This window comes from Nicotiana tabacum, chromosome 21 (genome assembly GCF_000715075.1).
Source record: "Nicotiana tabacum cultivar K326 chromosome 21, ASM71507v2, whole genome shotgun sequence".
In the NCBI taxonomy this organism is placed as follows: Eukaryota; Viridiplantae; Streptophyta; class Magnoliopsida; order Solanales; family Solanaceae; genus Nicotiana; species Nicotiana tabacum.
The window spans coordinates 83,422,917-83,495,005 of NC_134100.1; the positions used below are offsets into that span (position 1 = coordinate 83,422,917).

The 72,089-nt window shown below is 39.0% G+C and overlaps 2 protein-coding genes and 1 long non-coding RNA gene across 7 annotated transcripts; 1 reads left to right on the forward strand and 2 right to left on the reverse strand.

Moving 5' to 3' along the window:
- The first annotated feature begins 24,828 nt into the window (after window positions 1–24,828).
- On the forward strand, window positions 24,829–51,700 carry LOC142175093 (uncharacterized). Of its 5 annotated transcripts, none has more exons than XR_012704286.1 (3): window positions 24,829–24,984; window positions 25,274–25,388; window positions 51,294–51,700. It is a non-coding gene; the product is annotated as an uncharacterized LOC142175093 (long non-coding RNA). The 5 variants fall into 5 exon arrangements; XR_012704283.1 differs by lacking the exon at window positions 51,294–51,700 and adding an exon at window positions 31,899–32,196; XR_012704284.1 differs by lacking the exon at window positions 51,294–51,700 and adding an exon at window positions 28,903–29,031.
- LOC107832539 (potassium transporter 5-like) lies at window positions 25,546–31,892 on the reverse strand. The gene is made up of 8 exons (XM_075241586.1): window positions 30,847–31,892; window positions 29,556–29,778; window positions 29,004–29,252; window positions 28,419–28,457; window positions 28,062–28,322; window positions 27,905–27,957; window positions 27,616–27,730; window positions 25,546–27,380 (listed from the first exon to the last, which is right to left on the reverse strand). Exons 1-8 carry the CDS (start codon window positions 31,012–31,014, stop codon window positions 26,065–26,067), a joined length of 2,424 nt encoding a protein of 807 aa, XP_075097687.1. The 5' UTR covers window positions 31,015–31,892; the 3' UTR covers window positions 25,546–26,064.
- LOC107832541 (potassium transporter 5-like) lies at window positions 32,274–38,772 on the reverse strand. Its single transcript, XM_016660405.2, has 8 exons — window positions 38,504–38,772; window positions 37,709–37,931; window positions 36,965–37,213; window positions 36,813–36,851; window positions 35,822–36,082; window positions 35,642–35,694; window positions 34,518–34,632; window positions 32,274–33,792 (listed from the first exon to the last, which is right to left on the reverse strand). Exons 1-8 carry the CDS (start codon window positions 38,666–38,668, stop codon window positions 32,480–32,482), a joined length of 2,418 nt encoding a protein of 805 aa, XP_016515891.1. The 5' UTR covers window positions 38,669–38,772; the 3' UTR covers window positions 32,274–32,479.
- Window positions 51,701–72,089: the final 20,389 nt, after the last annotated feature.

Consider the following 72,089-nt stretch of genomic DNA (forward strand, 5'->3'; position numbering starts at 1 on the left):
TCCGCCCAAAATGTATTTGAAAGTTTAGCCTCTGAAATCAAACATCTAACTCTCTCAACTAGAGTTCTATTTATCCTCTCTGCCAAACCATTCAATTGAGGGGTCTTGGATGGAGTTGTCTGATATCGAATTCCTTATTCTTTGCAATAGTTATAAAATGGATCATAATATTTACCACCATTGTCAGTGCGAATGCATTTTAATTTTTTCCCCGTCTATCTCTCAACTAAGGCTTGAAATTCCTTAAACACGCTAAGTGATTGATCTTTGGATTTCAAAGGATACACCCAGAGCTTGCGAGAATGATCATCAATGAAGGTCACAAAGTAAAGTGCACCACCTTTTGACTTTACTTTAAATGGACCACATAAATCAGAGTGTACTAGCTCCAATAATTCAGGCTTTCTTGAAGGAAGATGGCTATGAAATGAAACCCTATTCTATTTTCCAACTAAACAATGGATATACCTTTTCAGCTTTGCTTGTTTCACTCCAGAATCTTAGCCAAATACATAAGCCCCATCTCGCTCATATGACTCAGTCTTCTGAGTAACAATTCTGATAAAGTGTCACTTTTCACCAAATTTATGGAGTCATTAAGAATAGAACCATGTATCCTATATAAATGAGAAGACTTGACTCGTTGAGCCACTACTAATGAGCCTTTGGTGAGCTTCCATTGGCCATTAAAAGGGGCATTATGGTAACCTGCATCATCTAGTCTTCCTGCGGATCTTGACATTCTGAAGAACTAACGTTGAACCATTATTAGTTTTCAAATAAACTATGCCAATACCAAACACGTTAACGTCACTGGCGTTGCCCATCTTAAACACTCCAGAGTCAACATGAGTATAAGATGAGAAAAAACCTTTTCTTGGTATGACATGTGAGGTAGCTCCAGAATCAACTATCCAGCTCGTCTCATGGGATACCAAATTGATGACGTTTTCATCATATGTAAAAAGAAGGTCATCTCGAACAATAGCAACAACATTGTTCTCGTTATTTTCAACTTTCTTTCCTTCTCTCGTGTCTTGCTTCAACTTGTGGAAGAATCTTTTGATATTTCCTTTCTTGCCACAATAGTTGCACGTGATATTATGGTATTTGGACCTTGACTTACTTATGTTTTTACCTCTATTCCTCGAACCTCTTATTCTATCTCTCACCCGATCTTCTATAACCAAGATATCTGCTTGTGAGGACGAACTTTGAGATTCTCTCCTTACTTCCTCGTTAAACACACCACTCTTGATATATTCCATGGTCACCTTACCACCAAGGGATGAACTTGTTAAAGAAACACAAAGAGTTTTTCAAGAGTCTGGCAGAGTATTAAGAAGCCAAAGTCCTTGTATCTCATCATCAAAATTAACTCACATTCCAGACAGCTGATCAAGGATACATCATTTATATGATCAAGGATAGGATTGCTCTCCTTATATTTAAAGGTCATCAATTGCATTAGTAGGAATAACTTGTTCATAATATGGTTAAAGTTGTTCCTAGTTTTTGAATCATAAAGAGTTTCTAGCTTTTCCCACAATGATCTCGCATGTGTCTCATTCACAATATGGTTGCGAATATTATCTTCAACCCATTGTCGTATATATCCACATACTTGTTGGTGTTCGAAATCCCAATCTTCATCGGATATAGTCTCGGGTTTATGAGCTGCAAAAACTAGTAGATGCATCTTCTTCACGAACCACAAATCTTTCATCTTGCTTCTCCAAACATTATAATTACTCTCATTTAAACATACTATCTTGCTCATATCCGCCTCCATTCCGTAAAAAATCGGATAAATAACGACCCATAGATGGTAAATGTAGTGAACCAGTCTATAGACGGGCAAAGGCACTAAGTCGGGCCCTACGACATCACTTTGCCATCTCCATGCTCGCCTCGCCAAACCATTGGCTCTGGTATCAGTTGTTGGGCTAAAATCGTCCAAAGACTTAATATGGTGTGATATTGTCTGCTTTAGGCTAAGCCCGTACGGTTTTTCCCACAAAGTCTCACACCATTAAGAGTATCCAACTCCTTATAAATAACTTTTTTTTTTCTACTTTTCATGTGAGACTTTATTCACACACTCCCAACAGATATTCTATATATTTCGTGTGCCCAACGTATCAAGGACTTAGGGGTATTCATGGTACGATATAGTCTTGAAAGTTTCGGTTCAGTAATTCTTTTTAAATATTATATTTTTACTTAATTTGATATTTTAATTTTTTTCCGGTTTACGCGATATCGGTAATTACGATTTATTCAACTCCGACTTAAATACGGTGGAGAATTATGACTTCGACAATAGTGAGAACTCTTTCAAAGTCTTCATCCTATTAACCGAATTGAGAATGTAGCATACAAATTAATTAGCTTCGAAGTTCAATGGTTGTTTAAAAGGACAAAAACCTTAAAGGCAGAGACACACATAGGGAGTAATATATATTGTATATGATTATGTGTAATTAATTCAATTCAAAATTTTATATTAGTGCAGTAAAGACCAGAAACTAGTTTTAGTCTGTCATCTAAGTAAAAAAATTTAGGATTTTAAACCTTTTAGGGCTCGTTTGGTACGAGAGATAGGGAATAATTAATTCCGGGATTAAATTTAAGATGAGTTTATTTCATGTTTGATTGGGATAAATCGAGGTATTATAGTATTTTTTTATCCCTGTGAGAGAGTGAAATAATTAATTTCGGAATAATTAATCATGAGATAACTTATTTCCAACCAAACGACCCGTTAAGTATTTGTTTACGCACCTAATTACATTTCACTTGCAGCTTTTTACTTCTTCTCTTTTTGGCAGCTTTTTACTGCAACCTGATATTCACTACAACAAAACATGCAATTATCTTGAGACTTAGCTAGAAAAGTCAAATCCCTAACTATTTTTGTTGTTTGAAAGTTTAGCAACATTTATGGTCGGAACTAGTCAATTAGGAAATTAGCTAATGGTCCTGCTAAACTCCAGTTATGAAATTATGAATTCTACAGCTAATTTAAGAGAAAATACTAATTTAACACTGAAAAATTTCCGATAAGATTTGCAGCTAATGTTTTCAGTGGTAATACAATAAAGTTCACTTTTTCTATTCTTCCTTGGTAATTTTCGTGTGTGGTTATTAAACTTACTATTTGTAATACTAAAATCACAAAATTACGCTATTGTTTGACCAAAAAGTGTAACTTTCAGTTAAACTATTAAATTTATATAGTGATAAGTTAAATCTAGTTAAGGATAATAACTCTAGATGTAAATCTTATAAATATGCGAAAGGTGGAGACAGATCCCGCAAATGATTGATGACAACAAGTGCAAAGTATTCTTAAAGTATGAGTAATAAAGAAGACGTAACTGACAATAAATAGCAATAAATGGCATTCAAGTAAATAAGGTGAATGATTCACCCAATAATTGATGAATTGAGCGAATATATCTCCCGCCAATGATGAGTGACAGAAAGGTCCAAGATTTGTTTGGACAATCCTCGGATCTAGTGGGAAGATGTGGGATAATAAGAGCAAGAATCTTTGTCAAAAGACAATCTTTGTATTTTTATACGTGGGAGAGAATCCCCTGCTGAAAAGTATTCGTATCAAATGAATCTTACATACCCCTATCATTATCTCTTCTCTCTATATATATGATACATTTTTCTAAGAAAACCTAGTAGTACAAGTGCAGAGAATATCCACTAGAATATTTTTTTTTAATATCCTACCCTGACAAACTAGCCGTTACAGCTCTTATCGTCAATATTCAGCCTCGACCTGGACTCTTATCGACATCTCGATTATGGCTCTCGTCGGCTTTCGACTACGGCTTGTGGTTAACACCTCGGCCAATGGCTTTGTTGCATCCTGGTCCACCTCGACCGACTCTTTCCTTAATGCCATATTACACTAAATATCCTTAGGGCAGATTTTGGCCGATACAGTTAGTCCATCCGCTTATTAAGGCCAATCCCAGGAGGCCTTGATGAGCGGACTCTATTTATCGTGGTTCACAAAAATGGGCGAGCAAGTCGAGTAGTGGTGTTTCAGACGAGGTGACGATATGACCTTTCGTGAGCCACAACCTTTGGGGTCACATCTTTTCAGAATGACGTCATGACATCATGCGTAACTAATGGCACATTTTTTCGATGCTTTACATCGTTTCTCGTGCCTCTACCATTTCGATACTTGTGCTGGGTAATGATGGCCTGATTTCTCGGTCCTGGCACTTGAACTCTTATAAATAAGGATGTGAGACCGCTCGTTTGTGTTTTTCATACTCTTAATATCGAATCCCTGTGTCTTCTTCTCTATTCTTCACATTGTATCCCTGTCTTCTCTCTGCTTCATTGTTGTGTATCCACTCCCCTGATTCTGGTAATTCCAGTTGCTCCTAAACCTTCCGTACTTAAAACATCTTTTCTCGAAAGTATGGTTAACGTACCTTCTGGTTCCGGCACGACATCTGACCCTATCCCGTTGGCGGTGCGTATGCCTCCTCATGATGATGGCGTTTCTATTGCCATTGAAGATAGAAATTTCCCTGCGGTAGAGGAAATAATCCCTCATAGTGAAAAAATTAAGTCCGACTTTTCGAAGATGCCCGAGGACGACCCTGAGGTCCCGGAATCAACGATGAAAGAGATCGATCTTGCTGAGTTTAGGGCGAGGTTCAAGATTCCTGCCCATATCGATCTGATCCCAGCGGAGCGCGATGTGGTACAAGTACACTGCCCCAGTTATTGCGCGTTCTACACGTATCCTTTCTATGTTGGCTATTCCTTCCCTCTTTTCCCATTGGCGGAGGAATTTTGTCATTTCTATGGTGTTTGCCTGACCCAACTTTCTCCATACATCTACAAGCTCATCTGCATGTTAACAAAATTTGCGGAACTGGCCGTAGTCGAGGTCACACTTCGCCACCTGATGCATCTCTTTGTCCCTAGTTTCTATAGGGGGACGATATTGCATCTACCTTACCAAAGAAGTAAATGCCTGGTGGTAAAGATGGATGATAAGGCAAATCACCAGTTTTGGCTTAACTACTTTTTTGTCAAAACCGAGGACGTGGTGGCTAACGCGAGCGGATTCCCTGAGACTTGGAATTACGCCCGTAAGTATCTCTTTTTTAGTCGAGCGTTTGTTTTGCTTGTTTTAGTCGTGGTCTGACATTCCGTCCCTTCTTCATCCAGCCAAGACTACGCCCCCTTCTTTGGTCGGGGACATTCATTACTAGTTCAGCCGAATTCTGCCTTACACAGTGGGGGTTCGTGAATGGTTGGCCTCTCTCAAGAAGTTCGGGCCTACGCCTTCCGCGACCGGTGAGTTCACCTATACATCTTTTCATCTATATTGTTTTGACCTCACGGTCGCTTGCTCGTTATAGTTTTATGTAGTAAGTGACAATCTTTTACTCTTTCCTTTTTAAGCTTGATGACCTTCGAATAGACCGAAGGCCCCTCCTCCTGCATTTCGTAAGAGAAGGCAGCTTTTTCTTCGGGGTCTGTTTCCATTATGACCGCGACCAGACCCGCCCGATTTTCCGCTTCTGTTCCTTCCTCTGCCGTGGCTAGGTCTGCCCGGTCATCGACTACACCTGCAGCAGAACTTCCAACTTCCCCTTTGCATAATCTAATAGACGAGGACGATGAAGGGTAATCGTCATCGAGTGGAGGTAACTTGCTTCCCCGCAAGAGGAGATCAGTGACGGAGGATTTAGTCATCCGATAGACGGCGACCATAGAGCTTGATGGTGATGCCGAATTACCGCTCGTGATTCCTCCATCGTCTGAAGCCGAAGAGGGTACTTTTCTCCCTGAGACTGTGATAGGATTTGATGGTCCATCGGCGAGAGTCCCTGACAACTTGCGGCAGGACGAGCCATCGGCCGAGGATATTTCTTCGAGGACTGACTTAAAAGTAAAATACATAGCCGAGGAAGGTTACAAGATGGGATCCGACATGGATATTGAGGAGGTGAGGATGATGGGGGAAGGACTTACTCGACTCGAGGTGAGGTTGGAGGGGACCATGCGGACTATTGCGATCCCTATGGATCGGGATTTGCTGGTGGACACGGAGGACGTGGTCCCTTCTCTTGGTCCCCTTTGTTCTGATGTGGAGGGCAAAACCTTCGAAACGTTAAAGGATGCCACTCTGTCCAGGAGCATACCCGGCCTCACTTTTAGGGTAAGATTTTCAATCCCTCTTCGTTTTTGTATGGTGAGTTCAAAGTTTCGTTCTTACTCTTCGTTTTCTGTTTCTCTTTCTTTCAGACTCTAATTTTGGATATTGAGAGAGCCCGACAAGAGGAGAGGCGTAAGGCTATTTTTCAGAAGATGGAGCGAAAATATCGCGAAAACTGTAACAAGCATCGCGAGATCTGCAGGCGGTTCGGTGAGAGCGGCAACTTTCGGGCTCTCTGAGATGAACTGAAGGAGAAGAATGATGAGTTGGTAAGAGTCATCAGAAAATGTAGCGTTCTTGAGCGGGCGTTAAGGGAAAAAAAGGAGGAGCTTGAGGTGAACAGGGGGGTCGAGGCCCAATATGCCGACCTTTAAGCCCAAATGGTCTCATTGCGCGTCGAGCTCGAGGAGTGTCAACTCAAAGCGGACACTTTGAGTGGAGAGGTCGCTGAGAAGGCAGCGGGTTTAGAGAAGGCGGAGTTGGACTTGTTGTCGGCTGTGAGGAAAGCGGAGGCTTTGGAGGTCGTGATCCGCGTTCTCCAATTTGAGTGGGAGAGTGCTTTGGAGATGGTCTGTCTCAGAGAGGACCGACTTGATGAGTGGATAGGGGAGCTGGAAAAAGAGGATTCAGGCCTTTGTGATCGAGTTACCGCTCTCGAGGCCGAGAAGGCACAGTTATCGGCTCAGTCATCCTCTTCCCGTACTTTTATTTTTCCTGATATTTTGCGGGATTTGTACAATGAATGGATTCACGTCGAGGCCCAGCTGGATATATTTAGGGATCTAATGGGGTGTGGAAGCTATTTCAGAGGCCGACTTCGAGGATACTCGTGCTAAGGCATGTGCAACTCGATTTGCTTGTGGTTATAATCCCGCTACACCGGAGGCCGGTGACGACGAAGAGGATGCAGGCGTGGATCGGATAGACCAGAATGCCTGTTATGAGGATGAGTATCCCGATGGCGATGACGATGGCGATGGCGATGGCAAACAGGTAGATAGAGATGGCCTGAGCGATCAAGCTGGTGGTGCTGCTGGGCCAGGCGACGATTAGTTGCTTTTCCTTTTTTTTTTATTTGGTCACATACTTGTGTGTATTTTTTGTAGGCATGTATTTAAGCCTTTGTAAAACATATTCTAAGTATGAAATGTTAGTTCTATTATTCGTACCTGATTCTTTTTCTTTTTTTCTATTTGGGTTTGTATGCTTTTTTGATTTTGTTGCCTTGTAGCCTTGGTCATAACAACTTTGTTCGAGTAGGTTGAACGAGGTGGAAACAAAGCCTAGGTTTGATTGTGGATGAGGGCTAGTAGGTGTTGGTTCGAATGAGGTCAAAATCATCACATGTTTATTTAAGGTCATGGGCCGAGTAGGTATTAATTCGAGCGAGGTTGAATGTAACCTTCATTTAGTTAAGACCGTGGGCATATTAGGTGTTAATTTGACCGAGATCGAATGTAACCTTCATTTAGTTAAAGTCGTGAGCCGAGTAGGTGTTAATTCGAACGAGGTCGAATGTATCCTTCATTTAGTTAAGGTCGTGGGCCGAGTAGGTGTTAATTCGAACGAGGTCGAATGTAACCTTCATTTAGTTAAGGCCGTGGGCCGAGTAGGTGTTAATTCGAATGAGGTCGAATGTAACCTGTACTTGGGGAGAGCATCAATAAACTTCATGAATTTATGCTTTGTTCATATACTTGGAGAGATTTACATATTTTTCGGGCACTGGCTGGCAATTCAATCCCAGTCCCGGTCTATCTAGCCCCTTCATTATCGAAATGGAAAAATAGTGAGAGATCGAGCAATGAACTAACCCTCCAGTGCCTTCGTCTGTACGTACTTCAATCTTGTAGTATCCCCAATTGGGACAAAACTCGAGTGAGGGAAAAAGAGTGCGACTTTGGAGACCCCATCCTTTAAAAGTTGAAGTACTTGAGGTGTGTAATATTCCAGTTGTTTGGTAGTTGTTTTCCTTCCATTGTTTCTACTGTGAACGACCCTTTGTTTGTTGCTGCCGTGATTTTGTAGGGGTCGTCCCAGTTTGTTCCTAGTTTGCCTTCCCGCAGGTCTTTGCTTGCTTGTGTTTTGGCTTTAAGCACATAGTCCCCAACTTTGAGTGGTCTGATCTTTGCCTTTTTGTTATAATAGCATTCTGCTTGTTGCTTTTGGGCGGCCATTCTCATATAGGCCATATCTCTACGTCGAGTTCCTGCATTCAACTGTCATCGTTCTGGGGTCCTCTTTCAAGGGAGTATCTTAGGCTGGGCTCCCCGACCTCGACCGGTATTACTACATCAGTCCCATAGACTAACGAGTTTGGCGTTTCTCTTGTGCTCGTCTTTGGCATTGTTCGGTAGGCCTAGAGTACTTCTGGTAATATTTCCAGCCACAGTCCCTTGGCGTCTTCGAGTTTCTTCTTCATGATGTTCAGTATTGACTTGTTAGAGGATTTCGCTTGCCCGTTACCCATGGGGTGGTAAGGAGTTGAGAGTATCCTTTTGATGTGCCATTTTTCAAAAAAGTCGGCGACCTTCTTTCCTGCAAATTGGGGTCTGTTGTCGCAGCTAATTTCTTTGGAGAGACCGAAATGGCATATGATATTTTTTTATATGAAGGTGATCACTTCCTGTTCGCGTATTTGGTCGAATGCTTCTGCTTTCACTCATTTAGAGAAATAGTCAGTTAAAACCAAGAGAAATCGTACGTTACCTCGTCCTGTCGGGAGGGGACCCACGATGTCCATTCCCCATTTGATGAACAGCCAAAGGGAAGTTACTGAGTGTAGGTGTTCACCTTCTTGGTGGATCATTGAGGCGTACTTCTGGCATTGCTCGTATTTTTTCATGAAGTCTGTGGCTTCCTTTTTCATGGTGGGCCAGTAACACCCTGCTCGTATGAGGCATCTTACTAGAGCTCGATTGCCGGAGTGAGCTCTACAGTGGCCTTCGTGTACTTTTTCAAGGACGCACATCGTCTGATTTGGGCCTAAGCATTTCGCCAGAGGGCCGTCGTATGTCCTTTTGAACAGGTCGTTGTGGATAATGATGTATCTGGTTGCTTGCATTCGTAACTTTTTGGCCTCTTTTTTATCGTTAGGGAGTATGATGTCCTGCAAATATGTAATAATACGGTTGTGCCAGTCCCAAGTTAGGTTTATGGTTCTTACCTCGATTTGGTCTATCAACGAGTTGAGGAGATGGACCACATTTCTTTCTCTGGTTGTAATGTATTTTGTGGCTGCAGCTAACTTGGCGAGGCCGTCCGCCTCGGTGTTCTGTGCTCGGGAGATATGGTCGAGCTGACATTCGTCGAACTCGGGTAGTTGTTTGCAGATTTCGGTCTGGTATTTTTGTAACCTTTGCTCCTTAATTTGAAACGCCCCTGCGACTTGGTTGACAACGAGTTGAGAATCGCAGCGCAATCTTATGTACTGGAGAATCACTTCGCCTATTGGGACATCGAGTACGAGTCCCAGCCCAGATCCTGATGTGTTAGATGCACCATCGGTGTACAGGAACTAGAGGTCTCGTGTTGGGGAGAAGCGTGGACGACTTCTTTTTCGACTTCGGGCATTATTTTTGCACTGAAGTCGGCGACGTAGCTTGCGAGGACCTATGACTTTATCGTCGTTCATGGCCAATATGTAATGTAGCGCTCGCTTAGTTCGATGGACCATTTGGCCAACCTGCATGATAGCTCGGGTTTATGTAAAATGCTTCTTAAAGGAAAGGTCGTGACGACTGAGATGGGGTGGCGTTGGAAATACGATCTAAGATTTCGTGAAGCTACGACTAAGGCCAGAGCCAGTTTTTCAAGATGGGGGTATCTTGTCTCGGCATCGATTAGTATTTTGCTAATGTAATAGATGGGGGATTACGTACCTTTATTTTCTTGGACCAGGACTGCGCTCATAGCTACTTCGTACACGGCGAGGTAGACGAAGAGGGGTTGTCCCGGTTCTGGTTTTTAGAGCAACGATGGCGAGGACAGGTACACCTTTAACTCCTTCAGGGCTTGGACACACTCAGGGGTCTATTGGAGACCGTTCTCCTTTTTTAGCACGTCGAAGAACTTATGGCACCTATCGGAGGATCGTGAGATGAACCTCAAAAGGGCGGCGATACGGACAGTCAACCTCTAGACCTGCTTTTTGGTAGTCAAGTGCTTTGGTATCCCTTCACGCCGAATGCACATTTTTTGGGGTTCCGTTTCATGCCGTATTGCATGAGTATGCCGAAGGCTTCTCTCAGGTGGTCGATGTGATCTTCTTTCCTTTTGGATTTGACCAACATGTCATCGATGTAGACTTCCATCATTTTTCCGAGTTTTTCTTTGAACATCTTCGTCACCAACCTTTGGTAAGTTTCCCCCACATTTTTCAGTCCGAAAGGCATGACCCTGTAACAGTACGTCCCTTGGTGGGTGATGAAGGTGGTCTTTTTCTGGTGGTCCTCCTCCATAAAGATCTGATTATAGCCTGAATAGGCATCCAAGAAACTTAGTAGCTCATGTCCGGCCGTTGTGTCGATGAGTTGGTCGATATGAGGTAATGAAAATGAATCCTTGGGGCAAGCTTTGTTCAGGTTAGTGAAATCAACGCACATCCTCCACTTGTCATTATTCTTTTTAACCATGACTACGTTGGCGACCCATTGGGGGTACTTCGACTCTTTGACGGAGCCATTTTCCAACAATATTTCCACTTCTTTGCGCACTGCCTCATTATTTCGGAGTTGAACTTATGCCTAACCTTCCTCACTAAGGGGTAGAGTGGATTAACATTCAATTTGTGCGGGACGATCTCCTTTGGGATACCTGGCATATCTGCGTGACTAAAAGCAAACAAGTCCGCGTTAGCAGTTAAAAATTCACGAAACTTACCCAGTTCCTAAAGTTTGCAGTCGATGTAAGCTTTCTTGCCATGTTCGTTGATGTCTAATTGAACGGGGTCGAGGTCCTCTATGGTCGATCATGCGGCATCGACCATATCGAGGTCCCTGATGACGCCCTCGCTGTCATCGCATACCGACCTCAACCCCGTTGATTGCTATGCCTCTTTTTCTTTATCCTTTGGTTGTTGGGTGGCCGTGCAATCTAGGGCGATGCGGTAGCATTCCTGGGATGTGCGTTGCTCCCCTCGTATACTGAATATGCTCCGTGGAGTTGGGAATTTAATGACTTGGTACAAGTTGAAGGGGATAACTCTCATGGTGTGTATCCATGGTCACCCTATTATGGTGTTGTATGTCGTGTCCTGATCCATGATGTGGAATGTGGTCTCCAGAGTGATGCCTCCTGCCAGGACGGGGAGTGTGATCTCGCTAGATGTTTGCTCAACTGCATTGTTAAAGCTTGTTAGTGTGATGCAGCGTGACACTATCTTGTCCTCGAGTTTCATTTGTGCAAGTACTCAAGGATGGATAATACACCAGCCGCTCCCATCGTCTACCATAATTCGTCTTACGTCGGTATATAAAATTCGTAAAGTAATAACGAGAGCGTCATAGTGAGGGAAAACCAAACTGTTGGTATCTAACTTATCGAAGATGATACTTTCTTCGAGTTCATCATATCGTTCATGGGTGTTTGATCTCTTGAGCTTGTAGGTTGTGGTGAACTTCACATTGTTGATGGCGGCGGCATCCCTGCCTCCGATGATCATGTGGATGCTGCGGGCTGGCGAGGGCGGTTTTGGCCGCCCTTGATGTTGTTCACGTCCTCTAGCAAAGTTGGTCCTTCCCCGATCGCTCAACAATTCTTTGAGGTATCCCTGTCGCAACATGTTTACGACCTCCTTTCAGCGATGCCTTCGACTAGGAAGCAAGCGATTAGTAAACGGCTTGATATAGCTGGGGGAGAGGATATCATTCAGGTGCCTCCAGCCAGAGCAGGCCAAAGTGAGGCTGAGAGTAAGATGCCATCTCATACCTCTCCGTCTCCTCCAGAGGATATTAGGAGGCACCTAGTACCTCCAGTTCCTCCATCTGGCACTACAGACCACGATATGCATAGTGCGGTGTAGTTGTTGGCTAGCTTGGTAGCTGCTCAGGCTCAGAGGCAGAATACCAGTGCTGCTGATAAACCAGTTAATTCGAAAGTTTGTGATTTTATTAATCTAGACTGTACAGTGTTTACCGGATTAGACCCCAAGGAGGACCCGCAGACTTTTATTGATCAAGTTCATCATACATTGCGGGTTATGCATGCTAGTGATACGGAGGCAGTAGAGTTGGCTTCTTATCGGTTACAGGATTTAGCGATTTTCTAGTATGATAGTTGGGAGAGATATAGGGGTCTGAACGCTCCTCCAGCTGTGTGGAAGGAATTTTCTAAGGCCTTTATTTGTCACTACTTGCCAGTTGAGATACGGTGAGCAAGAGCTGATAAGTTCTTGAACCTTCGACAGGGTAATATGAGGGTACGAGAGTACAGTATGCAGTTTGATTCTTTATTAAGGTATGCTCCCCATATGGTGGCCGAGATGAGCGATAGGGTGCGCCTGTTCATGAACGGGTTGGGACCACATCTGATAAATGAGTGCAGGACAACCTCCTTGGTAGAGGGCATGGATATTTCCCGTATTCAGGCTTATGCCCAGACCCTAGAAAATCGTATACGCCATCAAAGGGCAGATAGGGAGCAGGATAGGGGCCAGCATAAGAGGGCGAGATTTGCAGGGTATTCTGATAATTTCAGAGGCAGTATCAGGGCCCAGTCTTTTAGGAGTTTCGCGCCACCTGTAGCTAATGCTCCTCCACAGTTTCAGAGGCCTCGGTATGATCAATTTACTATTCTGGTTCAAGTCAAAGTTTGAGGGCATCAGACTCACAATATCATAGGGATACTAGTCAGACGAGACCCCCAACACCTCGTTGTGATCAGTGCGGCAAGGCTCACTTTGGACTGTGCCGTCAAGGTTCCGTTGCGTGCTATTCTTGCGGACAGCCTGGCCATATGATGCGGGATTGTCCTAACAGAAAGGGTGGTGGTATGGCTCAGCCGACTGGATCTGTGTCTGGTTCTTCCTCATGAGTTCGACCTCCAGCACATGGTTTTTAACAGTCGACATGTCGTGGTAGAGGTAGAGTTGCAGTGCCGAGTTCGAGTGGTGCTCAAAATCGAACCTATGCTCTAGTAGGTCGACAAGATATCGAGTCATCTCCGGATGTTGTTATAGGTATATTGTTTGTGTTTTCTTATGATGTATATGCGCTGATTGATCCGGGATCTACATTATCATATGTTACACCCTTTGTGGCTAATAAGTTTGGCGTTGAACCTGAATTGATAAGTAAACCACTTGCGGTATCCACTCCGATAAGAGATTCTGTGATTGCTAGAAGGGTATATAGAGGTTGCACTGTGATGACTTGTAGTCGTCAGACCTAGAAAAATTTATTTGAGTTAGAAATGGTTGATTTCGATGTGATAATGGGAATGGACTGGTTGGCCTTATGCTATGCAAATGTTGACTGTCGTACAAAGATGGTTAGGTTTCAGTTTCCTGGTAAACCCATCATTGAATGGAAGGGGAACATTGCTACGCTGAAAGGTAGATTTATTTCCTATCTTAAGGCAAGGAAAATGATCTCAAAAGGTTACATTTATCATCTTGTTCACGTTAGGGATGCGGAGGCGAAGGTGCCTACTCTACAATCAATCCCCGTAGTCAATGAATTTCCAGATGTTTTCCCAGATGAACTCCAGGCCTTCCTCTTGAAAGGGAGATTGAGTTTAGCATTGATGCATTTCCTGACACTCAACCGATCTCTATCCCTCCATACATGATGGCCCCGGCAGAGTTGTGAGAGTTGAAGGGCAGTTGAAGGACTTGCTGGATAAGGGTTTCATTAGGCCTAGCACTTCACCTTGGGGTGCGCCAGTCTTGTTCGTGCGGAAGAAAGATGGGTCGTTAAGGATGTGTATCGATTATCGACAGTTGAATAAGTTTACTATAAAGAACAAGTATCCACTTCCAAGGATTGACAGCCTGTTTGACCAACTCCAGGGTGCCAAGTATTTCTCCAAGATTGACTTACGTTCAGGGTATCATCAGGTGAGGGTTAAGGAGAATGATATTCCAAAGATGGCCTTCCGGACAAGATATGGGCACTTTGAGTTCTTGGTGATGTCCTTCGGGCTAACAAATGCCCCAGTAGCTTTTATGGATATCATGAATAGTGTATTCAGGCCCTATTTTGATGTGTTCATGATCGTATTCATTGATGACATTTTGGTGTATTTACGTTCGGAGGGGGAACATGCGGGCCACTTGCGGATAGTATTACAGACCCTTCAGGATCATAAGTTATATGCTAAGCTCTCCAAATGTGAATTTTGGCTGAACTTAGTAGCATTCCTTGGCCATGTGATATCTGACGAGTGTATTAGTGTCGACACTCAGAAGATCGATGCAGTAAAGAATTGGACAAGACCTACAACACCGTCAGAAGTCCGCAGCTTCCTGGGGCTAGTAGGATATTATAGGCAGTTTGTAGAAGGGTTTTCCTCTATATCAACACCATTGACTAAGTTAACACAGAAAACTACCAAGTTCCAGTGGTCTGACGCTTGTGAACGTAGTTTTCAGGAGCTAAAGAATAGATTGACATCCGCGCCAGTGCTCACTCTCACAGGAGGAACAGAAGGTTATGTGGTATATTGTGATGCCTCAGGTATAGTTTGGGGTGCGTATTGATGCAACGTGGGAAGGTGATTGCTTATGCATCAAGACAATTGAAGAAATATGAAAAGAATTACCCGACTCATGATTTGGAATTGGCTGCAGTAATATATGCTTTGAAGATATGGCGGCACTACTTATACGACATCCATGTTGAAATCTACACATATCCAAGAGTTTACAATACATCTCCAAGCAGAAGGAGTTGAATTTGAGGCAGCGTAGGTGGCTTGAATTACTGAAAGACTGCGACGTCGAAATATTGTACCATCCCGGTAAAGCCAATGTTGTGGCAGACGCTCTCAGTCGTAAGTTAATAGGAAGCTTAATACACATTGAGGCAGGTAGACAAAGGTTGACCAAAGAGCTTCACCAGCTAGCCAATATGAGAATCAGATTGTTAGACTCTGATGACGGAGGTGTTACTGTACAGAATACAGCAGAATCATCTTTGGTAGCTGAGGTAAAAGTACGGCAATATGAAGATCCTACCTTAGTAAGATTAAGATAGGGGCATTCAGCAATGTAAGATTACAGGTTTTGAGATCGGAGGAGATGGGGCACTGAGATACCGGGGCCTATTATGTGTGCCTAGTGTGGCAAGGTTGCGAGAGAAGATTATGATTGAGATTCATCACTCCTGATATTCTATCCATCCCGACTCGACAAAGATGTATCATGACGTTAAGGAGCAGTATTGGTGGGATAACATGAAGAAGTCTATTACAGAATTTGTAGCCCAGTGTCCTAATTGTCAACAAGTAAAGATCGAGCATTAGAAACCCGGTGGATTGATTCAGAATATAGAGATTCTGACCTGGAAATGGGAGGTGATTAATATGGACTTCATTATTGGATTAACTCGCTCTTATCATAAGTTTGAATCCATCTGGGTGATAGTTGATCGACTTACAAAATCTGCCCATTTTCTGCAGATAAGACAACTTACACGGATGAAGATTATGCGAAGTTGTATATCAAGGAGATTGTTAGGCTTCATGGTGTGCCGGTATCTATTATATCAGATCGAGGAGCTCAATTTACGGCTAACTTTTGGAGGTCTTTTCAGAAGGGTTTAGGCATACAAGTGAATCTCAGCACTACATTCCATCTGCATACTAACGGACAGGATGGACGTACTATTCAGACGCTTGAAGATATGCTACGAGCATGTGTTCTAGACTTCAAGGGGAATTGGGATGACCATCTGGCACTCATAGAATTCGCCTACAATAATAGCTACCATTCCAGTATTAAAATGGCCCTGTACGAGGAACTGTACGGGAGGAGATGTAGATCACCAGTTTGATGGTTTGAAGTCGGTGAGACAGAATTATATGGGCCAAATTTAATTCACCAAGCCATTGAGAAGGTGAAAGTGATACAAGAGCGACTGAGGATGGCACAAAGCAGGAAAAAGTCTTATTCCGATGTCCGACGTCGTGATCTGGAATTTGAGGTTGGTGATTGGGTTTTCCTGAAGATCTCGCCGATGAAGGGTGTTATGCATTTTGGGAAGAAGGGTAAGCTGACTCAACGGTATATTGGGTCGTACAAAATTCTTCGACGAATTGGACATGTTGCTTATGAGTTAGAATTGCCATCCGAATTAGAATTTGTCCACCCGGTATTCCATGTATCTATGTTAAGGAAATGTATTGGAGACCCTTCTCGGGTCGTCCCTATCAAATATGTGCAAGTTACAGAGTATATATCATATGAAGAAGTGCTAGTGGCTATATTAGATCGACAAGTCCGCAAGCTGAGAACAAAGGATGTAGCTTCCGTCAAATTATTGTGGAGGAACAAGAATACAAAAGAAATGACATGGGAAGCAGAAGAGGAGATGAAGTCTAAACACCCTTACCTGTTCAAGATTGAAGATAACGAGGATGCCGGGGGAAAGCAGGACGCATTAGAAGGTGAAACGACTCTATGAGGTAAGCAATAGCTTGTGAATACTCTTTTTAATACAAAATGGTGATAAGTAGATAATGTACATATCCATAATGCTTTGTATAGTCTTGTAAGGCCATAGGTTGTGTCACGACCCAAAATCCGTTAAAGGTCGTGATGACAACGGACACCACTGTCAGGCAAGCCAACACTAAATAGTTAATAAATTCTCATTTTAATATTTTTGAAATCATAGTTGTTCCCCTCAATTAAATAGCAGAAGGTGGAGTATACAAAATACGTAATAATATCTTTAAAAATTTCCAATACAGTGCAACCCATAATCATCCCCAAAACCCGATGTCACAAGTGCATGAGCATTTACTAAGAATGTAAAATAAAATACAACATTTGTCCGGAATACAAATTGGACAGGAAAAATGTAAGTACTCTGAAGGAGACTTTGTTGACTGCGGAGCGTCATATAGAATGCAGCTCACCTAAGTCCCCGCCATAATCGCGCCTCTTCTCACACAAGGCCGCTAAACATATGTATACCTGCACAAAAATATGCAGCAAGTATAGCATGAGTACGTAAATCAACACGTAACCAGTAAGTATTCCGCCTAATCTCGAAGAAGTAGTGACGAGGGGTCGACTCGGACACTTACTATGGGCTATAAATAGGATATCAATGATATAATTAAGTATGGATTATATTTAAAGATATCGCCTCCTCGACCTGAGCTAAATTGTTAAATAATGGGAGATAAATTCGGAGTTTTTTTAATTATAAAAGAAGTACTTACTTACTTCAAAATATTGAGCTTGCAATCGTTCACATAATCCAAGTTGCTAGGTGAATGCTCCTCTCAAGAAGCTCCAAAGATCGTCCAAGAATAAAGAAATGAGCAAAAATGCTCAAATCCCCGCTTTAAACACTCACTGCCCAGCGATCATCGCTCCCGCGGCAAAATCCTTTGCACCCTCGGCAAACTCCTTCGCGCCTGCGATGGATTGTTTCGCACCCGCGGCAAAATTCTTCGCGCCTGCGATGGATTTTTCGCACCTGCAGCAAAATTTTTCGGGCCTGCGGCTTCGCGCCTGCTATGGATTTTTCTCACCTATGGCTTCGCACCCACGACCTTTTTTGCGCAGGTGCGATCACACCAGATATCAGCTGCCTCAACTCTTCTTCAAATTTTAAATTCGATCCGTTAACCACCCGGAATCCATCGGGGCCCTCGGGACCTTAACCAATTATACCAACATGTCCCAAAACACATTACAAACTTAGTCGAGCCTTCAAATCACATCAAATAACGTCGAATTCATGAATCGCACCCCATTCCAAGCCTAAAGAACTTTAGAATTTCAAACTTCTACATTCTATGCCGAAACCTATCAAATCGCGTCCGATTGACCTCAAATTTTGCACGCAGGTCATAATTGACATTACGGACCTACTCCAACTTTCGGAATCAGAATCCAACCCCGATATCAAAAATTCCACTTCTGGTCAAACTTCTTAAAATCTTCAAATTCCTAACTTTCGCCAAACGACTCCAAAATGATCTACGGACCTCCAAAATCACTTCTGGACCCGCTCCCAATACCGGAATCACCATACGGAGCTATTCTCAGACTTGGAATTCCAAACGGACATCGATAACATTGAAATGTACTTCAACCCAAATTTATGGAATTCTTCCAAAATGCTAACCTCCACAATAGGTGCCGAAATGCTCCCAGGATATCCAAAATCCGATCCGAACATACGCCTAAGTCCGAAATTATCATACGAACCTGCTGGAACCTTCAAATCCCGATTCTGAGGCCGTTTACTCTAAAATCCAATCTTAGTCAATTCTTCCAACTTAAAGCTTTCGAAATGAGAATTTTCTTTCCAATTCAACTCTGAACTTCCGAAATTTCAATTCCGACCACGCGTACAAGTCATAATACCTGAAGTGAAGCTGTTCATAGCCTCAAACCGCTGAACGACGCACTAGAGCTCAAAACGACCGGTCGAATCGTTACATTCTCTCCCACTTAAACATACGTTCGTCCTCGAACGTGCTAAGAACTGCACTGGAGTTGTCCGAAATCACTATTTAGCACCTCGTGCACCTACCCATGCCACAACTCAGTTGAGCACACTGGCTCGAGTAAATTTGAAGATTCCCCTTTTATTTAGTCAAATTTGCCTTAGAGCCAAATCCAACATCCGGAATCTTCTACCAGGCTTGTTTCCAACATACGATCACCGTATCAATCACCACCCGATGTACCAAAACATGACTGCATACCTTTGCTGAATTCACACCATGCACCGCATAATTCACATGATCATAATAAGATCATCTGATAACAATAGCCAAAATTCCACGAACCTGATATCCACAACACACCTCATGCCGTATACATGTCCTGCTCCAACTTTTGAAATGCTGCAGTAGCGAAAAAGATGCGTAGAAATTTACAACCAACTGCCGAGTCAACCATTCATTGAGTTTCTCCCCTTGACAAGAACCATTACCTCATTCTGAACTGAATACCGATATTTACTCTTTAACTATGCCTCATACCGATCTGATCACACTGACCCCAGGTCCAATAATTCTGTCTCTCTCAGCATAAGCTGCCCAGGCAATAAGCCACCTCAGTCTCTGCCAAAAATCTCATATGATGCCACAATGTGCTGACAAACTACAAACTTGAATGTTATACATAAGGAAAGTGAACTCTGGAAAGAACTACTCAACCTATATAACTAACTAGACAACCGAAAAGGTGTTACGAACCTTCCTCAGAAAATGGGAAACAAAACACATAAAAATAGACATAGTGGACTGCACTCAACATCACACTGTTGCGGCGATCCAAACAATATATCTGTGGCGGCGTACCACCCGATCCATACATAAAATCTATATAAGGAGATACGTACCGAGCTAGAATGCTCATTAGTACAAAATACTTGAATATCGGCCACAAGCACGCTAAGTGCATAATACCATCCTTGTGGAGACAGATAGTGCCATACGCTACAAAACCCAAGCATAACTAAGGTGCGATATATGATCAGCATCTCGAGAGCCATCCTACTAACATAACACCATCGTTGCGCGGAACCTCAACGCACATGAAAAAGCCAACGGCGAAATGACATCCAACGTCCGAATACTCCTCCATAAGGAGCACTATGCTGAAATGAACATATCCAGCCTGATACAGAGCCCATATTCATATTTAAATCCTTTCATGGACCTCAAGACGATTCTGATTGCACCGTACCAGGCTAATAACCTCTCAAGGGGTCCATAATAACCCTTTTTTTCCCATAACACATAAGAACATCCATCATAACCGGAACAAGCTTCCATAGTCTACCACCTATAACCAGTATTTTCGGGTAAAACTAGAGGTGCTTAATTGTCCTAAGAGGTCATGTTTTAACGTATTTTAATTATATAATATTTGTATCATAAGTCTTGAAGTCAAGCGAGTTATGAAACAAAAGTCGACAAAAGTTGTCGCAACTTGCGTTTATAATTTTACTTAAACTTTAGGTCAAATGTTATTACATTTTTCTCCCAATGTAATTGGAATTACAGGGTGATCTAACCACAAAATTTAAGATCTATGAGTATAGTTTCCAATGCATTAAACCGTTTGTCGATACGATCTCGGAATAGAGAGATATTTATATTTTCGCGAGATTGCGCCAAGTAGCTCTATGGGGCCCACATAGGCGGTTTAAGACATATGGATATATATAAGATGCCTCAACCCCGTTTTAAGTCATTCATTTTCAGTATATTCAGATCTTAGAACCCTAAAAATACTCTCTCAAGTTTCTCTCATGAACCAAGACCCAAACAAAGGGCAAGCAACACAAATCAAGTGTCGGAAATCCCGTGGCGCTAGTAAGTTTCTTGTTCTTCTTGTTGTTGCTGATTTTTGTGTCGTTCCAGCTCGTGTAGGAGGTTGTTTTAAGTGTTTTATGTTCTATAAATACTCTCTCAAGTTTTTAATATCAACCCTAGGTGATTTCAAGTCTTCTAAAGTAATTCTAGTGCCGAAAAACCCGAATTGATTGCTAGTTTCGCTTCCTTGTTCTTGTGGTAGCATTGGAGGGATATTTCGTGGACAATTAAGGTCAAATTGGAGCTGTTCTTTCATTTAAAGGTAAGGAACATCTTACTCTACATGTATTTAAGATTATTCAAGTTGCGGCTAAGTCATTGAAGCTAGAACTTGTGAAATATTTATCAAAAGGCTTGGTAGTAATGTTGTCGGTTGGTGGACTATTTTGGGAGGCTCAATATGATTATTGTTGATATTGTTTGGGTTGTTTGGTGATTTTCTTGACTTTTGGGAAGTCATATAAATAGGGGAGGTGTTGTCCGTTTTATCGTAATCGATACATAATAGTTACGACGCTTAAACGATAACGATAGTATCATTTCTCTTATTGTAGACTATGGAGTCGTGACATTTGCATAACTTGAGGTTGGGAAGTATATACAAGGTATGTGAGTCTATCCCCTTCATTCTTTGGTACGACTCCGATTGTACATAATGTAATGAACGAGCTTCCAAAGATACTCTACTCTTAGAAGTTAGCAGTACTTACATTGTTGCCCTTCTTATGGAATGATTGATGTTGATGTTACTTCTCTTATTCTTATGTTATCAATGTTGTTGGTACTTCCTGATTCTTATAAGATTCCTGATGAAGAATTAATCCTAATAATGTGTACGGAGGATACCGACCTTACGTCACTCCGAAAGGTTCAAAATGTGATTCCAATGAGTCCAACACTCATCATATATATGTGTACCTGTTTTACTCTACCGAGCCATGCTATAGTCGGCTGGGTATGACACCTATTGTGTAACCACTGATCAGTTGGGTTTTACCGAGCTCCACGTGGTCGGGTACGATTCTACCGAGCCTTATGATGGCCGGGTACGTTTTATCGAGCCTATTACGGTCGGGTACGATATGATGATGATGATCCCACAGAGGCGTATGTTTTAAAAGCTTATGTATATATATGTATGTATCATGCATTTCATGTCAGTAGCCTTTAGAGGTACCCAGATGTCACATGTTGTATATTTTCTATCCATGTTTACATTACTGTTCTTACTTATGCTTTCCTGCCTTACATACTCAGTACTTTATTCGTACTGACGTCCTTTTTATTTGTGGATACTGCATGTCGTGCTGCAGGTCCTGATAGATGGATAGACGCAGCTCCCCCACCACAGTAGACTGCCAGTTCATCGGTTATTGGCGAGATCCCTTCTCCGGACTTGCCGTGGTCTTGGTATGAAATTTTGTTATATACATTATGGGTATGTCAGGGCCCTGTTCCGGCAATGTTACAGTACTTATGTTCCTTTAGACGCTCATAGACAGGTGTCAACTCATGTATGGTTTGGAATGCCTTGTCGACTGATTTTTGTTGTATAGTCTTTCATGGCAGCGTGGTAGCTCGTACCTTATATATAGTTTCTTGACAGTCTTGTCGTCCCATGTTATGTATGTTCATGCCATTATCTTTCATTATTGGTTGTTCATGATCCATGTTTACCATTTATATTGATCTCGTCGGCCCTTAAAGATAATAAGGAAGGTTAGATAAAATGTACGTTGGTGCTCGGCAAGTATGGCCCGGGTACTAGTCATGACCCTCCAGTTGGGTCGTGATAGAGGTTAGTCGATGGGTTGGCCCATTGAGGTCATCCTCGTCTGCTCGCACTTCGGCACAATACACGTTGTGTATTTCGTCCCAATTCGTTAGTAGATATTTCATAAGCCGACTTAATAATTTTCTTGTCGCCCTTGAACCATTTCTGCTCAGCCAATTTTGAAAAGCAGCTACCGCCATTCCTTTCGGTACATTGGGCAAGGTCATTCTTACTCGGTTAAAACGGGCGAGGAAGTCCCTCAGCCCCTATCTCGGAGACTATTTGATAGAAAAGATGTCATTTACTCATGCCTCAGCCTTCTTGGCCCCGGCATGGGCCGTCACGAACTTATCGGCCATTTCCTCAGAGGTTTCGATGGAACGTGTAGGCAGTTGCGAATACTAGGTTAATGCACCTTCCGTGAGGGTTTCGCCGAATTTCTTTAGCAGAATAGAGGATATTTGTTCTTTAGCGAGGTCATTGCCTTTCACGGCGGTGACATAATGGGTCACATGATCCTCGGGGTCAGTTGTGCCATCGTATATTTTCAGATAAGACGGCATTTTAAAGGTCTTTGGTATGGCATGTGGGGCAGCGCTATCACGGTACGACTGCTCGACGAACCGATCGACATCTCTCTTTGACAATAACTTTGGAGCACCCAGTATTTTATCGACCCTTTCTTGGTGTTCTCTCATTTGGTCCTAAAGTGCCTTATTCTCGTTTTCCATTTCTTCCATCCTTTTCAGAATGGTCGTGAGAGCGTCGTCGCCTGTATTGTTAACAACATTGTGAGTGATACCTGTCGTCGTGGGAGGAGGATGAGGTTGATCATGTTGCTCGTCCACCGGTGGTGTAGCACAAGTTCTCGCGTTTACTGCGGCCGCGTCCAGAATGGGCTTATGGAGGACACTGGTCAGTGTATCAGTTAGCCAGGCCTCAAGGAGCTTCTTTATCGTTGGCGTTGCCTCCTCTCCCACAGATGTGGAGGCTGTCTTACCAAGAGATTTTGTGATGCTGCAGTAGGGAGGGGATGATCCACCTATCCTAGGAGAGGTAATGGGCGTGGTGTCCTCGTCCACTACTTCAGAGCTTTCGTGGATGATGTTTATGAGGTTGGTTAGGAGGTCACACATTATTCTCGTTCTTTCTTCTATGTTACCTGCCATATTACATCTATGCACGCAGAGAGAAAAAGGCTTTTGTGTTTGTTTTTGTTTACGTTAGTAACCAGTATCGATTGTAGATCTAGAAGAAACTAAAAGACTTAGCTAGAAGGTCCCCACAGACGGCGTCAAATTGTTTGACCAAAAAGTGTAACTTTCGGTTAAACTATTAAATTTATATAGTGATGGGTTAAATTTAGTTAAAGATAATAACTCTAGATGTAAATCTTATAAATGTGCGGAAGATGGGGACAGATCCCGCAAATGATTGATGACAACAAGTGCAAAGTATTCTTAAAGTATGAGCAATAATGGAGATGTAACTAACAATAAATAGCAATAAATGACATTCAAGTAAATAAGGAGAAAGATCCATAAATGGAGATCATAACATCCATTATGATTCACCCAATAATAGATGAATTGAGCGAATATTTCTCTTGACAATGATGAGTGGCAGAAAGGTTCAAGATTTGTTTGAACAATTCTCGGATCTGGTGGGAAGATGTGGGATAATATGAGCAAGAATCTTTGTCAAAAGACAATCTTTGTGTCTTTATACGTGGGAGAGAATCTCTTGCTGAAATATGTTTTTATCAAATGAATCTTACATGCCCCTATCATTATCTCTTCTTTCTATATATATGGAACATTTTCCTAAGAAACCCTAGTAGTACAAGTGTAGAGAATATCCACTAGAATATTTTCTTTTAATATCCTACCCTGAAAAACTAGTTGTTACAGCTCTTGTCATCGATATTCAGCCTCGACCTCGACTCTTATCGACATCTCGATTATGGCTCTCGTCGGCTCTCGACTACGGCTCGTAGTTGACACCTCGGCCAATGTCTTTGCTGCATCCTGGTCCACCTCGATCGACACTTTGCTTAATGCCATATTACGCTAAATATTCTATAACAACAAAACTATAGAACTATAACAACAAAATCACTAAACTATGTAATCATTACACAGAAAATACAAACTATGAAAAGAAAATACAAACTATGAAAATCCAAACTATCGGGAAAATAATATGTATGTCATCATTTTGCCACCGTATACACGCCACGTCATAAAATTTTAAAAAGAAAATCCACCTTATCATAACCCACATTTAAAACAATAACAATTAAAAAATATAGTATTTAAACTAACAAAATAAATGGAAAAGAAAAAAAAACGATTCCAACCCAAATTAAAAACCAATTAGCCTTTGTCATTTTTTCTCTCGATCGACGGCTACTTCGCCCATGCTGATCAGTGACTGGAAAGAGGCTAGACTTGCCTCTCCGCTTCTCCTTCCTTTCGCAACCGTCGTTCTACCGGTAAGTCTCTGTGACTTTGCTCGTTAGAGATTGTTTGCTTTCTTCTCTTTATTTTGTAGGTGAACTTTGTACTGATTCCTTTACACAATGCTACTTTTTTTAAATTTTTTTTTTATTTGTTGTAATCATGAAATGTAATAGGGAATTAAGGAACTATGTGTTGATTGTCCTGATAATAAGTGTAATAAATCAATTGGAGTATATTTTGGGATGTTTCATGAAGTGCTTCTTTCGGAGTTAATTTTGACTTGCTAATGCTCTCTTTCGTATGCTTTCTTTTTCTGTTCAGATCTGTGTAGTTCGTTTGGTAAATCATGGACTCATGGTCAATTTGCTTTTGTGTACTTTTCAGTGGCAAAACATATGCCCTAAATGGTTTTATATTTGACAGCTCAAAAATCCAGGTATTACCTTGTTACTGATGTTCTTCTAGTTTTCTATGGTTCAGAAAATATTTTTTGAAAATGAAATGCAATATTGTAGTATTGTGCTTCATGCTATTAGCATGAACTCTCCAAGATTTTAGTCCAATGTTTGCTCTGCTGAATGTAAATGGTTCAGGACAGATACAAATTTAGTGTTATATATGCTGATCAAATCTTATTGGTGGGGATAAGGCTCTATCGGGAAGAGAAGCTGATCAGACTAATTTTGTTCCTTTTCTTGTTTCTCATTCTACTTCAAGGTCGAAACACCTTGGTCAATATATGTTTTCAGCGTGAATTTCTACGTTTACTCATTAATCTGTTGAAATTATACTTATTACATACATATAGGAAGGTCATACCGAAGTACTAGACTAGACTTCTTCCAAATTAGAGCTATTTAAGGAGTGTTTTTTAATAGTAGAAAGTCATCAATATTAATAGGGGCAAACAAAGTTAGAACATGGGATAGAGAGGATAGAGGGAGTAAACATTTCCAAACAGGTTTTAATAGTACATTAACTCAAATTGAAAGCTTGCACACAGTATTAAAGGATAAAAATAAAGTTTTAGGAAAAATGCAGAGATCTTTTGCTCTGTTTGTTTGTTATGAGAGTATTTGGTAGTAAGTTTATTACTGTCTGATACGTCACAATTATAATTCATAAGTCATGCCGACCCTTAGCAGCCTAGTCCTGGGAATGGCCATAACTTTCTCCCCTTGCCTGAAGTTCTTGCGCAAGAAATTATAGGCATAGTTGACAACAAATTTCTTCAAGAATGAAGAATCTTGTTTAGTGACCACCTCTGCTTCTCCCAGGAGATAGAACACTCCTTGCTCCTTTGCTTTTTCCACAAACTGCATCACTTCTACTTCTTCCAAACTTGGTGGGACCATTTGTATTCTATTTGATGAATGATTCGACTGAGCTGCTGAAGTGTTCATTGATCGAATCGAACCAGCTGATGAAACTCTAGAATCTACTTGTTGCTCCAGCTCTTCCTCCGTGTAGACCCGGGATGAATTTCCAGCCACTAGTTGGCCAGATACTGCAGGTTCAATTTCTCTATCTGCAACTTGATCAGCATGTGCTGCAAGAATATAGTATTCATCTCGAATGAACTCTTTCAAATGTTCCACCAATTGGTTTTCAAATTCCTCTGGTTTCCCAAGTTGATCATTGTACCCTAACCTAACTACACATCGGAACACCTTGTATTCTCTAGGCTGAACATGTCTGAACAAGAACCGTTCCTCCAGCGCTACTTTGTTTATAGGAATGGATTTAATTGACACCAGAACTATAATAGAATGGACCGACGGAATATTGGAGACAAAGTGGGGAAATATTGGTGGAATCCCCTGTACTAATTCAGAGTAGAGTAGTCCTATTCCAGGTACTCTTTTGATGTCTGGATTTTTGGCTAAGTCCGTAATGTAGTCACTTGAAACCTTGTTCTTGAGCTCGAATTCATATCTATGTTTTTGAACATAGTGCCAAATCCCCATAATGATCACGAGCACAAATGAGAAAGCCAAAGGTAGAAAACCACCTTGCACGAACTTTGTCAGCTGAGCGGATAGATATGTAGATTCTATGGTAACGTACACCACGTAGAATAAGATAATCCGCCATATGCTAATTTTCCATATAAGAAGCATTACTAATGTCACCATATTTGTGGTTATGAGCTCAGCACTAACCACACAAATTCCATAAGCATTCCCCAAATTTCCTGTGGTTTTGAAGCTGAGAGTAACTACAACACATGCAACCATGAGGAAGTAATTCAACTCGGGAATGTAAACCTGACCCTCGTGCTTTGCAGATGTGTGAATTACCTTCACCCTTGGGAAACAACCTAGACTTTGGGCCTGAGCCACAATAGAAAAAGCTCCAGATATCATTGCTTGACTTGCAATAATGGCCGCAACAACAGCCACTACAAATGTTGGCCAGTAAAGTGGATCTGTAAGCAACACCAACAAAATCAATATTATGCATGGTATTTATAAAGTAAATAATTTTATGATTAGTTTATCTTTCACGACCCAGGCTCAACTGCCAAAATATTGTCCACTTTGGTCCGATCTTTGGTGCCTCACAGTGTTTTCCCATTGGGCTTTAACCCAAAAGGCCTCAATATCTATATAACGAATATGGAAAAAGTTAACAAATTTGCCACATATATATAGGAGACTTGCCTGGAACAGAGGCATAAAAAGCATTCCCCACATTTTCTGGGAATTTTGTAAGGTAAGCAGCTTGCCCAATATAAGCAGAGAGGATAGATGGAAATACTAAGCAACTGAAGCTTATCTGCAATATATATACATGGTGAGTTCACTTAGATTGACCAAAAACTAGAAACAAATATCAAATATAATAAAGGACAATTTAAAACGAAAAGTGTGCCACATAAAAAGGGAAGAGGAAGTACATCTTTTTGATTACTTAGGGCAAAGAAGAAAATAAAAAATGCAGAAGACTTACTTGAACAGACCGCACACTAAAGTGACCCAAATCAGCAAACATAGCTTCGGATCCTGTAATAGTTTCATAAAATAGTCTTTCACCAGATAAGAACACAGACGTGAAGTAGCATGGTATAACCGTTTAATTATACGGATACTGTAAATAAAATTCTAACCTGTAATGCAGAGGATAACTCCACCAAGAGAAAGCCATCCTTTTTTACCATTTCTTTTGAAGTAGTTAAAAATGTATTTGGGATTAAAGGCACGTAAGACACTCACATCATGCTTGAACAAGTTGTACATACCGGTACCACTTATTAAACAAAACCAAATGCATATGGCTGGAGCAAATGAGTATCCCACTTTGTCTGTACCAAAACGTTGAAAACAGAAGAGGGCTACCAGTATTGCAACGGAAACACCCACAATCGCTTCTGCAAGGATCATTATCCATTTTTTTCAGTTGTTTGATCATTGAAATTGAATAAGAGAAAAAGAAGAATTCATTAGCATCCTTTTAATTTCTATACCTTGGCCTAGAGGCTTGATCCCACTTACGGCAGAGAGAACTGCACATGAAACACACCAGATTAAATAATGATTTATCTTATATAATTATTATTTGTGTTATTTTTTCTGTTGTAGCAGGTTTTCCGTCTTTTTTATTTGTACTACTTATTATTGACAATTACTTATAGTTTTCTTTTGGGTGACTTGATAGTACAAAAATTCTTTTATTGTTAGTGTATAATGGGTAAGGTGTGCGTACACACTGCTCTGCCCAGACCCCAATTGTGGGATTTTACTAGGTCGTTGTTGTTGTTAGTAGTGTATATAGAACTGAGGGAGTATGACTATATCTTACATATCTAATTAAAAAAAATTTAGAAGTCTTTTGATAAGTGATATTATGGCTCAATTTGGGTTACATATTTATACCTCAAGACCAGCCCAACCTTTAGATGCGCTGACTTGGGATGTGCCCAAATTGACTCGTCATTTAAATATACTCAGCAGGTTGGACAGTTTATATCTTTATGAGCTAATTTCGGCAGTACTAGTTTGATATGATGATCAAGGGATGGGATAGAGAGTGTATATTGATATTTAGAGACCTGAGATGGAAGGAGTGATAATTCCATCGCCAATGACCATCGATGTTCCAAGGATCGCAAGGAAGACAAGAAACAATCTTGCAAATTTAGTGTTTTCCAACTTATGTTTGATATTCTGAGCCCTTCTAAATTGATTTGATGGTATGTCCAGACCGTAGCGGGAAAGCTCTCTATCCTCTGGCTCCTGGTTTGGGATGAGACTCACTTTTGCATGTCGACATATTAAGGAATACAACGCAAATGCTCCCCCTGTGTGCAAAAGAAGCAAATAATTAAACATGTTGGGGTTAACGATCATAGCACTTAATTTTTTGTGTGAGCTCGGGCATAAATTCTTCAATTTTTTTGAAATAAAATTTACATATATGAAACTACTTCAAAAGTGCTAGTCGTAAGACAACATAACTACTAATTCAAAATATTAAAGAAGAGTTTGACAATTTTAATCAAAGACAAACTGTTTGACTCTCCATATAATGATAGCGTTCATAAAATGGGACAGAAAAATTAAACTACTACTGAGATAGCAGTGAGGGACATCTTATAACTCACCATTGCCATTGTCGTTTGCCCATAAGACAGTGAAGACATACTTAGTCATAGGTACGAGGAATATGGTATATATGATGAGGGACAACACGCCCAGAATGTCATTCTTATCTCCAATTTTTTCAGTAAATGTACTTTGAATAGTATAGAGAGGGGAAGTCCCTAAGTCTCCGTAGATAACTCCTACAGACTGAAATGCTAAACTCAGTATCGTCTTCCAATCATCCTGCAGTTAATGCACAATATCACATGTATAATCATCAATGATCATCGATTATCTATATACCTAGCTAATAGCTATAGTACAAAACATTGATTTATACATTTGACACTATAGATTATCTTTATAATATCAGTACAAATTTACAAAGTTATTACTTACCATATTTTTCAGATTGCTACAAATTTACAAAGTTACTACATAGCTTATTTTTCAGACTACTAAACAACAACAACAACAACAAACCCAGCGTATTCCCATAAATGGGGTCTTGGGAGGGTAGTGTTTACGCAGACCTTACCCCTACCTTATAGAGATAGAGAGGCTGTTTCCGATAGACCCTCGGATCATTTTTTCAGACTACTAATTCATAGTATTTAATATAGACAGTTACTTATAATCACATTTCTAATGACCTAATTGTATTAATCTTGAATTGACAAAGTCAGTACTATATAAAACTTAAGTATATGCCTTGGTAGTTTAATTTTTTTGCGTGGATAGTTTCTAATTTTTTAGAGCATCAGGTTAAGATGTATGATTCTCTATAATATGCCTGAATTAATAATACAGAAAATAAAGTAAATGACATGTTATAATGAGTTAAGATGCACTAATCAGAGACAAAACTATATTAAAAGGAAGTGGTTCAATTGAATGCTCTTTATCACAAAATTTTAATGTCTAAATAGTGCAAACAATTTCTTTATATATAAATAATTTTTTTAAATCCTCTTGATATAAGGAGAACTTATTACACTATAAAATAACAGGAATTAGCGATGGACACATTCTATCGCTAAACAGTATAAATCCATTGCTAATCTGTCATCGCTAATCTTATTTAACGACGGATCAGCGATGCAAAAAACCTGTTAACTACGGTTATTTAACAATAGTTACCAACAAATTTTTTAGCTGATTTTTTTTTTGTAGTGCGCTGAAGTGGCAAAGGTGGCTCGAAAACTGCTTTAGGTCACAAGTTTGATTTTCTTTTGTGAAATTCTTGTATTTTCTTGAATTCCCTTATTAAAATTCCAAGTTCTGTCACTGACACCAATTACAAATCCATACCTTAGAGGCATGTCCAGCCAGAGAATTTGACACTTTTCCAGCTTCCAAGTTGAGGGAGTCCACACGGTATAACTTCGCCCATGAGACTTTGCGACCTTTTAGCTGCCCGTTGTTTCTCTTGTTTTCTGCAACCTCTTCTGTATGAAGATCACTATCTGCGCTCGCCATTTCGATTCACAAAAGGGCTTCTTTTCTCTTTGTTTTTGCTTTGCCAGTCACCAGTTTTGCTCTTTATAAGCCTTCAGAAAACTCAGACACTAGCCCAAATTCCCTTCATCCCTAATACTTTGTACTTGCAGAAACTATAATCTAATCTCTAATCTATGTAATCTAAATCTTATATATATGTAAATCAAAGGTCAGGATTTAATAGTTTTCCCTCTTTTAATTAACTTGGAATATGTAAAGACATGGAAAAGGAAAAGACTAAAATGTGCAGATCATTGAACTTAGATAAAATAGTACTTAAATACTTTTCCCTCATTACTTTGCTTTTTCTCCTAATTTGATGTCTAGAAAATCTGCACAAATTAAATACATCCTATTTATGTCATTCCTCATTAGGGGTATCATTTATTTCTTTTCCTGAAATCTCTCCCCTTTACTCCTTTGTCTACCGTTTTCTTCAACTACATTTATCTATTTTCTCATTTTGTTGCTTTTTTTTTTCTCCTAATTTGATGTCTACAAAATTTGGAACAACATTAATTATATCCTATTTATGTTATTCAGCATTATTATCATCTATTTATTTTCTTGAATCTCTTTCCTTTCCTCCTTTGTCTATCATTTTCTTCCTCTACACTTGTCTATTTTCTCAATTTTTTTTGCTTTTTTTCCCTCCTTATTTGATGTCTAGAATACATCCGGCTTATGTCATTCATCATTATTTTCTGTTCACTGAAATCTCTCCCCTTTTCTACGTTTTCTTCTACTACTTTGGACATGAACATGAGCAGCCTAATAAATTTGATTTACTTGACTCTATATGATGCTGAAAAGATGATTCATGTGAATTCATTTCCTGATTTAGTTTCCTCCTTCAACGTCAGGACAATCCTATGATGATTCAGCTTTAAATTTCTTTACAAGCAGTGCGAGCACCATAAGTTCTTGGTTTAGGTTCCATTGTTAGACGAAATTTGGGAGATAAAACGAACTCTTGGCTTTATGATTCATGGGAAGGAAGGACTGGTTACTCTTAGTCTCTTTATATGGAGTTCTAAGTGTGCATGTCTCTTTTATAACACTGATGAAAATTTGCTTTTCCAGTAGTGCTTAATTATACTGTTAGGTGTTTGCTTTTGAAGGAGTTTCGAGCGACTTAGGTCATTCTTTCTGCTATTGATAAAGTTGTAATAGTAGAAAAATGTTTGATCTCATCAGATAAATTTAGTGTCAAACAAGTTGGAACTTGGAATCGAGGGTAGAGAAGGAGTATGTAATACATTTCCAAACAAGTTTGAAACAATACAGTTAAATTACTCAAACTCAAACTGAAAGCTTGCAAACATTAAAGGATAAAAATGTAAAGATATACAAACTGCAAGAAATCATGTAAATCACTTTGTTTGTTATGCGAGTATTTGATAGTACACTTTCACTGAATGATTTTGGAGTAGCTAGGTCACAATTATAATTCATAAGTCATGCCGACCCTTAGCAGCCTAGTTTGAGGAATAGCCATAGCTTTGTCCCCTTGCCTGAAGTTCTTGCGCAAGAAATTATAGCCATAGTTGACAAATGCTTTCTTCAAGAACGAAGCATCTTGTCTAGCCACCACCTCTGCTTCTCCCAGGAGATAGAACACTCCTTGTCCCTTTGCCTTTTTCACAAATTGCATCTCTTCTTCTTCCAAATTTGGGGACACCATTTGTATTCTACTTGATGAACGATTGGACTGTGCTGCTGGAGTGTTCATTGATCGAATTGAACCAGTTGACGAAACTCTAGAATCCACTTGTCGCTGTAAGTCTTCCTCCATGTGGACCCTGGATGATTTTCCGGACACTAATTGTCCAGATACTGGTGGTACAATCTCTCCATCTGTTATTACTTGTTGATCTGCTGCAAGAATGTAATGTTCATGTCTAATGAACTCATTCAATTGTTCCACCAATTGGTTTTCAAAGTCCTCTGTATCCCCAAGTTGATCTTTGTATCCCAACCTAACTACACAGCGGAACACATTGTATTCTCTTGGCTCAACGTGTCGGAACAAGAAACGTTCCTGTAGTGCTACTTTACTGATGGGAATGGATTTTATCGACACCAGGACTATGACTGAATGGACTGACGGAATATTGTTGACAAAATGAGGAAATATAGGTGGAATTCCCTGCACTAGTTCAGAGTAGAGTAATCCTATTCCAGGTACTCTTTTGATGTCAGGATTATTAGCCAAGTCCCTGACGTACTCACTTGACACCTTGTTATTGAGCTCGAATTGGTATCGAAGTTTTTGAGCATAGTGCCAAGTTCCCATAATGATCACGAGCACGGCTGAAAAGGCTAAGGGTAGATAACCACCTTGCGTGAATTTTGTCAGCTGGGCAGAAAAATATGTAGATTCTATGGAAAAGTACACCACGTAGAATAGGGTAATCCACCATATGCTGATTTTCCATATAACAAGCATTACTAGTGTCACCATATTTGTGGTTATAATCTCAGCAGTAACCACAGCTATACCATAAGCATGCCCCAATTTTTCTGTGGTTTTGAAGCTGAGAGTAACTAGAACACATGCGATCATGAGGAAGTAGTTCAACTCTGGGATGTAAACTTGACCCTCATGTTTGGCAGATGTGTGAATTACCTTCACCCTTGGGAAACAGCCTAGACCTTGGGCCTGAGCCACAATAGAAAAGGTTCCAGATATCATTGCTTGACTTGCAATAATGGCTGCAGCAACAGCCACTACAAATGTTGGCCAGTACAAAGGATCTGTAAGTAGCACCAACAAACCAAATAATGAGTGGTGTTCCGTTATATGTGGCTTGCTCTATCACTTAAGAACATAATTTCTATGGGTCGTTTGGTTGGAAACAAGTTATCCCGGGATTAGTTATTCCATCGTCCCATAGGGATATGCAATTTCATCCCAACCAAACATGGGATAAGCTCATTTCAAATTTAATCCCGAGATTAATTATCCCTTATCCTTCGTATCAAACGAACCCTATGAGTTTAGTTTTTTTGCACTGATAGTAGTGCATACTAATTATTTTACACCATCAGGTTAAAAATTGACTTGCTATAACAACTACTATCAATACCTTTGTTATAATTTATGTGACGTAGTTTGACTGGATATGGAATTGAAGAAAGAATAGAAGACTTTTGAAACTTGTAATCTTTATTAAACATGTTATAAATTTGTGTGGCGATAAAAGTTTTTCATTAAGGGTAAAATAAAAGTTTTAAGTTAAATATTTTCAAATATAGGATTTTATCATTTTATATAAAGAAATAGTGTCACAAATATTGGAATAGAGGAAGTAAATGCTTTTCAATTTGGAAAAAGAGTAAATAACTTGTGATATAAAGTGTTATATATACAAAGTAGTTAATATTGGGATGGTATATAATCGTATACTGCTCCTCTGTTCTCAAGATTTCTTTGTCGTGGACTATATTAAAGTTGAAAGGGTTAATAAATTTCTACTTGCCTGGGATGGAGGCATAGAAAGTATTCTCAACATCTTCAGGGAATTTTGAGAGGTAAGCAGCCTGTCCACTGTAAGCTGAGAGCAATGCTGGAAATACGAGGCAACTGAAGCTTAACTGCATTACATATATAGACATGGTGAGTTCACTTCGATTGACAACAAAATATAAAAAGAATAACAAATAAAACAACAATAAGCCCAGTTTGATCCCATAAATGGGGTCTGAGGAGGGTAGTGTGTACGCAGGCCTTACCCCTACCTTATAGAGATAGAGAGGCTGCTTCCGATAGACCCTCGGCTCAAGAAATAATGAAAATAAAGCACCAAGTAGCAAAGAATGTTAGTAACAGTGTAACATAGTAACGTGTGCGAATGCCGCAACATGCGAAATAAAGAACCATAAATAGAAAATTACAAAAATAGTCCTAGTACTATTGAATGGCCTAGGAGGAACACACTACTAATCTGTCAACCTACAACCCTAATCTTCGACCTCTGCACCTTCCTATCGTGGGTCATGTCCTCGGTAAGCTGAAGCAATGACATGTCCTGCCTAATTACCTCACCCCAATACTTCTTAGGCCTACCTCTTCCCTTCCTCAGACCAGCCATGGACAACCTCTCACACCTCCTCACCGGAGCATCCAGGTCTCTCCTCACATGCCCGAACCACCTCAGCCTTGATTCCCGCAACTTGTCCTCCACAGATGTCACACCTACCTTGTCCCTAATAACTTCATTCCTAATCTTGTCGTTCCTAGTATGCCTGCACATCCATCTCAAACATCCTCATTAAAGAAAAATTAAATTTCTTCAATTATGGAGGTTTCACTTGTCCAACTTTGGGTTACTGTCCATATACAAATCTTATTTGTCCATGTTTTCTATTAGGAAATTTCTTAATCAACTAATGTTACATAGACTATGTTATAAATTACACGAGTAATCTTAGTACTTTTGTAGACATTACTTTAGAATAGAAAGTAGAGCCTTAAAACTCGACAGTTTAATATCAAAATTTGCGTACAAGTCGAATTAAGACAAAAGATTGTTCAAATACTAAGTATGTTACTGTCAGGAAGCTAGACTTGGAAAGAAAGAAAAAAAAATTGAACAAGACTTACTTGAATAGAACGCACACTGAAGTGACCCAAATCAGCAAACATAGCTTCGGATCCTGCGAAGTTTCAAAAGAAGTCATTCAACGGATGAAAATAAGTTTAGATTTGTAATCTCAAATATGACAAATACATTCAATAACTAGCTAAATTAAATTATACTAATAGTGTAAATAGAATTGTAACCTGTAATGCAGAGGAAAACTCCACCAAGAGACATCCATCCTTTTGTACCGTTTCTTTTGAAGTAGTCAATAATGTATTTGGGATTAAAGGCACGTAAAACGCTCACATCATACTTGAACAAATTGTAGAGGCCAATGCCACTTATAAACAAAAACCAAATGCAAATGGCTGGAGCAAATGTATATCCCACCTTGTCTGTACCCAATCGTTGAACACAGAAAAGGGCTACCAGTATTGCGATGGAAACACCCACAATAGCCTCTGCAATAAATCTTTATCCATTAGTTGTTCAATCACCAAAACCAAAAAAAAAAAAAAAAAGGGAGAGGGAGAGAAAAATACTCCTTCGGTTTCAATTTTTGTGGCATAGTTTGATTAGACACGAAGTTTTAAAAAAAAGATTTTAACACTTATGGTCTTAAATATGTCATGAGATTTTTCATACTATAATGCCATTAACGATAAATGAGGAGTTCAAACTTAATTATTTTTAAATATATACTAATAAGTGTTTTTTAATGGATGAATAAAAAAATAGTGTCACATTAAATAAACGAAGGGAATAATTCTTTAGAATACCGTTACATACAAAAATTTGCTATATTTGTGATTGACAACTCCATCCGGAAATCCAGTTTGCGACAAATTTGTAGTACTATAGATAGGCGATTAGGGGGTCGCCAAAAAAGACGGGCGTTGCAAAATTTTGCAATAGATTATTCCCTCCATTTAACAAAGAATGAACCTATTACTATTTGGGGAGTCAAATTAAGTTTTTGTTGACTATGTTTTTTGCAAATAGTTTTTAAATATTTTGAATTGTTAATTGTTGTAACCCATAGTACTTTTTATGTAGTTTTTAATTATAACAAAAATATATTTTAATAAACCTAAAGAATCTATGTTTGGATTCATCCAAAAATTGGTCAATTTGACCCTCCTACTCTAAAAAGGTTCAAACAAGTTGAAAACTAAGCAGATTACTAATTACCTTGGCCGAGGGGCTTTATTCCACTTACGGCAGAGAGAACTGCATGAGAAAGCACCACATTAAACTCTATCGATCATATATAGCGTGAAATGATAATAAATCTACGAGTATATATGATGAAGTATATGTTCAGTAAGTATTTAATTAGAGACCTGAGATGCAAGGAGTGAGAACTCCATCACCAATGACCATAGAAGTTCCGAGGATGGCGACGAAGACAAGAAATATTTTTGCCAATTTACTCTTTTCCAAATTATGTCTGATCTTCTGAGCTCGTCTAAATTGATTAGATGGTAGCTCTAGATTGTAATGTGAAAGTTCTCTGTCCTCTGGCTCTTGGTTTGGGATGAGACTCACTTTTGCATATCGACATACTAAAGAATACAACGCAAATGCTCCCCCTGCATGCAAATTAAAGAAGCAAACAAAATATGTAAAGAGGAGATACTTAAAAGAACAAATTAACTAATTCCTTATGATCTTGACTGGGCATGAAGTTTAGGCTGAGGAAAAAATTTAGTACATCCAGGGGAGGGACTAGCATATTACTTGCAGGTTCGGCAGAACCCAATAATTTTTTATCATATCCTTGTATTTGTGTTAAATTTCACTTAATATATATAAATAATTAATAACCCTGCAAGCTATATTTTTCTTGAATCTAAAACCCATAAACTAAGAAGCCCGCCTCTGGGTACATCCCAAAAGTACCTTTGAAAGTTGTCGTATTAAATATGTCATGATATCTTTATGATTATAAGAGCGTAAAATAAAAAATTTAAAGATAAAGAGGTTTAAAATATAAATTGGTGTCGTTCTTTTAACGGAATGAAATAGTATCGCATAAAATGAAACAGAAATAGTCGATCACAGAGAGGAGACATATTGTAACTTACCATCGCCATTGTCGTTGGCCCATAAGACAATGAAGACATACTTAGTCATAGGTACGAGGATTATGGTATATATGATGAGGGACAACACCCCTAGAATGTCATCTTTGTGTCCAATTTTATCAGTAAAAGTACTTGCATAAACGTAGAGAGGTGAAGTCCCTATGTCTCCATAGATAACTCCTACGGACTGAAATGCTAGACTCAGTATCGTCCTCCAATCAGCCTGCAGTTGCAAATGTTCATTGTAATCATGTTACAATAAGTGGAGTATACACTATCAAGTAATTGTGGATTCATGATTTAAACTTTATAGATTTGACCTTCAAAATTCTTAGCACCGACGTTAGTATACATTTGAAATTTTAGATTCAGAATATAATATTTATTAAAATTTTAGTGATTTACATATATATATTAGATCCATGTTCCTTGAGGAGATACAAGTTCAGTTGAACCAATACATAATAAGTTGCATCTACCATTGACTATCAATGTAAATTTACAAGGTTATTTGTTAGTTGTACTTTTCGGTGATCTGAAGGGGAGTCTTGGAGCAACGGTAAAGTTGTCTTCATGTGACATATAGGTCAGGGGTTCGAGCCGTCGAAACAACCACTAATGCTTACATTAAGGTAGATTGTCTATATCACACGGGTGCGGTCCTTCCCCAGACCTTGCATAAACGCGGGATGCTTTGTGCACCGGGCTGCCCTTTTACTTTTCGGTGATCTAATTTTGTCGACGTTGTTTTTACACAATTTTTACACAATCAGTATATAAATGTGAAATATATACCTTAGAGCCGTGTCCTGCTGCAGAGTTTGAAACTTTTCCAGCTTCCAAATTGAGGGAATCAACACGATGTAACTTTGCCCATGAGAATTTGCGATCTTTGAGCTGTTTATTGCTCTTGTTTTCTGCAGCCTCTTCTGTGTGACGTTCACTATCTGAGCTCGCCATTTCTATTCTCTTAACGGCTTCTCTTTTTCTTTCATTCGCCAGTGGCCACTTAGCTCTTTATATAGGCACTCAAAGTTGAATACCAGCACCGATTCCCCATTATAACCTTTAATATAGCTCATACTCCCTCTATATCAAATTATATTGCCGTGTTTATTGTGTCACTATAAATCATCTCAATAAGAATAAAATAAAAAAATTAAAGTTATAGTATCTAAACAAGAAAATATGATATTCTTTTTTTAGATAAATTAAAAATTATATTTTAAACGAAGTGTTGTTCTTCTTAGTTATATACTCCCTCATAATTGAGTAATTATATACTTAGGTTGTTATCACCATCAAAGCCTTTGTGAAGGCATCTCGAATAATTCCAATATATTTATATGAATGACGTATATACACAGAGGCGGATCCAGGATTTAATTCCTATGGGTTTAATTTTAAAATTTTTAATATTGAACCCATTATATTTTTAAAGTTATGGGTTCAGATCTACTATTTTTGCAATTTTAATGAATTTTTATATATAAATTTTTACTGCGCGTCGAAAGTTATGGGTTCAGTTGAACCCGTACATAATATACTACGTCCGCCTCTGTATATACACCCATGTGTACTAGGTAGTACTATAGGTTATACTACGTTTTAGCGCCTGTAGACATGTCAACCCTCCTCCCACCTCCCACTCCTTTCCAGAGGCACATGGGGGGCTGGGTTCAAATAACTTAGTCTATTATATATATATATATATATATATATATATATATATATATATATATATATATATATATAATTTTAAAAAGTATTTTTCCGTTCCAATTTATGTGGTTATAATCGAATTTTAAGAATCAAACGAATTTTTTTATTGTAATTTTTTATATGTCTTTTAAATATTTAAATTATTAATTATTGTGATTTATAATACTTTTAATGTAGTTTTAAATATTTAAATTTTATTTTAAAACATTTAAAGATTCTATTTGCCAATTCATTGGTAAAAATTTAAAAGACACATAGAATGGCACAAAGGAAGTATTGAATTTTGATATTATTAATTTTTTAATATAATAAATTCGCTGCGAATCTTAATATTAAACCTATAAAGATTAAATGATCTGTCGTGCTCCCTTCAACCTTTCCTTTCTTTACACGCATCTTTCTTAATCATTTCATGTATTATAAACAAATAATGGAGTAGCATTATTGTGGTTTTTTTTTCTATAAGTCAGACCTTTGAATTCTTCAAGAAATTAAGGTTGTCATATCATGGTTGCACGAAAGTCAATTTTCTTTTTCACCGCCTAATAAGATATAATTAAATAAATAAAAATATATTTTTTTTCGTTTAAACTTTTAAATAAGATGATTATTAGTTTGTAAAAAAGAATCAGGATTACACGTGAAGGAGCATATTCAGACATAACTAAGTTAATAAAGGTATATTCTATCTAACAACTTAAATTTTTAGATGAGATGATCACACACCGTAAAGTCTTTCAGCCTCGTTATTTCTATATAATTGTAATAACTAGAGGTTGACAATTTCTTTTCGGGATACACATGGTTTTCTTATTTACTACGAAAACGAAAGAGTTGACATTAGCAAGATCGATTTTTATTTTTATTTTTATTTTGGGAAAAGTTGTGACAATTGGTCACAGCAAAAGTGTGTGTGTGTGTGTGTGTGTGTGTGTATATATATATATATATATATATATATATATATATATATATATATATATATATATATATATATATATATATATATATATAAAAGTACGTTTCTAAATCTAAGAAGTACTTTGCAGGAACTAAAATGATACTGTAGTTGTCATATATCTATAGGGTGTTCATTGAGATTTATTGTACTGAAGCACTTACTAAATTTGGTAACTAGTATAGGTAAGCTAACATTAACATATAAAATCACATTTTCTTATATAAAAAATATTTTCAATACAAAAATGAATTAAAAAAATTCCAAAATGGGTATATAGTGAAAGATAAATATTTAATGGTAACTGGGGTTTCCAAAGAACATACAGTGTAAATTTCCCAATAAATTACACCCACCATTGTTCTACAATAATTAAATATATGAAGTATACTAATGGGGTTTATTTTTTGGCTACCTTATCAATTTTGTTATAGAACAATGGTGGTTGTAATTTATTGGGATGATAATTAAAAATGGGTAATTGGGTAATGGAGAAGTGGGTTTAAAAATATGGGTAACAGGTGAGTTGACTTTCCAAAAATAATTTATGTATATAATTTATTTTAAAGAAATTTTTACCTTCCTATACTACATTGATAGTGCTTACTCTTAAAAATAGCAACAGTAATAATCGATAACAATAACAATAATGTCATATAACAATAGTACTCTATTACTCTTCTTCGTAATACAGATAACGACATTATGTTGGTCCCTCGTAATCCAAATAATGACATTAACCATTCTCTTTTCAAAAGTCTCCACTTTTTGTAAAATAATTCCCTATCATTGATCATATTATACACTCTCCAATCGCAGCATCTTAGCACTGGGTATATGCTTCTTTTGTCCTTTTTTTTTCCATCACTTCTTTTGTCTTTTCTACTTTTCGTAAAAATTGTCTTTTCTTGAAGTTGACCAAAATCGTATTAAAGAAACGAAACGACTTAGAGATTTGTACGGCGAGAATAATTAATTGCTGATTAAGCAATAAATATCCGTCTCCAGTCCAGTAGCTCTTATTTAACAATAATATTCATAAATAACAAAAAGTATTTCTAAGTTAATTTAATTTGTATTGATCAAGTAGTTTAGTAACTAATCTGATTCTAGTGAATTTACTTAAGAGTACTTCCAGATATTTGATTGAATCACAACTTAATTTACAACGAAAAAAAAGAAGAGAATTATCACTCTAATATGGTGATGTTATCGATCTCATTCATCACCTCTTGATTAGGAATTGGGTGGTTTCTATTGCTCATATTTACATGGAGGCTAATTCGATACTGATGGGTTAGCTTCTTTTTGAATGGCATATGTTTGTACATAATATTGCATGAGATATTATTGGAGTTTAATTCTCGCTTGATTTGTACCAACTAATTTTCTTTTGATGCTTAGTTTCTCTTTCGAAAGAAAAAAAGAAACCTCCCGAAAACATACAAAATAGGTAAATGATGTACGTTATAAGACATGCGCAGATGTACTCCACGTGGAAAATTGACGTAATTTTTACATTTCTCTTTGTTATCATTTTATTTTCGTTTTTGACCTTATCATTTCTTTTGTTTTCGTTTTCCTTTTTCTCTCCCGAAAAACCCATAAACGAAGCAATCCTCGCGCTCTCTTATGAGGGGAAGTAGGATTTAAAGTTTATTGATTTTAATTTTCCACCAAACTTATAACTTATTTGATTAATGGGTTCACAATTACATATATTCATACGAATATTCAATGAATGTTTTAATACAAATACAAGGTTTATGCAAAAGCTGTTGAGTTTGACCGAATCCATATATAATACTTCAACTCCACTTCCGAAAGTATATTAATTTGATATAAATATCGAGTGCGGATGAATTTTTATTTAGTACGTTTAAGACAATAAAGCACCCATAATATTAAAATCCTTGTTCAGCCACTAGGTTTTTTGTTCCATCGTTATAATATCCTCTTGTTTACTTTATTTTGCTGTGGTCATGAATTGCCATAACTATTCCAAATATTATCTCTATCATGCTACTGTTAACTCTCTCGTTTTCAAATACTTATTGCACTATTTGAAAATCAGAGAGAGCGAGAGAAACAAAAAAGAAGATTGACTTCACTAGGTATCTTGAAACAATAACGATGTATTTCTTGAAGAATTCTAGATTGATTAAAACAAAACACAATAATACTACTACATTATGTACTTAAAATATAGGAAATAATTAACCAAGATGCCTGCAGGTACCTTCGTACACTGTCTGTACGCGGGATAGGAATGATGGAAGACGTCTCCACATTCCACAAAGGCTTGGATTGTGGCAACAAACCTATATATAATACTAAATTATGAGCTATATTAAAATATATTGAGCTATATTAAAGGTTATAATAATTGATACAAGTACAAAATATAATAGGCAGAATATCCCAAAAACTTTCCCAAAATGCAGAAAACTATCCTTTAGGGGCGTGGAGTACGAAAATTGAAAAATCAACTTCCAAATGAGATACTTTTCAATCGTTAATTGGCACATAGTGCGGTACGGTGGTTTATTTGTTTTAATTGTGTATCTCTTGCTTTTCCTTTATACAATATTTTACCCAACTATATGTTTTTTAATTTCTTCTTCAGATACAATGGCTATTTATGTTAACTGCACATTTATTCTTTTTCATAGCCAAATTTGTTTTTAAAAAAAAAGAAAAGAAAAAAGAATTGACTAGGAATTTGATCACGCCCAACTCTAGTCCTAAAAAGGATAAGCGGTCGCTGCAAATATAATCCGGTCTAAGAATCCGGAGTCGAATCCCACAGAGAACTAAGGTTTCGCCATAATTGTTCAATATCTCTAAGAAGACAAGCTCGAATAAATTTCTAAGTTATAAAGATTAAGATTCTTATATCTAACTAATTAACTAAGAAACTAAAACAGTAAATTAACAACTAAAGATACCAAGGGTTGGAGATTAAATTTAGGAGGTCTAGAGTTATGATTTTCCCAAATGTTGGAATCCTGCCCGCTATGTTCCCTACAATTTCGCCTATGTATTCTCTACTGATCGTGAGCCCCTTAGCTGTCGTAATTCTCTCTCGAGAAACTACAACAATTTACTAGATATATTCTCTCGAACTATGCTAGTTGGCTTTATCTAACCGCTCATTATGACCACATCAAGGTTTTGTTATTTCTAAACCTACCTTTAAACCCACTGTATTGATTTCTCACATACGTTAGGAGTGACGTTGTTCAACGACCACTTAAATATGTATCTTTTCTCAAGAAACACATAATAAATAGGCACAGTCAATCGATGGTCATTTAATCAATTGAAATAAGTACGTAGTTGAACAAATAGACAAATTCAAAGGCTAAATTATATTAAAACATAACAAGAATTCATTCTCCAAGTGGTTCCATCAAAACCCTAGATAACAAATTATCTATTCATAATAGTATGCATAACTACAATATTAGAATTCATAACCAATAATGGAAATAGGAAGAAGGAAGAAAAAAACTCGTAGAAGAATTCCCCGCCTTACTGCTAGTGTGTTCTTACCTCCTTAGGTCGAATCCCCAGTCTCCTTAGCCTCCTTAGGTCTAAATTATGTCAAAAGTATGTCAAAAGTACTCAAAATACTATTTTTCCATGTATATATACCAAGTAGGGTCGGGCCCAAATAATTATACCTTCTCCTACGCGAAAAAGGACACTTTTTCAGGTCAGGATGTCCGCGGCCGTGGATTCAACCGCGGATTTGGCCGCGGATTTTGGCCAGTTTCTGCCTCACATCCGCGGCCAGTGCGCGGCCGCGCAAATGTCGTGCATTTTGCCCCTGTTCTGTGTGGAATTTGGAAAAACGTAAAACATGAAAGTTGTAGTCCTTTGAATTAGCTTTCCAACCATATATTGTGGAGCTCAAGTGAATTTCTAAGCGAAAGGTTATGTGCATTTTATTAGACGGTGCGCAATATGCCTACTCGATTCTTCGTTCGTTCTTAGCTATCATCTGTTGATCCCCGAACACGATCCCGGCTTAATTCTTTGGGATTTTACTCAGACTTCAAAGCTCCAAATCACTTGAATTCATTTCATAACATCTACATAGCTCGGAATCACTCATACAAGACATAAAATACACAATTAGTGCAAAACACTAGCGATTAAAGCTCAAACTCAATTAAAGTGCAGTAAATTAGAGTGTAAAAGCGACTAAAATACGCAATTATAGCCTATCATTAACACCCCACACTTAAACCATTGCTCGTCCTCGAGTAATCAAACTACGCTTTATATAGACGCGACCTTTTTAAACAATTCTCCTAACACATCACACCAAGAATGCTTAAAATAGACTTAAGCACAAAAGCGTAACATCTTCACCTCAAGATTTGACTTACAAGTACCACACATTATACACAACTCACAATTTTTCCTAACGTAGAGGTCACTAACATTACCTTTCCTTCATGAATAAAGTGCCCTCACACAACAAAAGTGAGTAGTTCCACACAATAAAATTTAAGAACACTTAGGAACTCAAGATAGAAAGAATTCACTCACTCTCAGAAATAACATTCATATGTCACAAAAGATGCACCCTAGGCTTGCCCGTAGTGTACTACTCTACTAATCTAGCTCATTCAGTCTAGGATCAAGTAGGACTTTATCTGGTTGTAATATAGGCTGCGGGACATGTAAGATACATTTAGATATAAGAGTGACTACACCTCCCTAAGCACTTTAATATATATATTTTAACATTCAAAACCCATACTTATGTCAAACCAAACTCCACCTTCACATCAATGTATATTACCCCTTACTTCATTAAGCGCAATTATATCAAGAGTCACCGTTTATCAAGGAATATATATTTTTTTCACAACAATACAACTATTTTTTTCTTTTCTTTCTTTTTCAATTCAAGTGGCTCTTACTTTTTCAAAACAGTGCACCTTTCACCTTATTATATTAGTTCCACTCAAAAGCCAAACCAACCACCCCACACTTTAACTTTTACACATTTCATAACAATTCAAGTGCTCATGAGAGGTTAGAAGGTTCAAATAGATGGTTAATTCAAACAAATGAGTAAGGCTTGTAATGTGGTTGCCAAAGAAACAAGATTACATGCTCAAAGGGGTTAACTACGATACATAACAATTAGGCAGGTAAAATATATATATGGCTCAACAAAGAAATGCCTATATCACTTCAAACACTGAACAAAACTACTATTTTACTTTGCAAACACGCGGGGCAAGTTCTAGGCATCAAATGCAATGCACAGAATAACACCAAAACCTCACACACACATGACACATAATTCACTCAGGATTGGTTTCATCAAGACACTATAGTCAAAGCAATTAAGCAAAGTTAAGGTTATACAATTTAAGGTACTTATACAAGAGTCAAAAAATGAGCCTAAGCGTCACAACCAAAGTACTCACTATTCTTAAGGCATAACAAAATCAAGATATATTGGTTCAATTTAATTCATCTCACACTGGCTTCTATTCCTAAAAAATAAAATTAACTACACCCGGTTCAAATAAAATCCTTGGAAAAGAACCGCGATACAAATAAAAACCAAGAGGGAATTACTACACTTCCTACAAAGAATTTTTTTTTTCTTTAGACTTAAATCCCTCAAGAAAATTGACTAATAGATCCATCGTCGGGAAAAGTCCAATCTTTTCTATTTTTGTAAAAAAATATTATTCAATTAAACTAATACAACTAAAATAGCATAGAAAGTCACCCAGACAATCTCCTCACCCCACACTTAAAATTATGCATTGTCCCCAATGCACACATATATATACAAAAGGGTAAAAGAAACTCCCTGGTAGGCCAAAGACCGAAGCACTAGCATCTCATGGGGTACTCAGACTTCTCCGAGGCCTGGTCCTTCGTGCGAGTACCTCACATTTAGTTCCAACCATCTGGTTTGCTATTGCATCCTTCCAATGGCTTTGCGTTCCATGCTCCTAAAAGTCAAAAATCGACACTACAAGAATAATACAATAATAAAAATAAATAAATAAAATAAAAAAAACTAAAGCTGGGTTGCCTCCCAACAAGCGCTTGATTTAATGTCGCGGCACGACGGGAATCACTTTTTGCTTCCACTTTGAACTTATGAATTGGACCCCAAGTTTTGCTTCAAGCTTATGATTATGCTCTTGGGGCGACACAAATTCTTGCGAGCCAAAAATTAGATAAAGTCTCATGCACTTTTTGGCTCTCCATCGAGGAGTGTCATCTTGCCTAGACGGACTTGAAACGTTCAAAATATAAGGCTCATCTACCTCTTCCATGAACTCCTTTTTATGCTTGTAAAGATCCATTCACATTTCACCATCCGAACATAATGTAGAGAAGTGTTTGGAATGAGGTCCAACGCGCTCAAATACATGAACTTCAAGATTTTTGACCTCCTCAACACCAATCACACTAGAGTCAACTAAATTTGTGTCTTCAGTGTCCTTGGTTGACTCTAGTGTTACTTCTTCAACATCGACATCCTCAAATTCTAGTTGGATAGATTGTTGGTGTTCTACTCTGACCTCCTCCATTAGCACCTCAATTTCAGTGTCTAATTCGTACTCTTCTTGACTACTATCCTCAATATTGGCTTGTTGAGTATTAAATGCTTCAACTAGTTGACTCACTTATTCCTCCAGGTTGCGAATAGTAGCATCTTGCCTTTGTATATGCAGTTGTTTCTCATTATTTTGTTCCACAAGGCACCTTAGCATATCTTTGATCTCTTTCAGGTCATCATCACTAGGTTCCTTATTCCTATTAACTTCACAAGAAAAAGAAGAACCATCAAAGTAAGGGGTTGGGGGAAGATAAGAAATATAAGTACAACCATGAAAGTGACCATCTTGACCACCACACATATCACATACATTCCACACATAAGATTGAGTTGGTGCACATAACTCGCTCTCGGAAATATTTTGATAATTTTGCCCTAGGTGGTTTTCTCCGCAATATGCATAAGGAGGGTTAAAAGTAGAATTACCAACACCAAAACTCTCATAATTCCAAAATGCCATATATTTTTAAAATTAACAAGTAAAACAAAAATAAAAAATCAAATACAGAAAATAAAAATAAAAGTTCAAACTTGAAACCTAGCAATATGTACACCTACAGCTACATCGTTAGTTCTCCGGCAACGACGCCAAAATTTGATCACGCCCAACTCTAGTCCTAAAAAGGATAAGCGGTCGCTGCAAATATAATCCGGTCTTAAGAGTCTGGAGTCGAATCCCACAGAGAACTAAAGTTTCACCATAATTGTTCAATATCGCTAAGAAGACAAGCTCGAATAAATTTCTAAGTTATAAAGATTAAGATTCTTATATCTAACTAATTAACTAAGAAACTAAAGCAGTAAATTAATAACTAAAGATACCAAGGGTTGGAGATTAAATTTAGGAGGTCTAGAGTTATGATTTCCCCAAATGTTGGAATCCTTCCCGCTATGTTCCCTACAATTTCGCCTATGTATTCTCTACTGATCGTGAGCACTTTAGCTGTCGTAATTCTCTCTCGATAAAATACAATAATTTATTAGGCATATTCTCTCGAACTACGCTAGTTGGCTTTATCTAACCGCTCATTATGATCGCGTCAAGGCTTTGTTATTTCTAAACCTACCTTTAAATTCGCTATATTGATTTCTACGCGAAAAAGGACACTTTTTCTAAACCTTCTCCTACGCGAAAAAGGACACTTTTTCAGGTCAGGATGTCCGCGGCCGTGGATTCAACCGCGGATTTGGCCGCGGATTTTGGCCAGTTTCTGCCTCACATCCGCGGCCAGTGCGCGGCCGCGCAAATGTCGCGCATTTTGCCCCCTGTTCTGTGTGGAATTTGGAAAAACGTAAAACATGAAAGTTGTAGTCCTTTGAATTAGCTTTCCAACCATATATTGTGGAGCTCAAGTGGATTTCTGAGCGAAAGGTTATGTGCATTTTATTAGACAGTGCGCAATATACCTACTCGATTCTTCGTTCGTTCTTAGCTATCATCTGTTGATCCCCGAACACGATCCCGGCTTAATTCTTTGGGATTTTACTCAGACTTCAAAGCTCCAAATCACTTGAATTCATTTCATAACATCTACATAGCTCGGAATCACTCATACAAGACATAAAACACACAATTAGTGCAAAACACTAGCGATTAAAGCTCAAACTCAATTAAAGTGCAGTAAATTAGAATGTAATAAGCGACTAAAATACACAATTATAGCCTATCATCAGATCTCTATCATTTTTGCCAAATAGAATTAGTTTTAGGCAAAATAGTGGAGTATATATCAATTGTGTATTTCTTTTATTTCTTCATTAGATGTAATAACCATTTGTTTTAAATGTATATTTTCTCTTCGAGGCAAATCAGTTAAAAAACAAAAATGGCTAGAGTCAAAATAATGGAGTTGCAATTGTGTACTTCATTTTTATTTTACTTTAAATGCAATAGCTATTTATTCTAACTATATACTTTTTCTTTATCGGACCAAATCCGTAGAAAGTGCTTGGTTACAGCTGCATTTTGTTGCCAGATAAAAGTTTTAGCAAGAATAATCAACTTTCAATTGTGTATTCTTTTATCGTTAGATTCAAAGATTATTTATTTCAAATGTATAATATCTTGGGTCAAATTTGTAAAAAGTTTGGCTAAAATCTAATTATTTTAGTCAAATAATATTTTTAGCCTAATAGTGGAGCTCTAGTATTTTTTAAAACTAATTTGACAAGAAAACATTTATCTAAAAATTTAAAAAATTGAGAAGGTAAAAGAAATTTTTTATTTTAATACATGCCGGGGACAAACATGTATGCCATTTCCCTTGGATAAGATTGTCCAGGCAATCAAATATCCAGGTCAAAAGGGTAAATAAAATTACAAATAATTTAGGTGTGCAACTTATAACTCGTGCTAAGTTTAGAGAGTTTTGTTTTAGTGAAAATAACATGGGCTAACCAGATTTCGGACCGGTAATTAAAAAATAACCGGTATTTGCTGAATTATGTTGGAACTCTAGCAGAAACATGAAAAGTTTCAGCATAATATGTTGGATTATGGAGCTCATGCGTATAAACTTTCAGCATATTATGTTGGAACTCCAATACATTATGCTGGAATCTCATATGTAAAAAAACTCAAACTCCAGCATATTATGCTAGAATTGTTTCGGATTTTTAATGGTGTTTTGGTTCAGATTTTATCTTTATACTGAAAAAGTGGCTAAATATTGATTATTTTTAAAATTGTGGTCATTTTTCTGATACCAGTTGTAAATTAGGATATTTTTTATTTTTCCCAGTTTTTTAAGATATTCTATCATGAACAAAGGGAATTGGGCTAATACTCAACTTGTGGGCCTCTGGTGTCTGCGTTCTGAGGGCCTATTAACAACAAATGTGGTTGCCCGTTTTTAGAGTGAAAATAGTACGGGTTAGTCAGTTTTTGGACTGATAATTGAAAATAGCCAGTGTTTGCAAAGTTATTAAAAAATAGTCACTATTTTGCTGCAACCCGAAAATTTCCAACATAATATACTGGAGATTGTTGCACCTGTGTATGGACTTCCAGCATATTATGCTGGAACTCCAACACACGGAAAATTCCAGCATAATATACTGGAGATTGGAGCACCTGCGTATAAACTTCCAGCTTATTATACCGGAACTCCAGTATATTATGCTGGAAGTTCACATGTAAAAAATTCGAACTCCAGTATATTATGCTGGAATATTTTTCGGATTTTGAACAATATTTTTATTTAGATTTATCTTTACATAAAAATTGGCTAAATTTCGATTACTTTTGAAACTGTGGCTATTTTTCAATTAGCACTTGTAAATCTGATTGTTTTTGAATTTCACCCATTTTTAGATGGCGTTGGTTGTACAATGCTCCTTTTCATTAGCTTGATTTGATTCAACTTCTGAAATATTATCGACCTAAAGTCAAGTCTACAAAGGTATGTTGGTCCTTTCCCCTCCTTCTTTAGTGAAATGCAATACGGATAGCGCTAGTAGGGGTAACCCGGGGAGAAGTTCTTATGGATATTATTTACGTGATTTATTTGGGTGAAATTAAAAAATAGTTAGATTTACAAGTAATAATTAAAAAATAGTCATAGTTTCGAGAGTAATCGAAATTTAGCCACTTTTCATGTAAAGATAAATCTGAACGAAAACATTGTTCAAAATCCGAAAAATATTCCAGCATAATATACTCGAGTTCGAATTTTTTACACGTGAACTTCCAGCATAATATATTGGTCCAGCATAATATGCTGGAAGTTCATACACAAGTGCTCCAATCTCCAGTATATTATGCTAGAACTTCCCGTGTTGCAGCAAAATAGTGGCTATTTTTAATGACTTTGCAAACGCTGGCTATTTTTTAATTACCAGTCCGAAAACTAGTTAGCCCGTACTATTTTCACGATTTATTTGGTGATCTTATTTATACACAAGCAGGGTTGGCAAACTGGCGGGTCGGATATGAGACGAGTCGAAAACGAGTAATGCAAAAACGGATAAATTATCCGACCCAGTCCATATTTAATACCGATAAAAAAAAGGGGTTAACCTGCGCATAATAAGAATATCCATATTATCCATTGCTTATTGAATATGATCACTTTTGGGAGAATTTCTAATCTCCCAAACTTGAAGAACCTCCAATTTGTGGCTTTACAAATGTAAAAGTTAAATACATTAGTTATCATCCATTTTCTAAGTGGATAATATGATTCTTATCCATATTTGATCCGTTTTTAAAAGTTCATTATCCAATCTAATTTTTAATGAATAATATAGGTGAATAACTGTTTTCTTTTAACCATTTTGCTACCACCATGCACAAGGTAGTGGAATGCATGAGACTACAAATATTAAGGAGGAGGCTGTGACAATTATAGAAGCTATGAAATATTTTGTTCTCTAGAATTTTGCTTGAGCCGTTGTGGAAACAGAATAATTGGTGATGAAGAACAATCTTTAGAAGATATATGGAAGAGGTTCCTTAAATAAATATCTCACATTGTTGAGGTGATACGCCAGAATTGCAAGGGAGCTGCCAGGTTCAATTTCTTCATGTGTATTGAGAAGGCAATTCCTTAGCAGATCATTTAGCCAATCAAAGCTTTTGAGTGTGGGAGATCTTTGTGTATTCATTCTTTACCTTTCGAGGAGCTTTTTTCAGTAGGGGCGTATTTTAAATTTGGACAAGAATCAATGTCTAACATTGCGTACCAAGTTCGTGAATAATAGAGTCTGATGGTTTTAGGACTTAAAACTGGTCCGGCCCAAATTCTAACAAATATCATAATCTCGTAAAAATTTCATGGGGCGCCCTATTTGATCGCCCCTATTTAACATGTATTTAATTTTTATTTTTTTAACTAGTACCCAAAGTATAGATAACTTCAGTTTTTTTTCTCTTCTTCTTCTTCTAATAATAATAATAATGGTTACAAAATGGGTTTATTAAATTTATTAATGTTTTTACAATTAATGATTGGGGTTTGTTCTTGATGATATTTGGAAGTTATGATTTAAATTTGAACTCATTTGGAGTAAATTTAGGTGTTAAATCGTGTATTAGATTGTTAAAATTCGAAGAAAAAATTTCTGTTTCTAGGCAATTTGACTTCATACCTACTTGGCCTTAAGTGCATGAAAACATTAGTTGACCTATTTGGCTTTAAGTGCATGAAAATATTTGTTGCACTTCAGAGCTATTTGGTCTTAAGTGCAATTTTTGCACTTTAGACTTAATTGGCTTTAAGTGCATTATACTTCTATGTAAATAAAAAAATATTCCTAATATTTCTAAGATAAATAAATGGAAAATAGATTTTCGAGAAGGAATCAAATTGTTTATAATTCCTAAAATCTAAGATAAATAAAAGATCAAGAAGGGATAAAATTCTTTCAATTCAAAATTTCCTAACACAAATAAAAGTGAAAAATATCTTTTTAAGAAGGAACCAATTGTCTTTCATTCGTAACTTACCTAGATGTAAATTAAAAAAGAAAATATCTTTTCAAGAAGGAATAAAATTATCGTAGAAGTATGAAGATATACTTCTAACAACATTCTGTGTTGGAAAATTGATCAACATTCTGTATTTTATGAGAAAAAAAAAAGATTTATGAAACTTATAATCTAAAGCAAACCTGTGAAATTAATCATGTTACCATAATAGAAACAAAAGTAGTCAAGTAGGAAATTGTTTTTAACAAGTTATACTTATAAAAAAAAATTCTCGTAACAAATTGGAGCAAAATAGGAGTAGGTTTACAGGTTACCGACGGGACCCTCCGTTGAACACATTGAAACATAAATTGTGAGATTTTATTGAATCCAACTAATTTGAACATTAAATCTTGTGTTCATTACTTATAGTCTTTACATTACTGCGTACATAACTAAAGAAGGACGTTAGACAAATCCTAAGGAGCACTCAAATTAAAAATTATATTTCTTGGTATAATTTTGCAACCCTAATACACATATATAGGCATGAACTCGGGGCCCTTTTACCAACTTTAATATTAAAAGATGATAGAGAGACAATTGTAATTGCTTTGCATAAGTTAAATTGACCATATTCAAATTTGGTGATACCTTTGAGAATGTTACATGCCATAAGTTAATTTGCTCGAATCTCTCTAGTCACCTGAGGACTCATTCACTATATTAACTGATCTAAAAGTTTTGACGAAGTTAATTGAATTGAATCCCTTGTATAACATGGTTTGCATTGCTTATTTCTTTACTGATGGATTTGCTGGTGAAATAAATAAATTGTAATCTGTATAAAGATTGAGAAGTGCAAAATTAGAACGGTTGGGATGTTGTTTGAGATTGGGACATATGAGTAAATTTGATTTGATTTTTTAAAACAAGATCTAAATTTAGATCAGCTTCATTAATGAGTTCCTTCGTTCATTAATTAACATAACTTCTGTTCTTAAACATATACATACGTAGCCCTGTATATTTAATTTGTTATTTTTCTTTTACTCTTTTCATGACTAAGACAATACTTTAATGATTTGGCCAAGTTAATTACCATATTTTCTTCCTGTAAATAGAACTCAAGTAATACACTCTAACAATGTGAAAGATATTTGTATAATTAAGTTTTTTAAAAGACAATTTACACATAATTTTCCGTGATAAATATTATTAATTGATAACCTAGAAAAATAATATTATTATTATTATTATTATTATTATTATTATTATTATTATTATTATTATTATTATTATTATTATTATTATTATTATTATTATTATTATTATTATTATTATTATTATTATTATTATTATTATTATTATTATTATTATTATTATTATTATTATTATTATTATTATTATTATTATTATTATTATTATTATTATTATTATTATTATAATAATAATAATAATAATAATAATAATAATAATAAATATGCATATGGATGTAGGATTTATCATCCTGCATCACACCTTTGAGTTGCGGCCCCTCGAATCCTATACGAACGTGAGATGTTTTGCACGCCGGGCCTTGTGTGTGATTTAACTTATATCCACGTGGATTAAAATTTATGTGTGATGACCCAATATGTCATCTTATATTTTAGAACCTAATTTTGTATTTTGAGGTCTCAAAAACCTCATCTTAGCCTTTCTCGATTTGCGTGCGCAGTCCGAGCGTTCTCCCGGAAGGCTTATATGTTAAAAACTGATAAAAAGAGAATTTTTGCCTTAAAAATCAATTTAAGTTGACTTCGGTCAAAAGTTTAAGCAAACGGACCCGGACCCGTATTTTGACGGTCTCGGTGGGTCCGTAATAAAATATGGGACTTGGGGCGTATGCCCAAAATAGAATTCCGAGGTTGCTAACTCGAGATATGAATTTTTGTTGAAAATTGAAAGATTAAAAATCTAATGGTTTTAAGAATTTGGTTTATGTTTGGCCTTGTGGATATCGGGTCCGTATTTTAGTTTTGGAGCCCGGTACAGGTTCATTATAATATTTAAGACTTGTTTGTGAAATTTGGTGAGAAACGGAGTTAGTTTGACGTGATTCGGACGTCCGGTTGTGAAAATAGAGGTTTTAAAGCTTTCTTAAAAACTTCATTCGATTTGGTATTCAATTCGTAGTTTTAGGTGTTATATTGGCAATTTGATCGTGAGAGCAAGTTCATATGATGTTTTAGGACTTGTATACATGTTTGGTTTGAAGTCCCGAGGGCTCGGGTGAGTTTCGGATAGGCTACGGGATGTTTGGACTTAGAAAATCTGGTATTTTTGTTGCAGCAACTGTTCTGGTGTGTTCTTCTTTGCGTTCGCGAAGATACTCTCGCGAATGCGAAGGGTAAGCTGGTCAAGGTGAGTTTTTCCTCTTCGCGAACGCGGAGTGATGAGGGCTTTACCTTTCGCGAACGCGTAGCATTTGGGACATGGGGGAGGGGTCAGACTTTCCTTCTACGCGAACGTGTGCACGAGCTCGTGAACGCGAAGGCCAGGGGGTATAGCCTTCCCGAACGCGGTGAGGGTTTCGCGATCGCGTAAGCCTAGCAGGGCAACTTTTCTCAAAAGCGACAGTGTCCTCGCGAACGCGATGAACACTGTCGCCCAGTTCATAAAACAGTCCCATAACGGGACTTAAGCCATTCTTTCACATTTTCAAAAGCTAGACGGCCTAGAGGCGATTTTCAAAAGATATTTTCTTCCTCAAAGTGTTAGTAAGTGATTCTAAACCACATTCTTTCAATTACCCATTACGTTTTATGAATTATCAACCTAAAATCTAAGGTTTCATGGTGGAGTTGGGGTTTTTTGGGTAGAAACTAGGGATTTCAAAATTTGGTGATTTAGACCTCAAATTGAGGTCGGATTTCAAAACCAATTATATATTCTGGCTCGGGGATGAGTGGGTAAATGAATTTTGGTCCGAACCTCGGTTTTGACCAAGCGAGCCCGGGGTCGATTTTTGACTTTTTGGGAAAAAGTTTGGAAAATATTAATTTATGTAATATAATTGATTCCTTTAGTAATATTTGATTTTATTGAGTCATTTTTAAATAGATACGAGTGGTTAAGAGGTGGATTCTAGAGGAAAAGATGTGATTGAGTATTGAGTGGCCTTCAAAGCGAGGTAAGTATTGTGATTAACCTTAGCTTGAGAGATTAGGTATTATTCGCTTATTTGCTACGTGTTTGTATCTTGAGTACAACGTATATGTGAGGTGACGAGTACCTATACGTTGTGGTCGAGTCATAACATGTGAGTGAGTCTTATTATTATAATCGTGGTATTCCTTGATCATATTGTTCATGATTAGACTAGCTATTCGTTATGTTGAACAACTCTTATTATGTTTCATGGAAATTGGTATTGATTGGGTATTGACTCAAAGTTGAGGTTAGTAATATGGAATTGAATGTTGAAGTAAGACTTGTTCTTGATATTTCTATCTCCCTGTTATTATTGTTCATTGTCTTGGTGAGGAAGAATATTAAAGCACGAAGGGTGATGCCGTGCAATATTTTGTGAGTGAGTATTAATGCACGAAGGGTGATACCGTGCCATGTTATGAGAGAAAGTTAATGCACGGATGGTGATGCCGTGCCATTTTTATTGTTTCTTATGGTGAGGTTGAGAGTAAAAGTACGAAGGGTGATGCCGTGCCGTTTCTATTGTTTCTTATGGTGAGGTTGAGAGTAAAAGCACGAAGGGTGATGTCGTGCACTTTCTTTTACTGTGTTTACTTTTTTTTTTTTTCTGTTTAAGATATATCGATTGATCATGTTCTCATTCCTGTTATGATTCCTTGCCATGTAATCCCCTCAGCATGTCCCCTTCCCAATATTTCTTGCCTTGCTTCTTTAGTTGTTGTTATTATTGTACATATTGATATATATTGCACAGGTTTATTTGTAGATGTCTTGTCCTAACCTCGTCACTACTTCACCGAGGTTAGACTCGACACTTACCAGTACATGGGGTCGGTTGAACTGATACTGCACTCTGTACTTTCTGTGTAGATTTTGGTACCGGCTCGGGTTGATCGATTTTTTAGCTGTTGGACCCGCTATCCGGAGAATCAAGGTAGATCTGTCGGCATTCACAGACTTTGAAGTCCCCTTCTATCATTTCTATTTTACTCTTTCTTTCATCGAAAACAGTTGTATTTCCTTCAGACATTACTTGTAGTGAAATCTTAGAAGTTCGTGAATTGTGACTCCAGATCCGGGTAGTAGAATATATATTGAGGCTGTTATGAAATTTCGCTTTCATGTTAACTCGTTATAGCTTATTACTGTTAATTATTGAAATGTATAAGAATTTGGCTTAATAGTCTCTATCATTAGCTTGCCTAGCAAGTGAAATGTTAGGCGCCATCACGGTCCTGAAGGTGGGAATTCCGGGTCGTGACAAGTTGGTATCAGAGCACTAGGTTGCTTAGGTCTCACGATTCACGAGCGAGCTTAATAGAGTCTGGAGGATCGATACGGAGACGTCTGTGCTTATCTTCTAGAGGCTATGGAGTTTAGGAACAAATTTCACTTCTATTCTTCTCTGTTGTGCGATTTTGTTTTCTCAATACTGATTGAACTCTTCTACTCTTATTCTCTCGCAGATGGCGAGAACACGTACCGCTGCCTCAGTTGAGCTGTAGCCAGAGCCCCCAGTTACAGCTCCTACGGGGGGCAAAGGTCGAGGCCGAGGCCGAGGCGGGGGCAGGGCTCAGCCTAGAGCTCGTGCAATAGTACCAGCAGTGGAGCCTCAGGTAGAGTTGGGCGAGGAGGTTCCAGCCTAGAGTGTTCCTGCTGGACCAGCTCAGGTTCCGGTGGGGTTCATTGCTACCTAATATATCAGTAAGCTTTGGTCCATTTGATGGGCCTTATGGAGAGTGTGGCCCAGACTGGCGCATTTCCCATGGCACCAACCGTCTCTCAGGCTGGAGGAGGAGCCCAGACTCCTACTACTCCCACTCCGGAGCAGATAGCTCCCTAGTATCATGCTCCAGCAACTCAGCCAGTCAGAGTAGTTCAGCCAGTTGTTGCGACACAGGCCGAAGATGGGTCAGTTATGTCTTCTGAGGCTTTATGGAGATTGGACAAGTTCACCAAACTCTTTCCAGATCACTTCAGTGGTGCTCCTTCAGAGGATCCCCAGAAGTGTCTCGACAACTGTCACGAGGTTCTACGAAACATGAATATAGTGGAGACCAACGGGGTCGATTTTGCTCCATTTCAGATGAATGGTTCCACCAAGAAATGGTGGAGAGATTATCTGTTGACCAGACCAGCTGGGCCGCCTGCTCTTACATCGGACCAATTTTCTCAGCTCTTCCTAGAGAAGTTTCTCCCTATCACATTGAGAGAGGAGCATCGTCGTCAGTTTGAGCGTCTCCAGCAGAGCAGTATGACTGTTACTCAGTATGAGACCCGTTTAGTGGATTTGGCCTATCATGCTCTTATTCTACTTCCAACCAAGAGAGAGAGGGTGAGGAGGTTTATTGATGGACTTGCTCAGCCTATCAGATTGCAGATGGCTAAGGAGACTGGGAGTGAGATTTCTTTTCAGGCATCTGCCAATGTTTCCAGGCGAGTCGAGATGGTTTTAGCTCAGGGGAGTGGTCAAGGGTGTGACAAGAGGCCTCGTCACTCAGGTGGATTCAGTGGAGCCTCATCTGGAGGCCGGGGTACTTATGGCAGAGGCCCTTGATAAGTAGGGATTTTAACCTATTATTTGCTCTCTTTTACTTGTGTTTAGGGCCAAAAATGCGTGAAGGTATTCCCGAAAACAAATGTAATATGCTTGCTTGCAGGGATTGTTCAAAATGAGCCAAAGGAGTCATAATCAACTCATAAAAGAGTCAAAACTTGAACGAAAACCAAGACTGGGCCAAAAGATGTGAAATACAACATGGTCGCGAGCACTATTTCGAGGTCCGCGAAAGGAAGATTTAGAAAGATGGATTTTTGGGCTAAAACATGAACGCGGACCGCGTCAGAAAGGTGCGGCCGCGAAAGTACATGCGCGGCCGCGATTGGAATTATGCAGACCACGGTTGCTGAGGTTCAGAGAGCTTACATTTTAAGCAAAAATAAGAAGTGCGGTCCGCGTCAAGATTATGCGGCCACGGAAGTCTCCTACGTGACCGCGATGAAAATTACGCAGTCCGCGATCAGAATTACGCGGCCGCTAAAGCAAGAGTGTGGCCGTGGTCAGACTTACAAGGCCGCGTAACCTCCGCAGGGGTATTTTTGTCCAGAAATTTTAGCTTAGTATAAATAAAACTTTTTATCGTTTTTAGGTTATGTGGTGTATTTGCTGAGCACGTGAGACGGCTAGAACTTCTCTTTTGGGAAATTTTATATTAGATTCACCTTATAACATTAGATTTTCATCTTTTAATCTAGTATTATGCATTTTATCTTCTTTTCATCTTTGATTTCTGCTATTTCTATGAGTAGGGTTGTGACCCAACCCTAGTATGGGTATTTAATGGGTACTGAATTTTAGGGCTTGAATGTTTTTGGGTTAGTGATATTTGGCCTAGTTCTTGCTAGAATTGTAGAATTAGTGGTTACAAACACTGATTCCTGCCTTTATGACTTAGTCTCTTCTTGAGAAAGAGGGACTAAGTCTAGGAAAACTAGGCTAACAAGGAATTGGGGTGAACTCAAGAAATTGATAGCCCCAATTAAAGGGTTAAACCTAGAGATAGTAATATCCGACTTGAGCTAATATCACGTGACTTGCATGAATACCCATTTGGACTTGAGAAATCCAAATTGGGCAAAAGCACTCAAACTATCGAGAGGTATAGAATGTGTACTGGGGTGTGATAGCTATATTACGACCGCAACACTTCTATCCGCAACTTGGAAGTCCAAATGGATCAGATTTCTCAAGCCTTGAATACTTGTCCTAAGGGGGCACTACTAAGTGATATGGTAGTAAACCCGAAGGGTGGAAACAATACGGGCCATGCTATGGTGGTGACTACAAGAAGTGGTAGAGGTGGAGTTGCTAGTACCCCCAATCCAAGAAAGATCGTGAATGATGATGTGATTGTGCAAGAAGAGGTTGAGCCAAGAAATGATGAGAATGTGAACGATGAAGTGAGGATAGACATTGACGAAAACGTGGAGGATACTCAAGATGATGTGAACCCGTCTAGGGAACACGTGATAGACATACCAGATCCGGTAGTTCCCAAAGCCAAGGATCCTTTGCCAAGGCCTCCTCCACCATATCCTCAAAGGATCGCAAAGCAAAACAACGAGAACCAATTCAAGAAATTCATTGATATGATGAAACGTTTGTCCATAAATGTGCCTTTGGTTGAAGCTCTAGAACAAATGCCGGGATATGCCAAGTTCATGAAGGACTTGGTAACAAAGAAGTGGTCAATGAACTGTGAGACGATCAAAATGACATATTAAGTGAGTGCCATTATGCATTCCATGGCTCCAAAGCTAGAAGATCCCGGTGCCTTTACAATTCCATACACTATTGGTAGTGCCGATTTAGCGAAAGCCTTGTGTGATTTGGGAGCGAGCATTAATTTGATGCCATATTATGTGTTCAAGAATCCCCTTTGATATGTTATTAGTCAAGCGCTAGTGCCCCTTTAGAGTAAGTCTTTTCTATTATCAATGAAACCGAAAGAAAAAAAACCAGTGCGTTTCATATAGATCGAGACTTGTAGCTTGATTCCATTGGGGATTGGGCAACCAAGACCTATTTCCATGAGGTTGCAAATGGAGGACCGAACAATGAAGAGGCCATTGGGGATAATTGATGATGTGCTAGTTCGGGTCGACAAGTTCATACTTCCCGCAGATTTTGTGATACTCGACTGTGAGATTGACTATGAAGTGCCAATCATATTAGGAAGACCTTTCCTAGCTACAGGGAAGGACTTAGTTGATGTGAAAGTTGGGGAGCTCACCTTCCGGGTGGGCGATGAAAAGGTTGTGTTCCACGTGTGCAAGCCAATGAGGCAACCTAATAGCAATGAATTATGTTCGTTTGTGGATCTTGTGACTGAGGTGATTGTTGATGACACAAGTGCTATGATTAGTGTGGAAGACCCTTTGGAAGCTGTGTTGTTGAATCATGATGAGGATGAGAAGGAAGGCTTGTTAGTTTGTGCATATGCTTTGCAAGGAATGGGATCCTACACATATGGACCTCGAAATCTTTCCTTGGACCTTGAAAACCGGAAGACTCCACCAACAAAGCCCTCAATCGAGGAGCCACCCATATTAGAGTTGAAGCCCTTCCCTTCACACCTCAGGTATGAGTTCTTAGGCCCTTGTTCCACATTACCTGTTATTCTTTCTTTGTGCTTAACTAACATGCAGGTAGATTCTACCCCTGCGGTGCTTCAAAGAAGGAAGAAGGCAATAAGTTGGACATTGGTAGATATTCGGGGTATAAGCCCCGCCTTTTGCATGCACAAAATCATATTGGAAGAAGATTCCAAACCCTCCGTGGAACATCAAAGGAGGTTGAATGAGGCCATGCAAAAGGTAGTCAAGAAAGAGATCATCAAGTAGCTAGATGCAGGGGTTGTGTACCCCATTTCTTATAGTTCATGGACTTCGCCGGTACAATGTGTCCCAAAGAAGGGGGCAAGACTGTGATCACAAATGATAGAAATGAATTGATCCCCACAACAACTGTCACTGATTGGAGGGTATGCATGGATTATAGGAAGCTAAACAAAGTGACCCGAAAAGACCATTTTCCATTGCCATTTCTTAACCAAATGTAGGATAGACTTGTCGGACGTGCTTATTATTGCTTTTTGAATGGGTATTTCGGATATAACCAGATTCTCATTGCACCTGAAGACCAAGAGAAAACCACCTTCACTTGTCCGTATGGCACATTTGCGTTCTCAAGGATGCCGTTTGGTTTGTGTAATGCACCGACTACTTTTTAGCAGTGTATGATGGCAATATTTACGGATATGGTGGAGGACTTCTTCGAGGTGTTCATGGATGATTTCAGTGTTGTGGGGGATTCCTCTTAAGAATGCTTGGATAATCTTGATAAAGTGTTGGCTCGATGTGAAGAGACCAACTTAGTACTTAATTGGGAGAAGTGCCACTTTATGGTTGAGAAGGGGCATTGTCCTCGGCCATAAGATCTCCAAGAACGGTATTAAAGTGGACAAAGCAAAAATTGAAGTGATATCAAAACTCCCTCCTCCGACTTCCATCAAGGGAGTGAGGAGCTTTCTTGGTCACACGGGGTTTTACCATAGGTTCATCAAGGATTTCTCAAAAGTGGTGAACCCCTTGTGCAAGTTGTTGGAAAAAGATGCCAAGTTTGTGTTCAATGATGATTGCATGAAAGCTTTTGAGCTACTCAAGTATAGGTTGACTACCACTCCCATCATTACCGCACCCAATTGGAGCTTACCATTTGAGCTCATGTGCGGTGCTAGCGACGCGACGTTGCGGTAGGAGCGATACTGGGGCAAAGAATCAACAAGATATTTCATTCGGTCTATTAAGCAAGCAAAACAATGAACGATGCCCAAGTCAACTATACAGTGACCGAGAAAGAGCTATTAGCCATTGTCTTCACCATGGAAAAGTTCGGCCTGTACCTCATGGGTACCAAAGTGATTGTGCACACCGATCATGCGGCACTTCGTTATTTGATGAGTAAAAAGGTCTCTAAGGCTAGGTTGATGAGATGGGTTCTTCTTCTACAAGAGTTTTACCTTGAAATCATACACCGAAAAGGGAGTGAGAATCAAGTGACGGACCACTTGTCCCGCTTGGAAGAAGAGGGGAGGCCCCATGATGGCCTCGAGATTAATGATTCATTTCCGGATGAACAACTTCTCTCCGTGTCTTTGACTGGGATACCTTGGTTCGCCGATGTGGCTAACTTTCTTGTGATCGGAATTGTCCCGAATGAGCTCTCTTCTAACTAAAGGAAGAAGCTCAAATGGGACTGCTTGGATTATTATTAGGACGAGCCATATCTTTTCAAAATTTGCAATGATGGTGTTATCTGGAGATGTGTTCCGGAAGAAGAGCAATTGAGTATTCTTGAAGCTTGCCATTCCTCGCCCTATGGTGGTCACCATGGTGGGGCGAGAACTACTACAAAGGTCCTAAGCTATGGATTCCATTGGCCTACCTTGTACAAAGATGCTAGCAAGCTCGTTAGGCGTTGTGATGAGTGCCAAAGAGCCGGTGGAATTTCCAAGAAGAATGAAATGCCTCTCACCACCATCCTTGATATTGATATTTTCGACGTATGGGACATCGACTTTATGGGACCATTTGTGAGTTCATGTGGGAACACTTATATTCTTGTTGCTGTAGATTATGTTTCCAAATGTGTTGAAGCTGTGATTTTGCCCAACAATGAGGCACAGAGTGTGGTGGCTTTCTTAAAGAAAAATATCTTCACAAGGTTCGGCACCCTAAGGGCTATCATTAGTGATGGGGGTTCTCATTTTTGCAACAAAGCCTTTGACACTTTACTTTCCAAGTATGGTGTCAATCATAAGGTGTCAACCCCCTATCATCCCCAGGAAAGTGGACATGTTGAAGTCTCTAACAGGGATATCAAGAGCATTCTATCTAAGACTGTCAATGCAAAGCAGATAGATTGGTCAAGGAAACTAGACGATGCTTTATGGGCCTATAGAACAACTTACAAGACTCCAATTGGTATGTCTCCGTACCGGTTGGTATTTGGGAAAGCATGTCATCTTCCGGTTGAATTAGAGCACAAGTCCATGTGGGCGCTGAAGAAATTGAACCTTGAATGGGATATTGCTGCCAATCTCCGGGCAGAACAACTAAATGAACATGATGAGTTCCGGTTCCATAATTATTCCAGCTCGTCCTTGTATAAGGACAAGATGAAGTACTTACATGATAAGTATATCCGTAACAAAGAATTCAAGGAAGGTGACTTGGTTCTTCTATTCAACTCTCGATTACGGATGTTTCCGGGAAAGCTCAAGTCGAAGTGGAGTGGTCCTTTCGAAGTGGTACATGTGACTCCTTTCAGTGCTCTAGATTTGAAAAACAAGAATGGTGAGATATTTAAAGTCAATGGGAACCGTCTGAAGCATTATCTTGGCAAGATTGATGATAGCCACGTTGTGGCATTGATCCATTTCAAATGATAATGGTAACATGCATCATGCCGCGATGTTAAATCAGGCGCTTCTTGGGAGGCAACCCATGTGTTTTTCTTTCTTTTGATTTTCTTCGTAGATTAGATATTGTTTTGGACTAACTGGTTGTGAAGTGTATGTAGGAATTGGTTGTGCAGTGCAGTAAATTGACAAGGAAAGAATTTGGCTAAGTGGTGAACTTTTGCGGACCGCGCTCAAAATTTTGCAGAGTGCATGAGCACTTCGCGGCCGCACAATTTTGCACGCGGTCGCGTAGCTGAAATGGGCAAAATGCCATCTCTCTGAAGTTGGCCTATTAAAATTCCTTCATACTTCGTGGCCGCGATCAAATTTTCGCGGTCCGCACAAATTGTGCGGCTGCGACCAGTTTTTCGCGGACCGTGCCCATGCATCTGAGGCAGATCTATAGAAAGGTAAGGAGTGCGAACTGCGACAAAATTTCGCGGCCGCACTCAGGTAAGGTGGTGGGGTCACTGGGTTCTAAGTATAACTAGGAGTTCTTGAAATTTTTTATACTTTACGAACCCTAACCTCTCAGACTTACCTAATGCACTGTGCATCCTTACTTGGTTTCAAACTCATCCTATTCTCATCAATTGTCGATTTCCTACAACATTTTACAACTAGTATGTTCATTTTAATAATTTGATTTTATATTTTTCTTTTCTTTTCTCTTTGTTTCAATTTTTCTTTTTAGATACGGCTAGAATCATGCCATAATGTTAAATTAATGCTTAATTTTTGATTAACAACATATGGGTAGTATTTGTATGCATAATGGGGGTTGGGGTTAGTAACTGTGCATATTTAATTGCTACAATTCTTGGGTAATTAGTGAAAACCTTAGTTTTAGTTGTTCATCAGTGTCGATTTATTTTGAATTCCGCGGCCGCTGTCATTTTTCCGCAGTCCGCGATAGGGTATGCGGCCGCGTCCAAATTTATGCGGTCTGCGATACCCTAGCTTCAAGGAACTGATGGTTGTTTAGAATTCATGGCCGCGATCACTTTTTTACGGTCCGCGATAGGTCTTTCGCGACCGCACCCAATTTTTCGCGGTCCGCGCGTTTGAACTTCAGAGACTCTATGATTTGCCTTTGTGGCCGCGTTCATTTTTATGCGGTCTGCGATTGGTCTTTCGCGGTCGCACTCATTTTTGTGCGGTCTGCAGTTGATCAAGTTCAGAGAGCTAGTAGTGTGAGTCTGCCTCTTTACGACCGCATTCACTTTTACGCAGTCCGTGATGAGCAGTTCGCGGCCGCACTCATTTTTGTGCGTTCCGCGATGCCCTGTTCTGAGAAGCATTTTTTTTCATTTCATCTGTACTACTTTAACACATGATTGAACCCCAATTCTAACTATCTTTCACTACTTGTGTGTTGTAGAAAATGGAGCATTCTCGTGGGAGAGGAGACACTTTAAAGGGGAGGGCAGAATCCTCCCGAGGACGGGGTAAAGGAAAGCAAACCTTGCCCTTAGCAGCCCAAAGAGTAGTAGGCAAAAAGGCTACCCTCTTTAGACCTCTTGCCGACTCCTCGGACACAAGTGAATACCTCCCATCTCGAGAGATTTCCGAGGGGGAATCTGCATAACAATAACCGGAGGCTCAATCAAAATCATTCTTATTGGTCAATGAATCTACCTCCTCTTCTGGGTCGTCTGATGGCTCAGAGGGAGGTAGTCAGGCATCAGAGCCATCTTCCCTACCTGCTACAACACCTACCTCAATAACTGCCCCAATAAATTTGATGATGATGATGAGGTCCCGAATGACGGGAGAGGGGGTGATACTAATGTGGGAGGTTTGGCCAGGTCAAGGAAGCCCGAGGTGTGGGCGGATCTATTCGTGAGTGAGAAGGCCTATGCAAAATTTCGGGAATGGTGGCCCCAAAGGTCGCTCACACTTGAGCGACAATTCATAACAAGAGACCTTCTTCACCACAATCCAAATGTCCTAAAACAATTTGAGGAGAGAAAAGGGTAGAAGTACTTCACCGGCAAAGTGGTGGATGCAAATGAGTCCCTTGTCAAGGAGTTCTACGCGAATGTTGCCCACATCAAAAAGGGTACCACTGTGACAAAGGTCTAGAACTTGAAGATCCGGTTTGATGGCCACACTCTAAACTCATATGCCGAATTTGAGGATGTGGAGTCAGTGCAGTACTTGGAAAAGCTGGCCTTGGATGAAGAAGCTCGTCCATGGCTAGTGGAGGTGTTAGCTATTCCAGGGACAACACCGGCATGGCTCACAACTGGAGTCCCAATAGTTAGAAACACCCTTAGCTTTGAAGCCAAATGGTGGTCCACATTTGTGTGCAGCCGGCTTGACCCTTGCCAGCATGATAATGTCCTCCCACTCACCCGGGCAGTCTTGATAGCTTCCATCATGGCGGGGTATCCAACTAATGTGGGGAACCTGATGTCTTACCATATCTCCAAGGCGGTTGGCAAAGAAGAAAGATCATATCCTTACCCCAACTTGATCACTAAGTATCTCGAAGACCAAGGGGTAGAAAAGAGGCATTTTGATGCGAAGATGAGGCCTAAAAAGCCTTTCTCCTGGTATAGCCTCTAAGGAGCGGACAACCCTAAAGCCAAGGGTAAAGCCACTACCTCCACTGGCCAGTCTGAAGAGCCAAGGGTAGTGGCCACCGGGTCAGAGCCTTCCACAGCAGAAGGTTCTTCAGCTGCCATGCCTCCTCCTTCCTCCGGGACATCCATCACAGTGCCATTATCTGTGCCTTCATCTTCCACCTACCCTCAGACTGCACTGCGGGTTTCACAAACACTATCCAACCTCAACAACTGGATGCAGGTAGCTACCATAAAGCTGACTGTCCTATCCAGTGCAGTAGCAGCACAGTCAGCCCCAACATAGCTTTAGGTACCTCCATCGGTGGAGGATTCATTGAAGGAGCTTCTGGGCAACCAGAAAAAGCTCCTGGACAACCAGAAGAAGATCCTGGAGACTTTGGATGCACATGGTAAGGTTATCAAGGATCTGGGCAAGCAGGTGAAGAAGATGAGGAAGAGAAATGGAGTAAGTGGAGATGCTGAAAAATGAGGTAGAGAAGATTGCCTCTGCTGGAGATATCCCACTAGACCTGCTCATGGAGGAGACAGCCCCAGTAGCACAAGCAGTAGAGCATGAGGCATCAGATGCAGCAGCTGGCCAGTCTGAGGAGTCGGCTGCCACTACACATATTACTGAGGAGATGATCCGGATGCTCAACAACCTCGTAGTCCCCCAGTCAAAGGATGGGGAGATCTAGTTAGAGGACATGGAGGGAGCTGATGATCCTATGCAGTCTGAGGACCCCACTCATGTTCCTGACCCGATGCAGTCAGAGACCACATAAGGAGTTCTCTTTACTCTCTAACCTTTCCCTGATCTTATTTTGATATTACCATTGAGGACAATGCTATTTTTTATTTGGGGGGTAGTCCATTTTGATTTTATTTGTGATGACATTTGGTATGTAATAACTATGACACTATTTTTCTTTTATCTTTATTTACCGTTATTTTTACTTTTGGTATGTATATAATTTTACCATTCGATGTATATATTCATTTCCATTATGTATATATTCGTTTACTCCATTTTGTACATATTCAGTTTACTTTTCGTAGTTTATTTCATAACTTCTTTCGTTATTTTTCCTTAATAGCTTAGCTTCTTATTTCCTCTAGTAGCTTCTTTTTACATTTTGTGTGAACAATAAGCCTTTTATTTTCTTAATGTCACGGTTCTTTCCAAAGGTGGATGTTGTGTGAACAGGGTGGCTCTTCCCAACGACGGATGGCGTGACAACCTTCTTAAAGGATCGAGTATATTTTATTTTTGTTTTGGTGTATATAGCAGTAGTAATGAATAAAAGTATCTCAAGCAGGCTTCACTTGGTACTAACATATTTACCTTTGACCTCATGGTTAGAGACAAGTTGATTGGCAAAGATTAGCTCTACTTGTGACCTTTAGACTCTTGAGTTGACTAAAACAATCATCGAGTGGTTTCCTTGAGCCATTTGTGATTTTCAATCTTAGCTAGGATTGTTGTGGGCCCTCGACTCTATTCTCTTTAACAATCTAGCAGCTTGAGAGGTGAGATATTGAATTGCAAGTCCAAGTCTCGTGCCAATAAGTCTAGAACTTGCCCTGAATATTTGTCTAGGCAAAATTCTAAGCGTAGCTCGACTTGAGAAATGATTGTAGGCTATCCTTGGTCCAATTTGAACTTTGAAAGCTTCCGTAGCCTACCAATATGATATCCCTAGTCAACCCCTTTGAGCCTAAGCCTTTTTCATTCAATAGCCACATTAGAAGCCTTTATCCGTTCTATAATGACCCTCTCTTGGCACCCAATCTTTCCTTAGCATTCATGATGAACAATTGGCAAAAGCATAAGTCTGGGGGAGAGACAAGGAATTTGAAAGTGATAAAAGGTTCAAAGAAGAAAAAGAATTGATGAAAAGGAAAGGCAAAGAAAAGGAATAAAAGCCAAAAAGAAATACGTCAAAAAGAAAGTGAAGGTTGAAGGGATTCAAAGAACGCAATGATGAGAGATATGGAATGATGAGAAAAAAGAGAAAAATGATTTTCATGAGTAAGAAAGAGTGACGGTGTCTCTCTCTAGTTCCCCTAAAGAATAAGAAAATGACTCAAAGAGTCAAGAAAGTATGAGCCGAAATAAGAAAATGGAGAGCTTAAGGAAAGATGAAACCATCATAGTTCGATAAGTCCTACCTTGATCCAAAATCCCTCATTACATCCCATTAAAGCCCTATATGATTTCAAGTTGAGTGAGCTTACATTAGTGGTGATTTACATAAGGGGCAAGATTATGGTACTTAGAGCCGGACTTGTGGCCTTCTTTTGAGTGTGTTGAGCGCGCTTCTACACAATCCTTGTTTTGAGTGGTACATTCTAAAAAGTGAGATTTGCCCATGGAGAGTAGAGGAGGAGGAGGAGTTTAGGATCCACAATGACCTACGTGATAGAGCGAGCTTCCTTGATGAATTGAGTCAACTCTTGATGCTCTAGTGTCACATTAGAACTATAGTACTCAAAAGGTCATAACATTTGTTGATAATTCATTCGTGTTAAGGGTAATTGTTTGTCCCAATTGATGCTTGATGGAGTCACCTTAGGCCAGCTAAAATATCCTTTTCTTTTTCTTGTGGAGGTGGGAATTACCCTATTTGCTCGAGGACAAGCAAAAGCTTAAGTTTGGGGGAGGTGATAAGTAGGGATTTTAACCTATTATTTGCTCTCTTTCACTTGTGTTTAGGGCCAAAAATGTGTGAAGGTATTCCCGGAAACTAATATAATATGCTTGCTTGCGTGGATTGTTTAAAATAAGCCAAAGGAGTCATAATCAACTCATAAAGGAGTCAAAACTTGAACAAAAATCAAGATTGGGCCAAAAGATGTGAAACCCGGACCGCACAAAAATTGTGCGGCCGCGAAAGCTACAGCACGATCGCGAGCACTATTTTGAGGTTCACGAAAGGAAGATTCAGATAGATGGATTTTGGGCTAAAACATGAGCGCGGACCGCATCAGAAAGGTGCGGCCGCAAAATTACCTCCGCGGTCACGATTGGAATTATGCGGACCATGGTTACTGAGGTTCAGAGAGCTTACATTTTAAGCAAAAACAAGAAGTGCGGTCCGCGTCAAGATTATGCGGCCGTGGAAGTCTCCTACGCGACCGCGATGGAAATTACGCGATCCGCGAAACCATGCTTAACCCAGATCCAGAAGTGAAGAATGTGGACCGCGATCAAAATTACGCAGCTGCCAAAGAAAGAGTGCGGCCGCGGTCAGAATTACGCGGCCGCGTAACCTCCGCAGGGATATTTTTGTCCAAAAATTTTAGCTTAGTATAAATAGAATTTTTTGTCATTTTTATGTTATGTGGTGTATTTGCTGAGCACGTGAGATGGCTGGAACTTCCCTTTTGGGCAATTTTATATTAGATTCACCTTATAACATTAGATTTTCATCTTTTAATCTAGTATTATGAATTTTATCTTCTTTTCATCTTTGATTTAAGCTATTTCTAAGAGTAGCTAGACCCATAGCTAGGGTTGTGACCCAACACTAGTGTGGGTATTTAATGGGTACTGAATTTTAGGGCTTGAATGTTATGGGTTAGTGATATTTAGCCTAGTTCTTGCTAGAATTATAGAATTAGTGGTTGCAAACACTTATTCATGCCTTTATGACTTAGTCACTTTTTGAGAAAGAGGGACTAAGTCTATAAAAACTAGGCTAACAAGGAATTGGGGTAAACTCAATTAAAGGGTTAAACCTAGAGATAGTAATACCCGACTTGAGCTAATATCACGTGACTTGCATGAATACCCATTTGGACTTGAGAAAGCCAAATTGGGCAAAATCACTCAAACTATCGAGAGGTATAGAGTGAGTACTTAGGTGTGATAGCTATATTACGTCCCCAAATTAATCAAGCTTGCCCTAGATTCTTGCTACCCGTTAGATATCCACATAGGCGGAATTCACTACCCTAGTCCTTTTAAACACTTGAAAACCAACATCAAAAAAATATTGTACTTAGCTTTAATCATTGCATACAATAGAATAGAATTAGAACTAGAATCAAAACCAAAATGTATGAAAGCGTAATTAGGAACAAAACACGCATCTAGACTTAGATATAAACCTAATCCCAAATCAATTAACTCCATGTGGATTCGATCCCGACCTTGTTGGGTAAACCTGCATCGACCATCCTCGCTACTCAATAGTAGTGCAGCCTTGGACCCGATCAACCCTCCTCCCAGGCCGTTTCATTCAGCACTCCAGGCATCCCACAGTGCCTCAGGTGGTCGTGGCCCTCAGATGCATTATTTCGACTAGCTAGCCTACAGTGCACCACCAGCCTCTATTAGTGCACCTCCGCTCCAGAGTTTTCAGGGTGGTTACTCAGGTCGACAGGATTAGTTTCACGGCCAGCAGTCACAACAGTCGAGGTCTTGCTATACTTATGGTGATACGAGGCAGATTGCTAGATTTTTCCCTCGGACATCGGGCAACTCATAACATCAGGGTTCTTGTGCCATGGTTCCGGCACAAGTTGCGGAACCACCTGCTCAGCCAACCAGAGGAAGGGGTCAGGTAGCTAGAGGTAGGGGCCAGACTGTTAGAGGTGGAGGTCAGACCGTTAGAGGTGGACATCAGCAAGCTAGAAGGTGTCCCAAGGACGTAGTTTAGGGTGGTGGGGCCCAATCCCGGTGTTATGCTTTTCCATCTAGGCCTGAGGCTGAGTCATCTGAAGCCGTTATTACAGGTACTATTTCAGTTTGCAGTAAGGGTGCTTCAGTTCTATTTGATCCGGGATCTACTTACTCTTATGTGTCATCCTATTTTGCTTCCTATTTGGTCGTGACTCGTGATTCTTTGAGTGCTCCTGTGTATGTGTCCACACCAGTGGGAGATGCTATTGTTGTAGATCGTGTTTATCGTTCGTGTGTGGTCACCATTGGGAGCCTTGATACTTATGTAGATCTTCTACTTCTCGACATGGTTAATTTTGACGTCATTCTGGGTATGGATTGCCTGTCACCTTATCATGTATATTAGATTATCACGTCAAGACGGTGACCTTAGACTTGTCGGGGTTGCCTCGATTAGAGTGGAGAGGGACTTCTGGACATTCTACCAGAAGGGTTATCTCTTATGCGAAGTCTCGACATATGGCCGAGAAGGGGTGTCTAGCTTATTTGGCTTATGTCCGCGATTCTAGTGCGGAGGTTCCTTCCATGGATTCAGTGCTGGTTGTTCGTGAGTTTCCAGAGGTGTTTCCTGCAGATCTGTCGGGGATGGCACCCGACAAAGATATTGATTTCCGCATTGATTTGGCTCCGGGCACTCAGCCCATTTCCATTCCGCCATACCGCATGGCCCCGCCAGAGTTGAAAGAATTATAGGAACAGTTGCAAGATCTGCTTGATAAGGGCTTTATTAGACCTAGTGTCTCGCCCTGGGGTGTACCTGTTTTGTTTGTAAAGAAGAAAGATGGATCGATGATGATGTGTATAGATTATCGACAGTTGAACAAGGTCACCATCAAGAACAAATATTCATTGACGAGGATTAATGATTTATTTAAGCAGCTTCAGGGTGCCAAGGTGTTTTTGAAGATTGATTTGCGATCTAGATACCATCAGTTGAGGATTAGGGAATCCGATGTCCCTAAGACAACTTTTCGGACTCGAGATGGGCATTATGAGTTTCTAGTGATGTCATTTGGGTTGACAAATGCCCCAGCAGCATTCATAGATTTGATGAACCAGGTGTTCAAGCCCTACTTGGATTCCTTAGTGATTGTGTTTATTGATGATATCTTGATCTACTCCCACAGCCGAGAGGAGCATGAGCAGCACTTTCGGATCGTTCTTCAGACTCTAAGAGACAGCCAGTTATATGCTAAGTTCTCAAAATG

Bases quoted from the DNA above. Each gene is read 5' to 3' on its own strand.
- LOC107832541 (XM_016660405.2), bottom strand. From the start codon at position 38,668: ATGGCGAGCTCAGATAGTGAACGTCACACAGAAGAGGCTGCAGAAAAC. The intron at 36,083-36,812 runs GTAATTAGTAAT...GATTTATTGCAG, and splicing joins AATAAAGCCCCTCGGCCAAG to AGGCTATTGTGGGTGTTTCC. The intron at 34,633-35,641 runs GTAAGTCTTGTT...TATGTAATGCAG, and splicing joins TCAGTGTGCGTTCTATTCAA to TTAAGCTTCAGTTGCCTCGT.
- LOC107832539 (XM_075241586.1), bottom strand. From the start codon at position 31,014: ATGGCGAGCGCAGATAGTGATCTTCATACAGAAGAGGTTGCAGAAAAC. The intron at 27,731-27,904 runs GTAAGTCTTCTG...TATATATTGCAG, and splicing joins TTAGTGTGCGGTCTGTTCAA to ATAAGCTTCAGTTGCTTAGT. The intron at 27,381-27,615 runs GCAAGTCTCCTA...TGTTGCTTACAG, and splicing joins TTTTTATGCCTCTGTTCCAG to ATCCACTTTACTGGCCAACA.